The sequence below is a fragment of the Suncus etruscus genome, chromosome Y (assembly GCF_024139225.1).
Source record: "Suncus etruscus isolate mSunEtr1 chromosome Y, mSunEtr1.pri.cur, whole genome shotgun sequence".
Lineage (NCBI taxonomy): Eukaryota > Metazoa > Chordata > Mammalia > Eulipotyphla > Soricidae > Suncus > Suncus etruscus.
Window position 1 is genome coordinate 1,032,990 of NC_064869.1, and position 72,089 is coordinate 1,105,078.

Genomic DNA, 72,089 nt, shown 5'->3' on the forward strand with positions numbered 1-72,089 from the left:
TAGCCTGAACCCCTTAGGAGTGGGTCAAAAGGAAGCTCCAGAAAACTCGCTCTCGAGAGGCTCATTCAAGTGCAGGAACTTCAAGAAATTGCATCATAACGTGAGAACCACATATAAGCAGTATTTGCAGAACTTATGTCCCCTGTTTTTGACGTCAGGATTGAAAAGTATTGTGACTGCTGCCTATGTAATTCTTTCTCCTGTCCTGCCACCTATACCTCTTGCGAGTGGGCCAAAAAGAGGCTCTTGAAAACTTGCTCTCCCAGAGGCTCATTCAAGGGTAGGAACACCAAGGAACTGTGTCATAACGTGAAAACCAGCTATAAGCGGTAATTTACGGAAGTCAGGTTCCCTGTTTGAGACATCAGGTTGAGTGCTGCCTTTGTGTGTCTGTCTCTTACCCTTTTGGGAGTGGGCTGAAAAGAGGCTCCAGAAAACGTGTTCTCCCAGAGGCTCATTCAAGGGCGAAAACACTAAGGAACTACTTCATAGTGTGAAAACCTACTATAAGCAGTACTTTGCAGAAGTCAGATGTCCTGTATCTAACGTCAGGCAGGGAAAATACTGTGAGTGCTTCCTATATGTGTTTGTCTCCTCTCTTGTTGCCTGAACTTCTTGGAAGTGGGCTGAAAGTAGGCTCCAGAAGCTCGCTCTTTTAGAGTCTCATTACAAAGAGGGAACAGCAAGGAACTGCAAATAAAGTGAAAACAAGCTAAAAGCACTACATTGCAAACGTGCAGTCCCCTGTTTGTGAGTCTTCCTGGAAAAAATTGTGAGTGCTCCTGTGTGTGTGTCTCCTACCCTGTCGCCTGAATCTTTTGGGAGTGAGCCGTAAAGAGGCTCTAGAAAACTCACTCTCCCAAAGGCTCATTCAAGGGTGAAAACACAAAGGAAATGATTCATCATGTGAAAACTGACTATAAGCAGTATTTTGCAGAAGTCAGGTCCCCTGATGTTATGTGAGGCGGAAAAATATTGTGAGTGCTGCCTGTGCATGTCTGTCCCCTCTCCTGTTGCCTGAACCTCTTGGGAGTAGGCCAAAAAGAGGCTATAGAAAACTCGCTCTCCTAGAGGTTCATTCACGGGCGGGAACCCCAAGGAACTGCTTCATAAGTGAAAACCAGCTATAAGCACTACATTGCAGAAGTCAGGTGCCCTGTTTGTAATGTCAGGCTGGGAATATATTGTGAGTGCTTCCTCTGTGTGTCTGTCTCCTCTCCTGTCGCCTGAACCTCTTGGGAGTGGGCCGAAAAGAGGCTTCAGAAAAATTGCTCTCCCAGAGGCTACTTCAAGTGCGGGAATACCAAAGAACTGTTTTATAACCTGAAAACTGGATATAAGCATTACTTTTTAGAAATCAGGTCCTCTGTTTGTAATGTCAGGCTGGGAAAATATTGTGAGTGTTGCCTGTGTCTGTCTGTCTCAAGTGCTGTGGTCTGTAACTCTTGAAAGTGGGCCAAAAAGAGACTCCAGAAAATGTGGTCTCCCCAAGTCTCATTCAAGGTCGGGAACACCAAGGAACTGTTTTATAACATGAAAACCGGCTATAAACAGTATTTTGCAGAAGTCAGGTCCCTGTTTCTGAAGTCAGGCAAGGAAATATTGTGAATGCAGCCTGTATGTGTCTGTCTTCTCTCCTGTCGCCCTCTTGGGATGGGGCCTTAAAGAGGCTCAGAAAACTCGCTTTCCCAGAGTCTCATTCAAGTGTGGAAACTCCTAGGAACTGCTTAATAAGTTGAAAACCGGTTATAAGCAGTACTTTGCAGAATCAAGTCTTTGTTAAGTCATGCAAGGAAAATATTGTGAGTGCTGCCTGTATGTGTCTGTCTCCTTTCCTATCACCAGAACCTCTTGGAAGTAGGCAGAAAGGCTCCAGATAACTTGCTCTTCCAGAGGCTCATTCAAGGGCACAAACACCAAGAAACTGCTTCATAACGTGAAAGTCAGCTATACTCAGTGCTTTGCAGCACTCAATTCCACTGCTTGTGATGTCATGCTGGGAATATATTGTGAGTGCTGCCTGAGTGTGTCTGTCTTCTTTCCTGTCACTTGAACCTCTTTGGAGTAGACCAGAAACAGATTCCTAAAAACTCGGGCTCATGAAGCTCATTCATGGGCGGGAACACAAAGGAACTTCTTCATAAAATCAATACTGCCTATAAGCAGTACTTACAGAAGTCAGGTCCACTGTTTGTGGCATCAGGCTTGGAAAATATTGTGAGTGCCTCCAGTGTGTGTCTGTCTTCTGTCCTGTTGCTTGAACCTCTTGGGAGTGGTCTGAAAAAAGGCTCCAGAAAACTTGCTCTCCAGAGGCTCATTCAAATGTGGGATCTCCAAGGAACTGCTTCATAACGTGAAATTCAGCTATAAGCCGTACTTTGCAGAAGTCAGGTCTTTGTTAGTGAAGTCAGATGGGGAAATATTGTGAGTGCTGCCAAGAGTTTCTGTCCACTTTTGTATTGCCTGAACCGCTTGGGAGTGGGTCATAAAGAAACTCCAGAAAACTCTCTCTTCGAGAGGCTTATTTCAGGTCAGGAACACCAAGGTACTGCTTATAATGTGAAAACCAGCTAAATGGAGTACTTTGCAGAAGTCAGGTCCCCTATTTTTGATGTCTTGCTAAGAAAATATGTGGGTACTGCCTGTGTGTGGCTGTCTTCTGCCCTGTCACCTGAAACTTTTCAGAGTGAGCTGAAAAGAGGCTAAAGAAAACTCTCTCTCTCCCAGAGGCTCATTCAAGGACGAAAACACCAAGGAACTACTTCATAACTTGAAAACTTACTATAAGCAGTAGTTGGCAGAAGTCAGGTCCCCTGTTGTGATGTGAGGTGGGAAAAAATTGTGAGTGCTGCCTGTGTGTGTCTGTCTTCAGTGCTGTAACCTGAAAATTTTGGGAGTGGGTGAAAAGAGGTCCAGAAAATGTGCTTTCCCCGAATCTCATTCAAGATTGGGAACACCAAGGAAATGCTTCAGAACATGAAAACCGGCTATTAACAGTTCTTTGCAAAAGTTGGGTACCTAGTTTGTGAAGTCAGGCTGGGAAAATATTGTGAGTGTTGCCTGTGTGTGTCTGTCTCATGTCCTGTCGCCTGAACCTTTTGAGAGTGGGTCTAAGGAGGCTCCAAAAAAAACTCGCTCTTTCAGAGGCTCAATGGCAGGAACAGGAAGGAACTGCCCATAAAGTGTAAACTGGCTAGAAGCAGTACTTTGCAGACGTTAAGTCCCCTTTTATGAGGTCATGCTAGGAAAATATTGAGAGTGCTGCCTGAGTATGTGTGTCTCCTGTCCTGTCGCCTAAACCTCTTGGGAGTGGGCCGAAAAGAGGCTCATTCAATGGCAGGAACATGAAGGATCTGGTTTGTAATGTGTAAACTGGCTATAATCAGTACTTTGGAGAAGTTAGATCCCCTGTTGTGATGTCAGGCTGGAAAAATATTTTGAGTGCTACCTGTGTGGGTCTGTCTCCTGTCCTGTTGACAGTACCTCTTGGAAGTAGGCCGAAAAGAGGCTCCAGGAAAGTTACTCTCCCAGAGGATAATTCAAGGGTGGGAACATCAAGAAACTGCTTCATAAAATGAAAACTGCCTATAAGAAGTGCTTTGCAGAGGTCAAGTTCCTGTTAGTGAGGTCAAGCTGGGAAAATATTGTGAGTGCTGCCTGTGTGTGTCTGTCTCCTGTCATGTCGCCAGAACTCTTGGGAGTGGGCATAAAATAGTCTCCAGAAAACTCGCTTTATCAGAGGCATTCAAGAGCGGGAACACCAAGGAACTGCTTTATAACGTGAAAACTGGCAATAAGCAGTACTTTGCAGGAGTCAGGTTTCCTATTTGTTACGTCAGGCTGAAAAAATATTGTGAGTGCTGCCTGTGCATATCTGTCTCTTGTCCTGTCACCTGAACTTCTTGGGAGTGGGCAGAAAAGAGGCTCTAGAAAATTCGCTCTCACAGAGTCTCATTCAAGTATATGAAAACTTTTCAATGAACTTCTTCAGAACATGAAAATCGGCTCTATGCAGTACTTTGCAGAAGTAAGGTTCCTTGTTTGTGACAACAGGAAGAAAAAATATTCTGACTGCTGCCTGTGTGGGTCTGTCTCCTGTCCTGTCGCCTATACCTCTTGAAAGTGGGCTGAAAAGAGGCTCCAGAAAACTCGCTCTCCCTGTGGCTCATTCAAAGGCGGGAACAGCAAGGAACTGCTTCATAACATGAAAACTGGATATAAGCAGTATTTTGCAGAAGTCAGGTCCTCTGTTTTCGACATCAGGCTGAAAAAATATTGTGCATGCTGCCTGTGTGTCTGTCTCCTGTCCTATTGCCTGAAACTTTTGTGAGTAGGCCAAAAAGGGGCTCCAAAAATTAGGTTTCTGAGAGGTTTATTTAAGGGTGGGAACTCCATGGAACTGCTTCATAACGTGAGAACCAGGTGTAAGAACTACATTGCAGATCTCAAGTCCCCTGTTTGTGACGTCAGGCTGGGAAAATATTGTGAGTGCTGCCTGTGTGTGTCTGTCTCCTGTCCTGTCTCCTGTACCTCTTGGAAGTGGGCTGAAAGAGGCTCCAGAAAACTCACTCTCCCAGAGGCTCATTCAAGGGTGGGAACAGCAAGGAACTGCTTCATAACATGAAAACCAGCTATAAGCAGTACTTTGCAGAAGTCAGGTCCCTGTTTGTGACTTCTGGATAAGAAAATATTGGGAGTACTGCCTGTGTGTGTCTGTCTCCTGTCCTGTCACCCAAACCTCTTAGGAGTGGGCCAAAAAGAGGCTCCTTGAAACTCGCTCTTTCAGAGGCTCATTCAAGAGCAAGAACAGCAAGAAACTGCGTCATAACATTAAAACAGCTATAAGAAGTACTTTGCAGAAGTCAGGTCCCCTGCTTATGACGTCAGGTTGGGAAAACATTGTGAGTGCTGCCTGTGTGCATCTGTCGCATGTCCAGTCGCCTGAACCTTTTGGGAGTGGGTCTAACAAGGCTCCAAAAAACTCGCTCTTTCAGAGGCTCATTCAATGGCCAGAACAAGAAGAATCTGCTCAGAACATATATACCGGCTAGATCCAGTAAATTGCAGAAATCAGGTTCCTGTTTGTGACTTCTGGCTAAGAAAATATTTTGAGTGCTGCCTGTGTGCGTCTGTCTCCTATCCTGTAGCCTGAACCTCTTAGGAGTGGGCCAAAAAGAAGCTCCAGAAAACTCGCTCTTGAGAGGCTCATTCCAGTGCAGGAACTCCAAGAAACTGCATCATAACGTGAGAACCGGATATAAGCAATATTTTGCAGAACTTAGGTCCCCTGTTTTTGACGTCAGGATTGGAAAATATTGTGAATGCTGCCTATGTAAGTCTATCCCCTTTCCTGCCACCTACACCTCTTGCAAGTGGGCCAAAAAGAGGCTCTTGAAAACTTGCTCCTTCAGAGGCTCATTCAAGGGCGGGATCAGCAAGATACAGCGTCATAACATTGATCCATTCTATAAGAAGTACTTTTCAGAAGTCAGGTCCCCTGCTTTGTGACATCAGGCTGGGAAAAGATTGTGAGTGCTGCCTGTGTGTGTCTGTCTCCTGACCTGTTGCCTGAAACTTTTTGGAGTTGGCCGAAAGAGGCTCTAGAAAACTTGCTTTCCCAGGGTCTCATTCAAGGACGGGAACACCAAGGAACTGCGTCATAACGTGAAAACCGGCTATAAGCAGTAATTTAGAGAAGTCACGTCCCCTTTTTGAGACGTCAGATTGGGAAAATATTGTGAGTGCTGCCTGTGTTGTCTGTCTCTTGTCCTATCGCCTGAACATCCTGGGAGTGGGCCAAAAAGAGGCTCCAGAAAATTTGCTTTCTCAGATTCTCATTCAAGGGCAGGAAAACCAATGAACTGCTTCTTAATATGAAAATTGTGTATAAGCAGTACTTTGCAAAAGTCACGCCACCTGTTTGTGACCTCAGGCTGGGAAAATATTGTGAGTGCTGCCATGGGTGTCTGTCTCCTGTCCTGTCGCCTAAACCTCTTGGAAGTGGGCCGAATAAAGGCTCCAATAACTTGCTCTCCCAGAGGCTCATTCAAGGGTGGGGACACCAAGGAACTGCTTCATAACTTGAAAACCAGATATATATTGAAGCACTCAATTCCACTGTTTGTGATGTCATGCTGGGAATATATTGTGAGTGCTGCCATGTGTGTTTGTCTACTTTCCTGTCGCCTGAACCTCTTTGGAGGGGACCAAAAACAGAATTCAGAAACTCACGAGGATCATTCACGGGCTGGTACACCAAGGAACTTCTTCATAACTTCAATACAGGCTATAAACAGTACTTTACAGAAGTCAGGTCCCCTGTTTGTGACATCAGGCTAAAAATACATTTGAAGTACTTTCTCTGTGTGTCTGTCTCCTCTCCTTTCGCCTAAACCTCTTGGGAGTGGGCTGAAAAGAGGCTCCAGAAAACTCGCTTTCCCAGATGGTCATTCAAATGAGGGAATACCAAGGAACTGTTTCATAACGTGAAAACCGGAGATAAGCAATAATTTTCAGAAGTCTGGTTTCCTGTTTGTGACGTCAGGTGGTAAAATATTGTTTTTTCTGCCTGTGTGCATCTGTCTCCTGTCCTTTCGCTTGAACCTCTTTGGAGTGGTCTGGAAACAGGCTATGAAAAACTTACTCTCCCAGAGCTCATTCAAGGGACGGAACACCAAAAGACTGCTCATAATGTGAAAACTGGCTAAAAGCATTACTTTGCAGAAGTCAGGTCCACTATTTGGGATGTCTTGCTAAAAAATATGTGAGTGCTGCCTTTGTTTGGCTGTCTCCTGCCCTGTCACCTGAATCTTTTGGGAGTGGGCTGAAAAGAGGCTCCAGAAAACGCATTCTCCCAGAGGCTCTTTCACTAAGGAACTACTTCATAGTGTGAAAACTTACTATACACAGTACTTTGCATAAGTCAGGTCTCCTGTTTCTGACATCAGGCAGGGAAAATATTGTGAGAGTTTCCTGTGTGTGTTTGTCTCCTCTCTTGCTACTGCTGCCTATGTAAGTTGTCTTCTGTCCTGCCGCCTGTACCTTTTGGGAGTGAGCCAAAAAGTGGCTCCTGAAAACTCGCTCTCCCAGTGGCTCATTCAAGGGCATGAACAGCAAGAAACTGCGTCATAATATTAAAACCAGCTATAAGAAGTACTTTGCAGAACGTTCAGGTATCTCTTTGTGACTTCTGGCTAAGAAAATATTGGGAGTACTGCCCATGTGAGTCTGTCTCCTGTACTGTCACCTGAGCCTCTTAGGAGTGGGATAAAAAAAAGCTCCAGAAAACTCGCACTCCAGAGGCTCATTCAATTGCAGGAACATGAAGGATCTGGTTCGTAACGTGTAAACTGTCTATAATCAGTACTTTGCAGAAGTTTGGTCCCCTGTTTTCATGTCAGGATGGGGAAACATTGTGAGTGATGCCTGTGTATGTCTGTCTCCTGTCCTGTCGCCTGTACCTCTTGGGAGTGGGCCGAAAAGAGGCTCCAGAAAACTCGCTCTCCAAGAAGCTCATTCAAGGATGGGAACAGCAAGAAACTGCTTCATAACATGAAAACTGGCTATAAGCAATGGTTTGCAGAGGTCAGGTTCCTGTTTGTGAGGTCAAGCTGGGAAAATATTGTGAGTGCTGCCTGTGTGTGTCTGTCTCCTGTCCTGTCGCCAGAATTATTGGAAGTGGGCCCCAAATACGCTCCAGGAAACTAGCTCTATCAGAGGCATTCAAGAGCGGAACATCAAGGAACTGCTTCATAACGTGAAAACCGGCAATAAGCAGTACTTTGCATAGGTCAGGTTTCCTATTTGTGACATCAGGCTGGGAAAATATTCTGAGTGCTGTCTGTGTATTCTGTCTCTTGTCCTGTCACCTGAAGTTCTTGGGATTGGGCAGAAAAGAGGCTCTAGAAAATTTGATCTCCCAGAGACTCATTCAAGTACATGAAAACGTTTCAATGAATTCCTTCAGAACATGAAAATCGGCTCTATGCAGTAGTTTGCAGAAGTAAGGTCCCCTATTTGTGACGTCAGGCTGGGAAAATATTGTGAGTGCTGCCTGTGTGGGTCTGTCTCCTGACCTGTGATCTGTACCCCTTGGGAATTGGCCGAAGAGAGGTGCCAGAAAACTCGCTTTCCCAGAGCCTCATTCAAGGGCGGGAACATCAAGGAACTGCCTCATAACATGAAAACTGGCTATAAGCAATATTTTGCACAAGTCAGGTCCCCTTTTTTTGACATCAGGCTAGAAAAATATTTTGAGTGCTGCCTGTGTGTCTGTCTCCTGTCCTATCGCCTGAAACTTTTGTGAGTAGGCCAAAAAGAGGCTAAAGTTAGGTCTCTCAGAGGTTTATTTAAGAAAGGGAACTCCAAGGAGCTGCTTCATCATGTGAGAACCGGGTATAAACAGTACTTTGCGGAACTCAGGTCCCCTGTTTGTGACGTCAAGCTGGGAAAATATTGTGAGTACTGCCTGTGTGTGTCTGTCTCATGTCTCACCTAAACTTTTGTGAGTGGGTCTAAAAAGGCTCCAAAAAACTCGCTCTTTTAGAGGCTCATTCAATGGTAGGAAAAAGATTGATCTTCTCATAACGTGTAAACTCACTAGAAGCAGTATTTTTCAGACGTTAGGTCCCCTGTTGTAAGGTCAAGCTAGGAAAATATTGAGAGTGCTGCCTGAGTCTCCTGTCCTATCACCTGAAGCTCTTGGGAGTGGTTAGAAAAGAGGTTCCAGAAAACTCACTTTCCCAGAGGCTCATTTAATGGCATCAATACGAAGGATCGGATTTGTAACCTGTAAACTTACTATAATCAGTACTTTGTAGAAGTTGGGTCCCCTGTTGTGACGTCAGGATGGGAAAATATTGTGAGTGCTGCTTGTGTGTCTCCTGTCCTGTCACCTAAACCTTTTGGGAGTGGGTCTAAAGAGGCTCCAAAAGACTCGCTGTTTTAGAGGCTCAGTCATTGGCAGGAAAAAGAAGGAACAACAAAGAAGCAATACTTTGCAGAAGTTAGATCCCCTGTTTTGAGGTCAAGCTAGAAAAATATTATGAGTGCTGCCTGAGTATGTCTGTCTCCTGTCCTGTCGCCTGAATGTCTTGCGAAGGGGCCAAAAAGTGGCTTCAGAAAACTCAGTCTCCAAGAGGCTCATTCAAGTGCGGGAACACCAAGGAACTGCTTCATAATGTGAAAACAACTATAAGCAGTACTTTGCAGAAGTCAGTCCCCTGTTTGTGGCGTCAGGCTGGGAATATATTGGGAGTGCTGCCTGTATGTGTCTATCTCCAGTCTGTTGCTGAATCTCTGGAGTGGGCCAATAAAAGGCTCCAGAAAACTCGCTCTTTCAGAGCCTCACTCAAGGGCGCGAACAGCAAGGACCTGCTTCATAACGTGAAAACCACATATAACCAGTACATTGCAGGAGTCAGGTCCCCTGTTTGTGACGTCAGGCTGGGAAAATATTGTGAGTTCTGCCTGTGTGTGTCTCTCTCCTGTCCTGTTGCCTGATTATCTTTAGAGTGACCTGAAAAGTGGCTCCAAAAAACTCTCTCCCACAGTCTTATTCAAGGGTGGGAAAACAAAGAAACTGATTCAGAACATAAAAACCGGCTATAAGTGGGACTTTGCAGAAGTCATGTCCACTGTTTGTACGTCAGGCTGGGAAAACATAGTGAGAGCTGCCTGCGTATGTCAGTCTCCTGTCCTGTTGCCTGAACCTCTTGAGATTGGGGTGAAAAGAGGCTCCAGAAAACTAGCTCTCCCAGAGGCTCATTCAAGTGCGTGAACAACAAGGAACTGCTTTATAACATAAAAACCGGCTATAATCAGTACTTTGCAGAAGTCAGGTCCCCTTTTTTTGATGTCAGGCTGAGAAAATACTGTGAGTGCTGCCTGTTTGCTTCTCCTGTCCTGTCGCCTGAACCTCTTGAAAGTGAGCCGAAAAGAGGCTACAGAAAACTCGCTCTCCAAAGGCTCATTCAAGGGCAGGTACAAATAGAAGCTGCTTCATAAAGTAAAAACAGTCTATAAGCAGTATTTTGCAGAAGTCATGCCGACCTTTTGTGATGTCAGGTGGGAAAATGTTGTTTATTCTGCCTGTGTGTATCTGTCTCCTGTCCTTTCGCTTGAACCACTTGGGTGTGGGCCGAAAAAATGCTATAGAAAACTCGCTCTCCCAGAGGCTGATCAAGGGTGGGAAACCCAAGAAACTGCTTCATAACGTAAAAACTGGATATAAGCTGTACATTGCAGAAGTCAGGTCCCCTGTTTGTGACGTTAGGCTGGGAAAGTCTACGAAACTATGCCTGCCCAGTGGGGCTCAAGCGTAAAAAATTATGAGTGCTGCCAGAGTGTGTGTCTCTTTTGTTTTGTCACCTGAACCTCTTGGGAGTGTGCTGAAAAGAGGTTCCAGAGAACTCGCTTACCCAGAGGCTCTTTCAAAGTCGGGAACTCGCTTTCCCAGAGGCTCGTTCAAAGTTGGGAACATCAAGGAACTGCTTCATAAGTGAAAACCAGCAATATGTAGGCTGGGGAAATATTGTGAGTGCTGCCTGTGTGTGTTTGTCTTCTGTCCTGTCACCTGTAACTCTTTGGAGTAGGCTGAAAAGAGACTACAGAAAACCCACTCTCCCAGAGGATCATTTTAGAGCAGAAACAGCATGGAAATGCTTCATAACATAAAAACGGCTATAAGCAGTATTTTGAAGAGTTCAGGTGTCTCTTTGTGAGGTCCAGCTGCGAAAATATTTGAATGCTGCCTGTGTGTGTCTGTCTCCTCTCCTGTGGCCTGAACTCTTGGGAGTGGGCGGAAAATAGGCTCCAGAAAACTCGCTCTATCAGAGGCATTCAAGAGCGAGAACACCAAGGAACTACTTCATAATGTGAAAACCAGCTGCAAGCAGTACTTTGCAGAAGTCTGGTGCCCTGTTTGTGACATCAGGCTGGGAAAATATTGTGAGTGCTACCTGTGTGTTTCTGTCTTCTGCCCTGTCACCTGAACCTCTTGAGATTGGGCCAAAAAGAGGCTCCAGAAAACTCACTCTCCCAGAGGCTCATTTAAGGGCGGGAACAGCAAGGAAATGCTTCATAACATGAAAACCGGCTATAAGCAGTATTTTGCAGAGGTTAGGTGTCTGTTTGTGAGGTCCAGCTGAGAAAATATTGTGATTGCTGCCTGTGTGTGTCTTTCTTCTGTCCTGTCACCTGAACCTCTTGAGATTGGACTGAAAAGAGGCTACAGAAAACTATCTCTTCAAGAGGCTCTTTCAAGGGCGGGAACAGCAAGGAACTTCTTCATAACTTGAAAACCGGCTATAAGCAGTACTTTGCAGAAGTCATGTCCCCTGTTTGTGACTTCAGGCTGAGAAAATATTGAGAGTGCTGCCTGTGTGTCTGTCTCCTGTCCTGTCGCTTGAAACTTTTGTGAGTGGGTCGAAAAGAGGCTACAGAAAACTTGTTCACAAGAGGCTCATTGAAAGGCTGGAACTCAAATGAAGTGCTTCATAACTTAAAAACCGGCTATAAATAGAACTTTACAGAAGTCTGGTCCCTGTTTATGAAGTCAGGTTGGGAAAATATTGTGAGTGCTAACATGTGTCTGTCTCCTGTCCTGTCGCCTGAAACTTTTGGGACTGGGCCATAAAGAGGCTCCAGACTATTCGCTTTCTCAGAGGCTCATTTAAGGGTGGGAACACCAAGGAAATGCTTCATAAATTGAAAATCAGCAATAAGAGTACTTTGCAGAAGTCAGGTTCCCTGTTTGTGACGCCAGGCTGGGAATATATTGTGAGTGTTGCCTTGTGTTTCTGTCTCCTATCCTATAGTCTCAAACTCTTGGGAGTGACCCAAAAAGAGGCTCCAAAAAATTCACTCGCCCAGAGTTTCATTCAAGGGCGGGAAAACCAAGGAACTGCTTCAGAATATGAGAACCAGCTATAAGCAGAATATTGCAGAAGTCAGGTCCCCAGTTTGTGACGTCAGGCTGGGAATATATTGTGAGTGCTGCCTGTGTGTGTTTGTCTCCTATCCTGTTGCCTGAAACTCTTGGAAGTGGGCAGAAAAGAAGGTCCAGAAAACTCGCTCTCCATAGTCTCATTCAAGGGTGGGAACTCCAAAGAACTTCTTCACAACATAAGAACCGGGTATACGAAGTACTTTGCAGAAGTCAGGTCCCTTGTTTGTGATGTCAACTGGGAAAATATTGTGAGTGCTGCCTGTGTGTGTTTGTCTCCAGTCCTGTCACTTGAAACTCTTTGGAGTGGGCCAAAAAAGAGGCTCCAAAAACTCACTCTCCCAGAGGCTCATTCATGGCGGGGACAGCAAGGAAATGCTTCATAACATGAATTCCGGCTACAAACAGTACTTTGCAGAGGTCAGTTGTCTGTTTGTGAGGTCCAGCTGGGAAAATATTGTGAGTGTTGCCTGTGTGTGCCTGTCTCCTGTCCTGTCGCTTGAACTCTTGGGATTGGGCCGAAAATAGGCTCCAGAAATCTCACTCTATCAGAGGCATTCAAGAGCAGGAACACCAAGGTACTGCTTCACAATGCAAAAACCAGCTCTAAGGAGTACTGTGCAGACGTCAGGTCCCCAGTCTTTGACGTCAGGCTGGGAAAATATTGTGAGTTCCACCTGTGTGTCCATCTCCTGTCCTGTCGCCTGAAAGTCTTCAAAGTGGGTTGAAAAAAGACTCTAAAAAACTCACTCTCCCAGAGTCTCATTCAAAGGCAAGACCACCAATAAACTGCATCATAACGTGAAAACAGGCTAAAAGCAGTACTTTACAGAAGTCAGGTCCCCTGTTTGTGACTTCAGGCTGGGAAAATATTGTGAGTGCTGCCTGTGTGTGTCTGTCTTCTGTCCTGTCACCTGAAACTCTTGGAATTGGGTCGGAAAGATGCTCCAGAAAACTCGCTTTCTCAATGGCTCATTCAAGGGCGGGAACAGCAAGGAACTGTTTTATAACATGAAAACCACCTATAAGCAGTACTTTGTAGAAGTAGGTCTTTTTTTTTGTGATGTCAGGCCGGGAAAATATTGTGAGTGCTGCCTGTGTATGTCTGTCTCCTGTCCTGTCGCCTGAAATTTGAGAGTGGGCCAAAAAGAAGGTACAGAAAACTTACTCTCAAGAGGCTCATTCAAGAGCTGGAACTCCAAAGAACTACTTCATAACGTGAAAACTGGCTATAAGCAGAACATTGCAGAAGTTTGGTCCCTGTTTGTGAAGTCAGGCCACGAAAATATTGTGAGTGCTATCTGTGTGTCTGCCTCCTGTCCTGTTGCCTGAAACACTTGGGAGTGGCCATAAGGATACTCCAGAATACTTGTTTTCCCAGAGGCACATTCAAGGGCGGAAACACCAAGGAAATGCTTCATAAATTGAAAATCAGCTATAAGAGTATTTTGAAGAAATCAGCTCCCCTTTTTGTGACGTCAGGCTGGGAAAATATTGTGAGGGCTGCCTGTGTGTGTCTGTCTTCTATTCTGTCGCCTGAATCTCTTCAGAGTGGACCAAAAAGAGGTCCCAAAACCTCGCTCTCCCAGAGTTTCATTCAAGGGCGGGAACACCAAGAAACTGCTTATGCACATGTAAACCAGCTGAAAGAAGTATTTTGCATATGTCTGGTCCCCTGTTTGTGAAGTCAGCTGGGAAAATATTGTGAGTGCTGCCTGTTTGTGTCTGTCTCCTGTGCTGTAGCCTGAATCTCTTGGGAGTGTGCCAAAAAGAGACTCCAGAAAATGCTGTTTCCCTGAATCTCATTTAAGGGCAGAAACACCAAGGAACTTCTTTATAACATGAACCCAGCCATAAGCAGTACTTTGCAGAAGTCAGATCTCCTGTTTGTGACGTCTGGGTGGAAAAGTATTATGAGTGCTGCCTGTGTGTGTTTGTCTCTGGTACTTTAGCCTGAACCTCTTGGGAGTGGGCCTAAAGAGGCTCCAAAAAAACTCGCTCTCCAGAGGCTAATTCAATGCTGGGAACACGAAGGAACTGCTTCATAACATGTAAACTGGCTATAAGCAGTACTTTGCAGAAGTTAGGTCCCCTGTTTGTAAATTTAGGCTGGGAAAATATTGTGAGTGCTGCCTGTGTGTGTCTGTCTCCTGTCCTGTCGCCTGACCCTCTTGACAGTGGGCCTAAAAGAGGCTCCAGAAAACTCGCTCCTTTATCTGTGAAGGCAAGAGGTATCTGACTCAGCTCTGAGGATAGGATAGCATTTGGAGAGAGTCTGAGACAATCTGTCAACTTTTCCTGTTTTTCTTCTTTTCTGACTCCTGAAACACTACTGGGAATGCCAAGAAAGAGCCACTGAAAATGGCTACCAGAGGCGTCGTGCAGAAAGGTAGTTCTTTTGTCTGGGAAGGCAGGAGGGGTCTGGCCCCTGATGTGGTGAGGTTAGCTTCAGGAGAGAAACTGAGAGGATCTTTCACTTTTGCTTGTTTTTCTTCTCTTCTGTTTATTGAAATATTACTGAGAAGGCCAAGAAAGACCCAGGAAAAACTGGTTCCCAGAGGTGACCTACAAAAATACCAAGAAAGACACAGCAAAAATGGTAGAGGCACCCTAGCAGAAAAGTAGCACTGTTGTCTCTAAATGCAGTAAGGGTTTAGCCCTACTGTGAGTGTTAAGTCCAGGAGAATGATGCGCCGTTTAATGACACCAAGACCACAGTCTCATGCAAAAACAGGGGGTTTATTTTCTTTACAAGCATATGCAGGGGCTGTTAGAATCCAGCATAAGCTAGAAAACTGCCAGCCCTGAGCCATGAGCTTACAAGCTGTATATAGTATTTCAAACAATAGAAAGGTACAGTAGATTGATTGGCTTTAGGAAGTACATGACATCTGGCATTTGCTCAATTACATTTTTGCAAGGTACAGGTGCAAGCTTACAGGGTTAACATGACCAGGTTAAAACCATGTAGGAACAGAAAGAAAGTTAAACTATAACTGGGTCTACACGTTCCCACAATTGTGAAGGGAGGTGAGTGATTAGGGCGGTTAGGAAACTCAGGGGAAATTTAAGTTCCTAGAATTGTGAAGGGGAGTAGGTGATCAGGGCAGTTAGCAAATTCAGGGGAAACTTTTCCTTTACATCCCCCCCTTTTCTTTTTGTTTGATCTCTAATCCTAGAGATCTTGGGTTGTTTGATTAAGTGCCTCATACTGCTGCCTAATAATCATAAGGTCCTATAGTCAGTAATAGCAGCAGGAGCACAAGCGAGCCTGTAATGGCAGACATTAGAGTTGTTAGCCAGGGGGACTCTTGAACCAGGACTGAAACCAATTGTCTTGAACCCAGAATTTTTGTTCCCTTTTGTTTAGCTTTAAGTTTGTCCATAGATGCCTGTACGACCCCTGTGTAATCTGTATAATAACAACATTCTTCTTTTAGGGCCACGCATAGCCCACTTTCTTGTTCAAAGAGGAGATTTAACCCCCTTCTATTCTGGAGCATAACTTCTGACAGGAAAGTTAGCGAGTCCTTGAGAGCTCAAACTGAGGTTTCTATTTCTCTTAGGTCCTACCTGACGGCTGTTTCAAGCTGACTAATTTGATCGGCCCCCCTTAAGAGCACAGTTGTACCTGTGCCAATTCCTGCTGCAACTCCTGCTCCTAGGAGTACAGCCAGTGTGAGAGATACTGGCTCTCTTTTAAATCTGCTGAAACGTCCTGACTGTTGTTCCTCAAAGGTTTGAGAATCATGATATAGCACTCTGGGATATAGGCGGATCATAACACAGTAGTGGTTTAAAGAATTAAAAACAGATGCAGAAATGCAAGGAGTGAGACCCGTACTGCAAGCCCATCGGGCACCTGGTGCAGGTAAAATGTACTTGTTAGCCTTGGTGGTAGGAGAAATTACCCGAGTGGAGGCACATAGAAACTGCTTGTCTGCAGGGACGGTGCCCACGCAGAGGCCTTGGCCAGACACTTCCTGCAGTGTTAGCGGATGAATGTCTTCCCAGGGGCATAAAGAACTGTTGGTGGTCTTGGTATAGGAACCATCAATGGCAATGCCTTCATAGTAGGGTGGGGCTGAGGAAAGGCAGAGCCAACAGGATTTAGTTAACTCATTGTGGGTGGCATTGAGGGCGGAATAAGCCCCCAGAATGAGATTGAACAGAGTAGAGGTATGCCCAAGAGGTGTGGGTGCCCGGATAGAAGGAGGGGGAGTAAGGGGGACAGGGCTTGACGTGCTCGTAGGAGGCAATGGTAGGGGTCTGGGAGCTGGTTGTGGGTGAAGGTGTGATAGCAGGGCCTTGTTAGGGCCGACAACAACTGGGGGAGCAACAGGGCTACTCTTGATAGGCCTCAGTCTAATTTGGAACAGTAAACCTGGGTCCTGACCATAACCATCATTTCCACCAGTGAAAGCGAAAGAGATAGATACATAGAATCGGAGTCCCCACGTCCTGCCCTTTATCCAATCAATGAGCTTATTAACCTTTCGTCCAGACTGGGTAAAGCTAATTTTGAGGATGTTACAATTTTGTAGGCAAACTTGTTCACGCAGGCATTGCGTTACCTCTAGAGATGAGTGGTTGCGGGTTACTGTAATCCAATTCCAGTCAGAAGTGGGATTCCAGTAAGCCTGTCCAGTGGTTTCACAGCCCCAGGAACCACAATAAAAGGAGTGGGAGTCTCCACATCTTTGTACTAGTTTGCCGCTTTGGTCATTTTTAGGACAAACATAAAATTCCATTTCTTGCAGAGCACATCGCCTGTTACTATTGACACATCCTAACTTATTATCTCTATAGCCTACATTATTCTCAGGCAGATGGTGACTAGGCCAAGGCTGTATGTATGGCACATCCCAGGCAGGATCCTGTCCTGCCACTAGTTGACATATGTCAGGGTAGAGATCTGGCCACCAGCTTCCTGGAGGGTAGTGGCCTTGTATGGACCAGACCGTGCGTCCCTGTTCATTGAGCACCTCCCAAGCTAGGTGCTGGGGGGCATGGGGGTTATCAACCTTCATTAGGGAGCTAATTTCCTGTAATGTGTCTGTGTCTAATAGATTTTTACAGTTACTTATCTCGACGGCGCAAGCGAAGCTTAAGAGGGTTATCAGTTTTCTCCAAAGTCCATTCAGGTCCTGGCGCGGGGGCCGGCTTGAGATGTGAAGCATGGACCCAAGCAGAGATGCCATCTACTTTGACTGCCGTGGGGGTAGTCAGCAGAACAATGAAAGGTCCCTTCCACCGAGGTTCAAGGTTTCAAGTCTGATGTCTCCGGACGTACACGGCGTCCCCAACCTTATAGGAATGTGGCACTTTGATGTCCCCGGGCTGGTAGGCGGATGCAAGCTGCTTCCAAACAGACTGTTGGACCCCTTCAAGAGCCTTTAGCCTGATAAGCAAAGGAGTAGAGGAACATGAGTCTAGATCAAGGGGGTTTAGATGTTTTACAGGTGGAGATGTTCCAAACAGGATTTCAAAGGGGGTGAGGTTACAAAGAGAAGGAGTGGGGGTATTTCTGGCCCGGTAAAGGGCATATGGTAGGAGCATGGTCCAATCTTTTACGCCAGTCTCTAAGGCCAATTTAGTTAAGGTCTCTTTTATAGTTCTATTCATTTTCTCTACCTGCCCTGAGCTTTGGGGACGATATGCACAATGTAATTTCCAATTGATCCCCAAAATCCTGGCCAAGCCCTGATCACCTGGGCCACAAATGCTGGTCCGTTGTCAGATCCGATTACCTGTGAGAGCCCAAAACGGGGCAGAATCTCTTCCAATATTTTCTTCGCCACCACTAGGGCAGTTTCATGCTTAGTGGGGAATGCTTCCACCCATCCTGAAAAGGTATCTACAAACACTAAGAGATACTTTAGTCCATACTTTGCAGGTTGCACTTCAGTGAAATCAACCTCCCAGGACTGCCCTGGCCTGTTTCCCCGAAGTCTTTTTCCTTCTATGCCTTTGGTAGGGTAAGCATTTACTAGCTGGCAAGGCTGACAGGCTTTTGCTACTTGTTCAGTGAGTTCCCGAGCCCTCCCAGGAGCTAAAGAGAAATTTTGAGAGTCCAGTAGCTCCTGCATCTTCTTTGGCCCTAAGTGAGTTAACCGATGGAGGTGTTGTACATAGGACAGGGCTGCCAGCTCCATTCCCTGAAGGTCCATAGAGTCTTTCTCCCCCTGGGTTTTTAGTCCAACCTTTTCTGAGACTGTTAGGGCTTTTAATCCACGCAGAGCAGCGGATCGTGCTTCCTCATCTGCCTTTCGGTTTCCTTTTGCCACTGAATCTTCTCCTTTCTGGTGTCCTGGGCAATGGACTATGGCTAATTCCTTAGGTAACTGGACAGCTGTTAGTAAATCTAATATTTGCTCTTTGTACTTAATTTCCTTTCCAGCTGAAGTTAGCAGCCCCCTCTGTTGGTATATGGCCCCATGCACATGGGCCGTGGCAAAAGCATAATGACTGTCAGTGTATATGGTTGCCCTTTTTCCTTCTGCTAGGCGAAGTGCCATAGTTAGGGCAATTAGCTCAGCTTTTTGGGCCGAGGTTCCCTCTGGGAGACTCTGGGACCAGATTACTTCAGAGAGACTTACTACTGCTGCACCCGCTTGCCTCTTACCTTCCTGGAGGAAGCTGCTCCCATCTGTAAACCAGGTTACCTCTGAATGCAGTAAAGGCTGATCTTGAAGGTCTCGACGGATCCCGGCTTCTTCAGCCAGGATGTCCTGGCAAGTGTGCAGTACTGCATCCTCAGTGGTATCCAGAAGGAGTGTAGCAGGGTTTAGGCTATGGGGTAGCCCAAAAGTCACTCTGTCTTTGTCAAGCAGGATGCTTTGGTAGTGGGTGATGCGGGCGTTGGTGAGCCAACGATCAGGCGGTTTCCTGATGTGGTTTCCAAGGTATGTGGGGAAATTACAGTTAATTTCTGCCCCAAGGTAATCTTATCTGCGTCTTTTACCAGGATGGCGGCCGCTGCTATGGCTTTTAGGCATCTAGGCCATCCACTTGCTACTGAGTCCAATTTCTTCGATAGGTAAGCAACCGGCCGTTTCCAGGGGCCCAACTCTTGGGTTAGCACTCCTCGTGCCACCCCTCCCTTTTCTTCTATATACAGGGTAAATGGCTTCTCTATATTTGGTAGGGCCAATGCTGGGGCTGACAGAAGGGCCTTCTTTATGTTATCAAAAGCCTGCTGATGGATCTCAGTCCAGGTAAATTCAGCATCTCCTTTTGTTAAAGAATATAGTGGTGCTGCCAGGGAGACAAATCCTGGGATCCACAGTCTACAGAATCCTGCTGTACCCAAGAATTCCCTGAGTTGTTTACGAGTCTCAGGGGCTGGTATCTGAGTTACTGTCCTTTTTCTAGCCTCAGTTAACCAGCGTTGCCATCTTTTATAGTATAGCCCAAGAAAGTCACTTTTTGTTTACACAATTGTGCCTTTTTAGCTGAGGCTGTATATCCCAGTCTACCTAATTCAGCCACTAAGTCCTCTGTTCCCCTTTTACACTCCTCCTCTGTTGTTGCTGCGAGGAGGAGGTCATCGACATATTGTAACAGGGTTACCTGCGGGTGCAGCTGCCTGAACAGGCTTAGGTCTTGATGTAAAGCCTCATCGAAGATGGTAGGAGAATTTTTAAATCCTTGTGGCAACCTGGTCCAGGTAAGCTGTCCCGATATCCCAGCATCTGGATCATTCCACTCGAAGGCAAACAGGGGCTGGCTATCCGGGTGCAAAGTAAGGCAGAAGAAAGCATCCTTTAAATCTAGGACAGTATACCAAGTTTTGTCAGGGCCCAGGGAGCTGAGCAAGTTATAAGGGTTTGGGACCGTAGGGTGGATATTCTGTACTTGACTGTTTATAGCCCTAAGATCCTGCACAGGGCGATAGTCTCCTGTACCTGGCTTCTTAACTGGGAGTAGTGGAGTATTCCAGGGTGACTGGCAGACAACCAGAACCCCCAGCTGTAACAGTCTTTTGATGTGTGGCCGTACTCCTTCCCTAGCTTCCTTGCTCATTGGGTACTGCCTGATTTGTACAGGGGTAGCCGTGGTCTTTAGGGTGATGACTACGGGGGGCTGGAATTTTGCCAGTCCAATGCCTGCTGTTTCAGCCCATGACTTAGGATAGCGCTCTAGCCATTTTTCTACTGGGGTTTCTGGCTGCTCTGGTTCTAAGTTATACATATTTGTCTCCATTCCTCATCTGTGGCAATTTTTAAAGTAGTAACTACTTCTGTTTCACTGTAAGGTTCAACAGCCGGATTGCGAAAGACTACTTCAGGCCCTGTGGGTTCAAAACTAATTTGAGCTCGTAACTTGGTGAGCAAATCCCGTCCCAGAATGGGGGAAGGACAATTGGGAATAACCAAGAAAGAGTGACGTATTTCCCCTTTGCCCAAGTTCATAGTTCGCTTGGTTGTCCATGGGTGGAACTGACTTCCATTTGCTCCCATTACCAAGGAACGCTTGTTAGATAGGGATCCGAGGGGTCGTCGCAGTACAGAGTGTACAGCTCCAGTGTCTACCTCAAAGTCTATGCTAGTCCCCTCCACTTGGAACTTTGCCCTGAGCTCACGGAGGGGGTCTGAGCTCCGACGCCCCTAGTCTTCCTCTTCCAGTGCTAATATAGCCGGATGGGCACGGACCTGGGTTTCTTTTCTTTTGGGCTTCTTGGGGCATTCTCGTGCCCAATGTCCTTTTTCCTTGCAGAATGCGCATTGGTTGTGGTCGAGCCGTGGCCGTGAGCAGGGGCCCAGGTCCCTACTCTCTCTCTGCCTGCCTCTTCCTACTCTGCCTTCCCTTCTGTCCACAACTGCGGCCAGGATTTTAGTAAGTGCCCTATCTCTTTTCTGGTCCCTTTTGTCTTCCCTTCTTTCTCTTTCTGCCTCCTTTCTTTGTTCTCTTTCCTCCTCTGTTTCTCTCTTATGAAAAACTTTGTCTGCTTCTTTCACTAAATCCCGCAAAGTCAGGTCCTGGATACCATCCAAGCGCTGTAGCTTATGCCGGATGTCCAAGGCTGACTGTCCAATGAAAGCCATGGCTACTGAAGCCTTCTGATCCTCTGCTTGCGGGTCAAATGGAGTGAATCTCCTATAAGCCTCCATCAACCTCTCTAAAAACACAGAGGGAGATTCAGTAGGGCCCTGTACTACTTCCCTTACCTTGGCCAAATTGGTGGGCCTTCTTGAGGCTGCCCGGAGACCTGCCACTAGTGTCTGGCGGTAGATGGACAAATGCTCCCTACCTGCAGGAGTGTTCGGATCCCAATTAGGGCGGCGCAAAGGGAATCGGTCATCGATGAGGTGGGGTAACTGAGTGGGCCGACCATCCAGTCCCGGAACATGCTTTCGGGCCTCGAGCAGAATTCGATCCCGTTCCTCAGTGGTGAACAGGGCGCCCAACAACTGGTGGCAATCATCCCAAGTGGGCTGATGTGAAAACATAACAGGATCAACAAGGTTAGTAAGCTTGGTAGGGTTTTCTGAAAAGGAAGGATTGTTATTTTTCCAGTTATAGAGGTCAGCAGTAGAAAAAGGCCAGTATTGTAAGGTTTGCATTTCCCCCCCTTCTCCATTATCTATCATCGGGCCAAATGGGCGGAGGGGCAGGGTCACTGCCACTTCAGGAACTGGGGCTTCCTCCTCCACGTTTGGGGGTCTTCGGCTGCGGGTTCTTCCTGCTGGCCCCGGGCTTTCCGTGATCTCTGCTGCTCCACTTTGACCTGTGGAGGAATCTGGCTCCTGTGGGGGAGAAAGTGGGGCAGCCTGGGCAGCCTCAGGCACGGGTGCTGCCTGTCTTTGCAACTGCTGTGGAGGCGGGGGGTAAGGAGGTGGAGGAGCGTCAAAAAGTAACAGATCCTGTGTATCAGAGAGTACCGGTTTGGGGGTCAGTGGGTCAAGCTGATCTAGCACTGGGGCACTTGGCTGACTGGGATTCTTCTCCTTCTTTTCCCCTCCAAGTTTTGCAGGAAGAACAGAAAGAGGAGAGAGAGAGTTCGGGCCCGGCTCTAAAGGTCGGGGGGGCAGGAAAGGCTGGACCCATGACGGTGGATTTTCACTTAAGTCCTGCCAGACTATGATGTAGGCTTCTTGATCTGGGTGCCCATGCTCTCCCGGCTGAAAGACAAAACTTTTAACTCTTTTAATAATATCAAGGCAAAATGTTCCAGCGGGCGGCCAGCCAACTCCAAAGGTCGGCCACTCAGCAGAGCAAAAAGTCTGCCACTGGGATTTCTTCACAGGGAGAGACAAGTTACTGGCTCGGGTTCGCACCTCGGGCCAATGATCTAGTGTAAGAGACAGCGGGGTGGTCACAGATTGTCCCATTCCTGTGAAGGCAAATACAAAATGCAAATGCAAGCAGCAGCAGCAACAACACAGAGCAAGGACACACAATTCACAGTGACAAACAGGCAGACAGACAGACAAACAGAATCTGACCTAGGTCCCGATACTTGGGCAGTTTACAAATGTATACCCCACTAAGGGTCATACACACAGAAGGGCTTCCGAGCGTCCTCGGGATCCCCAAACCTCACTGAGGCGTCCCTCAGATCTGTGACCTGCGGCCCTCTAGACACGTCTGTCAGCCGCCACCGAGAACCCTCACGGGCTCGTACGGCAGTCACACTGCCCACACCAAGTGCACATTTTACCTCCTAGGCACCGGTGTTCTCAAAACCCCGAGGTGAAGCGTTGATGTCCCTGAACAGGCGTGAATATCTTGGTGGGACCTCCATATGTTAAGTCCAGGAGAATGATGCGCCATTTAAAGACACCAAGACCACAGTCTCATGCAAAAACAGGGGGTTTATTTTCTTTACAAGCATATGCAGGGGCTGTTAGAATCCAGCATAAGCTAGAAAACTGCCAGCCCTGAGCCATGAGCTTACAAGTTGTATATAGTATTTCAAACAATAGAAAGGTACAGTAGATTGATTGGCTTTAGGAATTACATGACATCTGGCATTTGCTCAATTACATTTTTGCAAGGTACAGGTGCAAGCTTACAGGGTTAACATGACCAGGTTAAAACCATGTAGGAACAGAAAGAAAGTTAAACTATAACTGGGTCTACACGTTCCCACAATTGTGAAGGGAGGTGAGTGATTAGGGCGGTTAGGAAACTCAGTGGAAACTTAAGTTCCCAGAATTGTGAAGGGGGGTAGGTGATCAGGGCAGTTAGCAAATTCAGGGGAAACTTTTCCTTTACATGAGCATTGGAACTGGGAGAGAGACTGAGAAGATCTGTCGCCATTGTTTGTTTCTCTTCTGTTATCTCTCCTTAAGCTCCCCTGAGAAGGTTAAGTAAAACACAGCTATAATTGGTTCCCAGAATTGACCCAGATAGACCAAAAAGAACCCAGCAAAAAGTGCCTATAACAGGTGCACCAGCAGAAAACTAGCTCCTTTGTCTCTGAAGAGAGAAGGTGTCTGGGCACTGCTTTGAGCATAAAACTCGGAGAAAAACAGATGATCTGTCTTTTGCCTGTTTCTCTTCTCTTCTTTCTCATGAAACTCTCCTTAGAAGGTTAAGCAAGATCCAGTGAAAATAGATTCAAAGAGGTGACCCAGAGAAAGGCCAAGGAAGACCCAGAGAAAACTGGCTAACAGAGTTTCCCCAGTAGAGATTGATCTTTTGAATGTGAAAACAGAAAGGTCTGGACGTTGCTATGAGCAGGAATACTGAGAGAGAGACACTGAGAGGGTATGTCACCTTTGCCTCCTTTTTTCCCTTCTATCTTCTAAAACTCTCATGAGAAAGCCAAGTAAGACCCAGCAAAAACTGGCTCCCAGAAGTGACACAGAGAAAGGCCAAGTAAGATCCAAAATAAATGAATACCAGAGCACTCCATCAGAAAAGTGACTCTTTTTTTGCTAAGGCAGGAGGGATCTGGCCCCTGCTAAGAGTGTAGCAACTATGAGAAACAGAGAGGTTTTGTTGCCTATGTTTATCTTCTCTTCTGTTTATTGGAACTCTCATGAGGAGAACAGGAAAGACCCAGCGAAAACTGGCATCCAGAGGAGATAAAACACAAAATCAAGGAAAGCATCAGAGAAAACTGGGTATCAATTGCACTTCATGAGAAAGTTAGCTCCTTTGTGTAGGCAAGAAGGGTGTGGCCCTGCAGAAACTGAAGCAAATGGAAGAGAGACTGAGCATTTGCCTGTTTGTCTTCTCTTCTGCCTCCTGAAGTTCTGCTGAGAAGGCCAAGAGGACAGAGCACAAACTAGCTACCAGAAATGCCCCAGCAGAAAAGTAGCTCCTTCATCTGTGAAGGCTGGAGGGGCCTGGGCCCTGCTATGAGCACAGCAAGTGGGAGAAAGACTGAGAGTATCTGTCACCTTTGACTGATTCTATTCTATTTTGTCTCCTGAATCTCTCTTGAGAAGATCAATAAAGACACAGCAAAAATTGGTTCCGATAGTAACTGCAAAGATCTAGAAAGACACAGAAAAAATGGCTACAAGATGTGCAGAACAATCGCTCCTTTATCTGTGAAGTCAGGAAGAGTCTGGCTACTGCTGTCAGCATAGCAACTGTGAGAGAGCCTGATAGGATGTCGCCCTTGTCTGTTTTTCTTCTCGTCTCTTCTGTTTTCTGAAATACCCCTGAGAAGGCCAAGAAAGACCCAGTGAAAATGGCTCACAGAAGTGGCACAGGAGAAAAACCAAGAGAACCAGCAAAAACTGGCTACCTGAGGCATCCAGCAGAATGGTAACTTCTTTGTACATGAAGGCAGGAGGGTTCTGGCCACTGATGTGAGAGTAGTAACTGGGAGAGAGACTGAGATTATCTGTCACCCTTGCCTCTTTATCACCTCTCCTTTATCCTTAAACTCTCATGAAATGGACAGAAAAGACGAGTAAAATCTGCCTCCCAGAAATGACAAGAAAGACAGTGAAAACTGGCTACCACAGAGAAAGGTGGCTCCTTTGTCTGTAAAGGCAGACTTGGTCTGGTCTCTGCTGTGAGAATACAACTAGGAGAGTGACTGAGAATATCTATCACCTTTTCTTGTTTGTCTTCTCTCTGTCTCAAGAAACTCTCCTTAAAAGGCGAAGAATGACTCAGCAATCTGTCTCTCAGAGGTGACCCAGCAAAAAGTAAAAAAAAAAAAAAACAGCGATAACTCGCTCAGAGACTTTCCAGCAGAGGGTGATCCATTGCCTATGAAGGCAGGAGGGCACTGAGACCTACTGAGCATGACACACTGGGTAATGACTGAAATTATTTGTCTCCTTTATATGTTTCTCTATCTTGTGTCTTCTGAAAGTCACCTGAGTAGGCCAAAAGAGACCCAGCAAAAACTGGCTTCCAGAGGTGATCAAGCAGAAAGGCAAAGAAACATCAGCCAAAAAGGGCTAAAAGAGGCAGTCAAACATAAAAGTAATTATTTATCTGTGAAGGCAGAAGTGGTCTGGCCCCTATTGTGAGCATAGTAACAGAGAGAGAGAGACTGAGAGGATCTGTCACCTTTGCATTTCTCTTCTCTTATGTCTCTAAAATTTTCCTGAGATGGACAAGAAAGACAAGGCAAAAATTTGGTCCCAGAGGGGACCCAACAGAAAGGGCCAAGAAAATCCTGTGAAAACTGGTTATCAGAGGCACCCCCAGCAGAAAGGTAACTATTTGGCTGTGAATTCAGGAGGTGTCTGGCCCCTCCTGTGAGCGAACCAAATGGAGAATGACTGAAAAAATCTGTCGCCTTTGCCTGTTTCTTTTTCTGACTCCTGAAACACTCCAGACTAGGCCAAGAAAGACCAGCATAAACGGGCTACCAGAAGCAGCACAGGAAGTCTCTGTTCCCAGCTCTGAGCTTAGCAATTAGGAGAGAGACTGAAAGTATCTGTCACTTTGCCTGTTTTCTTTTATTCTGTTTCATGAAATTTTACTAAGACAATAAAGAGCCAGCAAAAATTATCTTCTAGAGGTGACTCAGCAGAAAAGCCAAGAAAGACCTAGTAAAAAATGGCTACTCGAGGCACTCAGAAAGCAAATTAGGTCCTTTGTCTGTGAAGTTTCTAGAGGCCTGGCCTCTTTCAGGAGCACAGCACGTGGGATAATCAGTCAGCTTTCCCTGTTTCTATTCAATTTTGTCCCCTAAAATTCTTTTGGAAAGGCCAAGAAAAAGATAGTGATAGCTGTTTCCCAGAGGTAAGCCGTCAGAAATTCCACAATAATCCTGTGAAAAATGGCTACAGGAAAAACCCATAAGAAAGTTAGCTCCTTTGTCTGTGAAGAAAGAAGGGATCCAAACATGGTAGTGTGCATAGCAACTGGGAGAGAGACTGAGAGTGTCTTTGCAAGTATCTCTTCACTTTAGTTTCTGAAACTCTTTTGAGAAGACCAAGAAAGACCCAGCAAAAACTGGCACCCAGAGTTGACCCAGCAGAAAGGCCAAGAAAGCCACAGCAAAAACTGGCTATGTGAGGCGCCCAAGCAAAAAAAGTAGCTCATTTGTCTCTAAGCAGAAGGATCTGGCCCCTGTTGTGAGCATAGCAAATGGGAGAAAGATGGAGAGGATCTATTGCTTTTGCCTGTTTCTCTTCTGTCTCCTAAAATTCTCCTGAGAAATCTAAGAAAACCCAATAAAAACTGGTTCCCAGAAAAAAAAAAGCTAGCAGTAATGTCTTGAAAGATCCCACAAAAACTGGCTACCAGAGGCCCCCAGCTAAAAGATAGCTACTATGTCTGTGAAAGCAGAAGGAGTCTGGATCCTACTGTGAGTGTAGCAACTGAAAGAAAAATTGAAAGTGTCTCTTACCTTTGCCTATTTCTCTTCTCTTCTCTCTTCCAAAACTCTCCTGAAAAAGGCCAAGAAAGATCCAGCAAAAACGAGCACCCAGAGGTGACCCAGCAGAAATGCCAAGAAATCCTCAGCAAAAACTGGCTGGCAACAGCACGTCAGCAGAATAATACCTTTTTTGTCTGTAAAGCAGAAGGTTCTGGCCCATGCTTTGAGCATAAAAATTGGAAGAGATGGAGAGAATCTGTCGCCTTTGCAAGTAGAGCTTCTTTTCAATCTCTTAAACTTTTCTGAGAAGACAAAGACCAGCAAAAACTGGCTCCCAGAGCTGACCTAGCAGAGAGGCCAAGAAAAAATTAGTAAAAACTGGCCACCAGAATGGTTCCAATAGAAATGTAGATTCTGTTTCTCTGATGGCAGGAAGTATGAGGCTCCTTATATAACAGTAACTACTGGGAAAGAGACTAAGAGTATCTGTTACCTTTGCCAGCTTCTTCTCTCTTCTGTCACCTGAAAGTCTCCTGAGAAGGCAAAGAAATACTTGACAAAAATGGCTCCTAGAGTTGACCCAGCAGAGAGGCCAAGAAAGATACAGCAAATGATACATTGTTTGTGAAGGCAAAGGTAGTCTGGACCTTGCTATGAGCATAGCAACTGGAAGTGAGACTGAGAGAATATGAAAAATGTCTCCCAGTGGTGACACTGCAGAAAGGCCAAAAAAGAACCCAGGAAAAACTGGCTACCAGAGGCACTACAGTAGAAAGGTAGCTCTTTTGGCTGTGAAGGCAGGATGGGTCTGGCCTCTGATTTGAGAATAGCAACTAGGAGAAAGACTGACTGGATCTGCCATTTTACCTGTTACTCATCTCTTCAGTATCCTGAAACTCTCATGAGAAGGCCAAGAAAGACGAAGCAAAAACTGGCTACAGGAAACTCCCCATTAGAAAGGTAGCTCCTTTTTTTTTTGTAAAAACAGAAGGTTTCTGAATGCTGCAGTATGCGTAGTAACTGGGAGAAACTGAGAGGATGTGTCACCTTGCCAGATTCTCTTCAGTCTCCTGAAACATTTCTTGTTGTGTATTTTGTGTATTGTTGTGTATATTTTAGGGGATTATTATGTTACTGACCCTAACCTGATCGGTTATTGTGCCCTACCCTAGGGTGTGACCTGGCATTTTGTCCCCACCCTAGGGTAGTGCCTGATTCTGCTTCCACCATTGAGTGGTATCTGATCCCACCATTGGGTGGTACCTGATTCTGGGGAATAAAAACAAGGGTCTGTGGAAGGCGAGGGGCTTTTTGGCAGGAACTGATGCTGAGGCTTTGAACTTCAGTATTGTCCACCGAATAAAGCTAATATTTCCACAAGCCTGACTGTCTGCGAGCTGTTTACCCACCGTTTCACCTCAGAACCATCAGTTAGACAGGGTGGCAATTGCGTGATTTGAGCTGAAGGGGAAAGACCTCATCTTCCATCCCTCCATCACTCAACCTCTTCAGGGGCTGACTTGCAACATAATGGTGCCCAAACAGGGAGAACCTGGACCCTCAATAACTGTAAGTGAAATACTTCATTGGAAATTTCCTCTGCTGACCATTAAATGGTTTCTGTGTTTAGTCATGTGGATTCTGCCACCTTTTTTCTTATGCATTGTTTCTCTAGTATAAAAGTGGAGTTGTTTAAAACTAATTGGTTTTGATCTAAGGACAATCACTGCAGTTGGATGGTTGTGGTCTATATTTCAAATGAAAATTGTCTCCAGCCATCGTAGTTTGTAGAATTTCTGCTCACGTTATTACTGTGAGCATAGTTATTAGTTGAAAATTGTAGAAATGGTGAGGCTAAAACCAGTATGAATAATAAGAAAATCTATCTGATGAAAACTCAGACCAAGGTGTGGGCTGATGAATCCAGCCCCACCATCAACAATATAGAAATTTTTGCTGGAAGAAAAACAACTTGGAAAGTTAAGCCTGATACTAGCGAATTGCATGACAGTCATGACTCAGACAATGATCAACCTCCAGTGCTAATTCCACAAGGGAGGCCTCATTCAAAATTGAATCGCACAGCAGTGCAGATTCAGATGATGAACCACACGCTCAGTCTCAGAGCTCTATTCAGAGTAATTTTGCTAATCCCGCCTCATCTCATTTACACGGGGTAAATGTTTCTAACTATGTACCCTATCAGATGGAAGAATTAGATTGGTTTAAAAAAGCATGTAAATAGTATGGGCCAAAATCGCCATACAGTGTGGAGTTACTAAGACTTTGGAGTCATAACTCATCTTGGACTTTGTATGATTTTAAAAGAATCGCTGAAATATGCCTGCCATCTAAACAGCTAACTGAATGGGAAATGTACTATTCAGAAGGCGTAAAAGCCAAAGTATATAGCCCGGATGGTACAAAAAAGAAAGCGGCAGGTGTTACTCTATCATATGAATTATTGATGGCAGAAAATCAATTTACAAATATTCAGACACAAGCAGCTTTACCTAAGGAAATCTTAAATTTAATTAGGGAGATTGCATTTTCATCATGGGAAAAAAATTGATTCTAACAGCATTGGTAGAGGAAACTTTTTAAAAATTACCCAAGGCCCTTATGAGTCATATGCAAAGTTTGTAGGTAAGATTAAAGATGCTCTGAAGTTACAAGTCGAAGATGAGGAGATGAGAAACTTCCTAGTAAAAATCTTTGGCTTATCATAACACAAATTCAGCCTGTAGATTAGTGTGGCCCCCCAGGGACCCTGACCAGCGGGTAAAGCTGGGGACCACGTCAGTAATTCACAGTTCTCGAAGAGGAATCTGGCCTGAAATAGAAGAGGGACTGGGAAAAAAAGAGACTCGAGATGAAGGGTTTTGATCAGGAGTCCATTTAATAAAGGAAAAAATAGACCTTTTATAGACAATGCAAAACAAAGAGAGTAGGGGTGAGGTGCAATAGGAGTGGCTGTAACGTTCCACGGGAACAACTTGATTTTCCAAGATTAATAAGATTATCATCAGTCAAGAGATCCACATTATATTTGAGCAACAAAATACAAAATCTAATCTCAGCTTGGGCCTTATGTCCCCTGTCTTTACAAGGATATCTTGGAGCTAGTGACTCCCTAGCTCTAGGCTATTTCTATTTCTTTGGATCCAAGGGCAATAAGGCCACATCTACTTACATGCAGCTTGTAAGCACTTTGGCTCAGACTTTCAGAGACTCCATTTTGATTAGTGATAGGGCTTTTTAATTATTCCAAACAGTCCCCAACAAATTCCCCCTTTTTTATTAATTCAAAGATGGGTGGAAACCCTGTGTTAGGCTGTCTGGTGGGCCCCTAGTGTCAGAACCCCAAAAGTAGTGGCTCGGGGAGCACGCAAGAAGGTTCTTGCATCAGTGGATGTAGGCTGAAGTGCCCTACCCCTAAGAGCCTGCACAAAGTTAAAGAATGAGGTGTGCTCCTGACTACTGGCACCAGGCTAATCCCATCAAAGGCATTTCCACAGCTGTGTAAGAAAGGATTTCTTACGCTTAGTGAGCTGTTCCAGTTCCTCAAAATCCAGTTCTTCAGGGGCGCTCTCCTCGCCCTCAGCAGTATCAGCAAAGTGGGGCTCATGAGACTGGAGCTGCTGGTAGTGAATGCCCACAGATTTTTGGAAGCCTCATCAATCTGGGTTTTTATAAAGCCAGTTAGGCGGTGAAATGCCCATGACCAAAAGAAATGAGCAGCGTGAACCCAATGAATAGGCCAAGCAGCGTGGGTAGAGGGTGGATAACCAGGGAGATGTGGAGAACCAATTTTTATACCAGCTTTCCTCCCTGTTCAAGGTTTTCTTGGTTTCAGCTAAACTTTCTGTTAACCATTTTTATGCTATCCTTGACAAGGCCTAACTTATCTTTAAAAAAGCAACATTTTTTTTTTGGGTGCGCTTCCAGTTCTGGACATGGCAACAAGAGACCAAATCAAAAGTTTTTGCGTGCAAAATATTAGGAATGCCATGTTTGCACCCAGACACTGGCATCAAGCTATCCCCGTCATGAGCATCTCCATAGCCTGGAGCAGAGCGAGCAAGGGCGTTTAGCCAGATACTCAAAACTCCTTAAAGCTCAGAGGTTGAAGTGTAGGTTTATCCATAGCTTCATATCCTACGGGGTGCATTTAATGGAGTCACTGAATGTTAAGGCAACCTCATTAACCTGATTCTTAACAAAACTTGTGAGGCAACGGAATGCCTAGGGCCCAAAGGAAAAAGTAGCAAAAAGCCAATGAAAGGACCAAATTTGGCAGCAGCTTGGACAGCCAGGATGAGGTGGAGGACCAATTTTTATATCAGGACTCATCTTAATCCCTCTATTTCTATCCTCTAGACTTTTTTCCACAAGTCTAATGCTATCTTTAACTAAGCCAAGTTTATTTTTAAAAAGCAACGTTCTACTATAAGAATGACACAAATTCCCCCCTCCCTCAAAAAAATGTCAAATTTAAACCATGGTTGTTTTTCTGCACTATCTCGGCTAGGGATTCAACAGTGAAGTAGTGTAAACTTCTTTTAAGTTTGTAAACATTTCTAACAACAGTTATAAGGCATTAACAGATTCTAGAGTATGAACCAATGAATAAATTTCTGTGCTCACACCAATAACACACAGGCCTCCCAATAAGGCTAGGGTGAAGGCAGTGTTTGATTTTTTTACTGCAGCGGGAGAGAGACACAAGGTTATATCTAAGAGGTAATAAGGCAAGTTTTGGTCTAACAGTCAATTTAGGTATTAAAATAACCAAAACACAGTAGTTCTAGGACTAAAGAAACAAATGTAAAACAATGGGGGAGATAAACCAGTGAAACAGGCAAAAAATGTTAAATTAGGGGCAATCATGAACTGAAAGGAGGAGTCAATGACAAGAATTTGATTACAATTTTCAATAAGGGGAATAGGGAGAAGCATATTGGGTATCAAAAGGCAAAGTTCAAGTCCCACCACCTGTTCCAAGGTGATGCCGAAGTGAGGCTGGAGATGGTTGGGCAGGGGGGCGCATATAGAGTCCGAGTAAGCAAAGTTCCACACCCGTGACCTGTTTCAAAGTTAAGCCTTGGTGTGACAGAGGTTGTTGGTGGCAGCGGTGGGCATCAAGGGCAGTCAGGCAGAGTATTAAATTCAGCATTGTCCTTAGGCAGAGTCAGTTAGAAACAGGTCAGGCAGGAATGGCGGGCTAGCAGGAGGGGTGACAAGCTTTTCTGAAGTGGATGAGGACAGGACTGCGGGGGGCTGCAGGAGGTTTATAAGGAAACAGCTTGGCAGGAGGCAAATGGTTATTTGGGGGCCCTTTTTTACAATAAAATATTCCATAAATTTAATTTTTTATATAAAAAATAGGAATTTACTTAGTGTTCTGGCCTGGGTTTACAGGCAAAAAACACTAGCAATTTACATTACACAAATTATTTTCGAATACCATGGGAATGTTATCTGAACTTTGTTAGACTTTAGCATAAAAAATTTTATAATTAACAATTGCCATTTTTTTAAAAAAAACTTTTAAAGTGAACCTAAATGATTTTTTAAACTTCTTAAGTATTATCTAAAAGCTAGATGCTATTCTCTAGCCACAAATTTATATTATTTAGCCTTAACTTACACATAGCAGGAAAGCTGGGTGATTGCAAATTCCAGAAATTCTCCAGGGAAATGTTATCCCCGATGGCCATTGAGAAATTTGGGGTTTACCATCCCCTACACTTTCTGCCATGCTGTCAGGACAAAGCTAGCTTAACACATGATTTTTAGCAGGATGTCACAGTTTGTTAGATGACCAGACTGAACCAAGTTGAAAAAATTAATTGAAATTTTAAAAATGGATAAGGCTTTAAAAATTGTATTTGTCATGAAATGTAGAAATAACAAATAAACAGACAAAACAACACTAAACACAACATTATGGCCACTTTCACTCATCACAACACACACATGAACAGACAAAAGGATCCATTCAAAACTTGCATTAGAAAAATTGACAAGCGCTTTTAAATATTTAGCCGGCATGTTTGTAAGAAAAATAAATTTTAATGTAGCTGGAGTGGAGCTTTGCTGAAAATAAATTTTAAGGTTTAGCTTTTACACAAAACATTTTTAAAACAATCCTAATTTAAGTTTAAAACATGAAGTAAAATGTTAGCAGTTAAAAAAAAATTTTTTTGTGCCTTCCCCAGGAACCTAGGAACGCAGGCAGAAGCGGCCCAGTGAGTCCTGCCCCCCCCACCCCCCGCACCATCGCCTGGGCCCGCCCCTTCACCAGGGACCTAGGAACGCAGGCATAAGCGGCTCAGCGAGTCCTGGCTCCCCCGCGCCGTCCCTTGGCCCCGCCCCTTCCCCAGGGACCTAGGAACGCAGGCAGAAGCGGCCCAGCAAGTCCCGGCTCCCCCGCGCCTGTTGCCTGGCCCCGCTCCTTCCCCAGGGACCTAGGGACACAGGCAGAAGCGGCCCAGTGAGTCCCGGCTCCCCCCGCACCGTGCCCTGGCCCCGCCCCTTCCCCAGGAACCTAGGAACGCAGGCAGAAGCGGCCCAGTGAGTCCCGGCTCCCCTGCGACATCGCCTGGCCCAGCCCCTTCCCCAGAGACCTAGGAACGCAGGTAGAAGCGGCCCAATGAGTCCCGGCTCCCCTGCGCTATCGCCTGGCCCCGCCCCTTCCCCAGGGACCACAAGCGCTGAGGGGAGTGGCTTAAGGGAGTCCCTTCCTCCGGGTGGGCGCCTGGAAGGGCAACTTGAACAACCCGAATAGGGGAGATACGGACAGCCGTCTGGCCCATCAGGGGACCTAGAACAGTCCATCCCCTAAAGCCCTGGAGTGGACCAGGGACTCCCCAAGGACGAGTGCTCTGGGTTGGTTGGAAGGAACTCCTTCAACGGAGGCTTGGAGGGGGCAGAGCTCCATTGACTCTCAGAGAGAGGAGGGGGGATAGAGAACTAGGCTCAACAGTGCCAGCAACCATTGTGGCCAGGAGCAGAACTGCACCGCTGACAGAACTAAGGAGCAGAAAAGGGACAAGACCCACAGGGAAGGCTGACCTCGAGGCAGCAAAGGGGAGGAGAAAGAGCTAGGTTCAACAAGCTCACCCAACAGGCCCCTCTAGAACCACCTTCAGGAAGGGGACCAAAGCAGGCTGAAAATAGAAGCCACAGCACTCCAAAACACACCATTAAATACAAAGAACCATGCATAAATCAAGGAAATCCCTAATAACTGGAGACACCATGACAAATCCTAGCAAGTTCCCAAGTCCACCAAAACGCACAGATCCAGGGGAAGAAGACTTAAAAATGGTCATGAGGAAGGAAATGCAAGAATTACTAAAAGAATTGAAAGAAACCTTAGCTACCAAATATAAGAAATCTATGGAAGAACGAATCAGCCAAATTAAAGAAGAAATGTCAAAGAACATGAGAGAGTCCATACAAAAAGAAGTGAAGGACTTAAAAGACAAAGTAACAAGCCTTACGAGCAGAAACACAGAGTTGAAGAAGCACATCGAAGAGCTCGAAGGAAAACTACAATCAAGAAAAGATCAAGAAACCAACAAAGAAATAAAAGGCAAAGCACTGGAAGGAAAAATTCAATATCTAATAAACAAAGACAAAAGAAACAATATAAGAATTGTGGGTATACCAGAAGGGAGGAAATAGGGGAGGGGGAAGAACAGGTAGTCAGGGAGATAATAACAGAGAACTTCCCCACCCTCTGGAAAGACACTTCAGGACAAATCCAGGAAGTCAAGAGGGTCCCGAATAAAATAGACCCTAATAAGCCAACACCAAGACACATAATAATCCAAATGGCAAAAAACAAAGAGAAAGAGGAACTACTGAAAGCAATAGGGAGAAAAAAAACTCAAGTACAAAGGAAAGGACATAAGAATAAAACCGAATCTCCCATTTGAAATAATTCAATTAAGAAGACAGTGGAATGACATATTTACACGACTGAATGAAAGAAATTTCCAACCCAGGGTCCAATACCCAGCAAAACTATCATTCATATGGGAGGGCAGACTAAAAACATTCTCAAACATGAACGAACTTGAACTATTTGTGCAAACTAAGCCGATCCTAAACGACTTACTCAGAGATGAATTACACAATCCAAACCCCCGATTGTAACAACAACCACGCCACACAATACAATGGCACAACAGTCCTCTCTATCAATAATTTCCCTAAATGTGAATGGACTAAACTCTCCAATTAAAAGACACATAGTAGAGAACTGGGTTAGGAAAAATAAACCGGACTTCTGCTGTCTGCAAGAAACACACCTACAGTTACAGGATAAGCACAGGCTTAGAATAAAAGGATGGAAAGTAATTATTCAGGCCAATGGAAAAAAAAAAGAGCAGGAACAGCCATCCTTATATCAGACCAAATTGTATTCAACCTCAAGAAAGTGATCAGAGACAAAGAGGGTCACTACGTACTGATCAGGGGAATATTAGATCAAGAAACACTAACCCTGGTCAATATCTATGCACCTAATGTAGAGTCACCAAAATATGTGAGGCAACTACTGGAAAACCTGGAGAAACACATGAAGGGAAATGTGATAATAGTAGGGGACCTCAATACTCCACTATCACCACTGGACAGATCCACCAAACAGAAAAATAGGAAAGAAATAAGAGCTCTAAATGAAAAATTAGAAGATTTAGGGCTAATAGATTTATATAGAGCCCTCCATCCCCAGAAAGCAGAATACACATTCTTCTCAAATCCACATGGAACCTTCTCCAGAATAGACCATGTCTTAGGATACAAAGCCAACCTATATAAGACCACAAAGGTAAAAATCATAAGAAGTACCCTTTCAGATCACTATGCAACAGAGGTTAAAATTGATGTCAAGAAGAAGCAATGGAGAAAAACTAATACCTGGAGATTAAACAACATGCTGCTCAACAACAGCTGGATCAAAGAACAACTCAAGGAAGAAACAAAAAGATTCCTTGAGACAAATTACAATGCCAAAATTTATGGGACACAGAAAAAGCAGTAATTAGGGGAAAACTCATAGCAAAATAGGCCTATGTCAAGAAACAGGAAAATAACAAAACCAACAGTTTAAAAGATCACCTCAAAGAATTGGAACAACAGCAACAGAGAAATCCAACCACAACCAGAAGGCAAGAAATAATAAAAACCAGAGCAGAAATAAACAACATTGAAACCAAGAAAACAATACAAAAATCAATGAGACCAGGAGTTGGTTTTTCGAAAAAATAAACAAGATAGACAAACCATTGGCAAAACTCACCAAAAAAAGAGGGAAAACACCCAAATCAGTAGGATCACAAATGAAAGGGGAGAGATTACAACAGAACCCCAAGAAATAAAACATATCATGAGATCATATTATGAACAAATATACTCAATTAGGTTAGAGAACCCAGTAGAAATCGACAGATTCTTGGACAAACACCCTCTTCCAAGACTGGAAAAGAAAGATCTAAAAAACCTAAACAGACCATTCACCTCAGAGGAAATTGAAGATGTAATTAAAAAACTCCCTAAGAACAAAAGCCCAGGCCCAGATGGATTTACAGGTGAATTCTATCAAACATTACTAGAAGACTTATTAACACTGTTCCATAGGCTTTTCCAAACCATAGAAAAAACAGGAATCCTCCCCAACTCCTTTTATGAGGCTAATATCACACTCATTCCCAAAGAAGGCAAAGACACAACCAAAAAAGAAAACTACAGACCAATCTCACTAATGAACATAGATGCAAAGATACTTAACAAAATCTTAGCAAACAGAATCCAACACTTCATCAAAAAGATCATATATCACGACCAAGTGGGATTCATACCATGAATGCAATGATGGTTCAACATACGCAAATCAATCAATTTGATACATCACATCAACAACATGAAAGACAAAAACCACTTGATCATATCAATCGATGCAGAGAAGGCGTTTGACAAAATCCAACATCCTTTCATGTTAAAGACACTCAGGAAAATAGGGTTAGAAGGAACTTTCCTCAAGATAGTTACAGCTATATATGAAAAGCCTACAGCCAACATTAAACTTAGTGGTGAGAAAATAGAAGCATTCCCACTAAGGTCAGGAACTAGACAAGGCAGTCCACTCTCTCCACTCTTATTCAATATAACCTTAGAAGTCCTACCAATAGCAATCCGACAAGAGAAGGGAATCAAAGGAATTCAAATAGGGAAAGAGGAACACAAGCTATCTCTATTTGCCGACGATATGATGATATACATCAAAAACCCTAAAGAATCCACAGTAAAACTCCTAGAAACAATCAGCCAATACAGCAAAGTGGCTGGATACAAAGTCAACACACAAAATACAGTAGCGTTTCTATATACAAACAATGAAGTTGAGGAGGGAGAGATTAAAAATACAATTCCATTTAAGATAGTATCAAAAAATATCAAGTATCTAGAAATCAACCTTACAAGAGAAGGGAAAGACCTATACCAGGGAAACTTCAAAACACTTCAGAAAGAAATTGAAGATGATCTAAAGAAATGGAAGAACATCCCATGCTCATGGATAGGTAGAATTAACATAGTCAAAATGAATATCCTACCCAAACTTCTATATAGATTTAATGCAATCCCTATCCAAATCCAGACACAATTCTTTAAAGAAATAGAACAATCAATCACAAAATTCATCTGGAACCACAGAAGAGCCAGAATAGCCAAACACATACTGAAAAACAAGAAGCTGGGTGGAATCTCCTTACCTAACTTGAAACTATACTATAAAGTCATAGTAATCAAAACAGCATGGTACTGGAACAGAGACAGGACCTCAGACCAGTGGGTTAGAACAAAATTCCCAGACATAAACCCCCAGATATATAGCCAACTAATATTTGATAAAAGAGGCAAGAATCTGAAATGGAACAAAGAAAGCCTATTCAGCAAATGGTGTTGGCACAACTGGAAAACCACATGTACGAAAGTGAAAATCAACCCATACCTCACTCCTTATACAAAAGTCAACTCAAAATGGATTAAAGACCTTGAAATCCGACCCGAATCTATAAAGTTTATTGAGAATAAAATAGGGAGAACACTCGAAGACCTATATATCAAAAAGGTCTTTGAGAATGGAGCACCATGGCAAGAACCTTAATAGCAAACATAAACAAATGGGACTACATCAAACTAAAAAACTTCTGCATGGCGAAAGAAACCTTACTTAATGCAAGAAGACAGTTAACAGAATGGGAAAAAATCTTTTCACTAGACATATCAGATAAAGGGCTGATATCTAGAACTTACAAAGCACTCAGAAAACTGAGCCCCTCAAAACCAAATAAAGCCATAAAAAAATGGGGAGAAGAAATGAATAGACACTTCTCTGAGGAAGACAGAAGGATGGCTAACAAACACATGAAAACATGCTCACCTTCACTCATCATCAGAGAGATCCAAATCAAGACAACAATGAGATACCTCCTTACACCAGTGAGGATGGCTCACATCAAAAATACTGAGAACAATCTTTGTTGGCGGGGATGCGGTATGAAGGGAACTCTCATCCACTGCTGGTGGGAATGCCCCCTAGTCCAACATCTATGTAGAACAGTCTCGAGAGTGCTCAAAGAACTCAGAATTGAACTTCCTTTTGACCCAGCAATTGCATTCCTAGGTATATACCCCCAAGTTGGAAGAACATTCATTCCAAAATATGTGTGCACCCCACTATTTATCGCAGCACTCAGTATAATAGCCAAATCTTGGAACCAACCACGATGTCCAACAACAGATGAATGGATCATTAAGATGTGGTATCTATATACAATGGAATATTACATGGCAGTCAGAAACGATACAATCACAGATTTTGCAGCAACGTGGATGGACCTAGATCATGTTATGTTAAACAAAGTAAGTCAGAAGACAAAAGATAAACACAGAATGGTAGCACTATTCTGAAGCACATAGAACATACATCTCAATCAAAACTAATACTTAACAATCAAATAACAGGGTCTAACAGGGTAGAAACTCCAAACACAGTAATCGTCAACATATACCTGGGAACAGTACCCAAAACACATGAAAAATGAACAACACAAACTCTCGACTACACATTATACCACGAAGAAAACAGCAACACCAGAACAGCAGCATAGAGAGAACAGGTACGTAATCAACCTTCTACAATAATGGCCCATAATAATCCTGTAGAGATCGTATACAGGAATACAGGTAAAGAATACCACGGCAAACCACTGACTCCAATGGAAACATCCCATAACACTACGTATTAATGCCTCTATCTTACTATATTTAAAATAACCTCTCAGCTTTTCTGTCCACAGGCATTCTTGGATACAAAGGGCGGACAAACTAAGATGGCAGCTCGGGATATCACACGAGATACCATACCTAGTTTGCACTACGAGATGACCCCAAGAAAACTCTTTAACATACACTTTATCTCTAGGTTTACCTTCTTTTAGGGTTTCAAGCACGTGACCAGTCAGACCACTGAAGCAGTAACAGTGACATACAGACTCAAACTAGATGCTCTTCACTGAACACATTCAAGCAAACTAGCATTCCCTTGCTATTCCCTCCTCTCTTCTCACCACTTTCTTTTTTACTTTTTTCTTTTCTATTCTGTTCTTTACTTTCCTTTCTCTTCTCCCTTTCTTTCTAATGTATTTTTCTCTTTTCTCCCTCCCTACCCCCTCCATACACCTTACCCTTTCCCCCCTCTGGAAATCCAACTATCCCTCCACCCCTGAATCCCATCCAAACCTCCCTCTATAGGAAAACACTTCACCCTATGTCCTTAAACTATTAAGCAACAAGATCGACCTCCTACCCAATGAACCAGTACCCAGCACCCAAGAGAAGGGTCACCCAGTCAAACCCACACCTCGTCCCGGGCAAGAAATGACAGCCAACTCCCCTGCGGACTCATGCTGCAAGGCCCTCCCTACCAACTCCCCCTAACGTGGACTGTTTCTTGAAACCGGACCTAGGTCCAAAATCCCCAATGCAAGAACTCTTCCAAGACCTCCTTGCCGAAAACTTTTACCAACCTGAAGAAGGTCAGGGGGTGTGATAGGAAGATGCATGGGAACCCACACATCACAAGAAAAACCCAAAAGACAATGGGAAAAACTGTACTTCCAACATAGGCATAGGACCTGTAATACACCATCTCGTTACCTGCTCTCCCCTAAATGTAAGGTAGTCTTTTGCACCACTTTGGTCCTTTAAAAACTTCGCTAACTCATTTTATTTCTTTTTTTTTCTTAAATTTATTTATTTATTTTTTTAAATGTTGGTCCTACATATACATTTGCGAGCACATACATTTTTATTTATTTATTTTTTTTATCATTTTTGGGTATGTGACCTGTGTCTGTTATCCCCTCTGTCCACCCCCAACTACACCGACAATATAATGTAGCACCACTTCCCCCTGCAAAGACACACTAAATAAAGGGGAAATCTTACTTATAAAAAAAGAGCTCTTATCTACTAGAGATAGGAACTCATAGTTGTTTACAATACATGGATATCTCCTACCTTGAAAATATGTCATGTGGAATCAACTTAGACCTCGGGTGATTAGATACCATTCATCCAGCCTTGAACCCTGGATCCCAGACATAGAATTGGCACAGCTCTTCACAACAGCTGCAGGAAACAAATTCCATCTGAGCCAGCCTTAATACTGCGGGGTCAACAACAAGGGCCAGCTCTAACATGATATCCTGACAATGAGGAAAATGCGAACAACTTGACCTGAGAGCAGATTAGCATACCTGACCAGCTAACGACAAGACAAAACCAGAAGACTTGGCACCCTTTGGTAGGTCCAAAAGCCAAGATCGTGACTTACAGATGACTGGCTACTAGAACCACGACCAGACAGTATACACCTTGGGCCCAATATAAAAGCCCTAGTTCAGGGTTTGCACTATGACTTGCACAATAATCATGATCCCTAGTCCCAAAGGTCTGACAGAGACAACTGCAACAGAATGGGGCTTCTGGAAGCACAAAGAAAGACGCTATCCTAGGTGCCATCCTAGGCTCAGTGCAAAGAACAAGATCACCAACCACAGAAGATGGATTAAAACGACACTGAGGCAACAGAACCTCTAGAACCACAAAGACTGACTTCATCATAAGTCCCACCTCAGGATCTGTGCAGATACTGAGACCTCTACACACAGAGCTCTGATTGTATCACCCTGGACAGAGCAGAAGTCTTCCACACACCAAAAAACACCACCGGGAGAATAAATGATCCTGAGCAAAGTCTAGAGCTGATCCCATGACAGTATACTCCAAGGACGGAGAAACCCCATATTTCTTAGGCCAAGTGAATTCCTTTTCGAATGACCCCAATATTTACTGTGCCAGGGCAGGAGGGGAAAAAACAAAAATACAAAAACCACAAAACCTTGGTTATTTCATATATATTTTTCCCTTCATTTATTATTGTTATTATTATTTTTATATACCTATCTATTTTGGTCGATTTCTCTGTTTGGGTGTGACTACTGAAATCGTGGTCCCCAATTATTCTTTTTTTATTTTTCTCTTCTTTTCTCTTCTTTCGTTATGTGCTATGCCATGTTTCTTATTTCAAGACCATGGCGTGTTTTTGGTTTGTTTGTTTGGTTTTTGGTTGTTTGTTTTGTTTTGTTTTGTTTTGTTTTTTGTCTGTTTTTTTGTGGTGCTTATCGATATAGCTGGAGCCCCCACTGGATAATTGACTCTTTTTTTTGGTACTGGTGGAGTGTTTCAACTTCTCTTTCTCCTTCATCTCCCATATCGATGATGAAAGCCTCTAGAAGGATTCCATCCATCTTTGGAGTATTAGACTCTTACCCCAGTTTATTTATCTTCTCTTTTTCAGGCAAAATCATGCAACTTGAACTAGCTAGTCCTGCCTACAGTTAAAGGAGGAGATAAGGGAGGCATCAAGACCAAACAGGGGCAAGGCTATTAAGTAGTGGGTTGGATACAGAGGGGACCACATATTCTAGCCGCCCTGGGGGTGAGGGAAGAGGAAATGGGAGGTAGGACAAAAACGGAGGTGTAGGGAGGACAAAGTGGTGATGGGAATCCCCCCTGATTTTATGTAAATATGCACCTATAATGTTATTGTCAACAATATGTAAGACACTATGATCAAAATAAAAATTATATATATTAAAAATAAAAATAAATAAAAAAAGAAATTATATACCAAGTTAACAAGATGTTTAGACATTATAAAATATAGTTGAAGACATCTGATGCATTTTTACACCTAGAACTTAAGACCAAAATTATATTTGATACTAGTTAATTTGCTTTTATAATATTACTGATAAAATTAAATATATATATTTTTCATCAATACTAGATTTCTTCACTTTGACACAAATGTACAGATTTGTATAATGTGCTGACCTTTTGAATACACTTAAAAGAATAGTTATTTCAATGCAGAGGTAAAGAACAACCATTGCTGTAGCACAAAATTAAAACCAAAGCACACCTGGGTATTTACTGTGCAGTAAAATTAACTATATTATTTAAAAAGGCTAATCACATTATTTTCCACATAATTTTTTAAATACCTTAAAAATCAAAATAAAATTTTAATAGAAATATAGAAGACTCAAATTTTAATACTTGTGTGTTCGTTTAAATTTTAAAACACCAAAAGGTTTTTCTTTTACCAATAATCTGTTATTATAGTGACAGAATTATGACCTTGCTTTAAAATTTCTGAGAGGCATGAAAAAAGAGTTTATTGCTGTTATCTTCCTGTTGCCTTTTCTCCCTAGAGAATTTTTTAACCCTTACAGACCTGAATTTAGAAGGTTTTCTAATTTCCAATGTTTTAATAATTACTTTACAACACCCAATGCACAAAACTTAATTACACAAATGCTTTTAGAAAAGGCACACTCATGCCACATAATTTAGTTAACAAACTTTACAATTATTTGAGGCATCTTATGAGACACAACAAAATTTTGACAATCATTCTTACTATATATTTCACATGAACAGTTCCTGAATCTTTTTAATTCTACCCCCGCCACACTCTGCCACAAACACTACCTCTGCATAGATTAAAGGGCTTATTATAACATTTTTGAACACTTTTAAAACCTTATACTTTTACCAACTGTGGTTTTTATCTTAGAAAAACATTTTAGGGCTGCATTCCTACCCTAAGGAATGTGGGGGGGTGTTGGCTAGCTTATTAGGATCTTAAAGAAAAATAGACCTTGAGTGAGATGGGGGTATATGGCCTCTTCCTAGAGTGGGGCCAGTACTTTATCTTTCTCTTTGTGCTGATCTGAGGTTTTGATATTCAAAACGAGAACTTTTAAGACCAGGAGGTAGGGGGTACCTTGTTGTCACTGGCTTGCGACTTTTTTTTCTTTTCACATGCATCTTTTGAAAAACTGTATAAACTTTTTTCTGGATAATGAATATTAATTTTTACCTTAAAGGAGGCACATGCCAAAGGCCAATTATTTGTATTTTGCATCAGCCAATTAACATGCTGTTTTATTTTAAGGTTGAATAGGATAATTAGGTTTATTTTCAAAATATTTTTTACAAAATTTATTACCTGTGCTACACATATTTGACAAAGTGTAGGGCTGACAAGGTGAAGCAGAAATTTCCACTGATAATGCGGGGAGGGGCCAGTACAGTTAATAGCAGGGAGGCTAGAGGTAAATTATTTTACACTCAGCAGGGTGTAATGGTATAGAGAAAAAAAGCAATCTTTTTTTTTTAATATAAATTTTTATTTTGATCATAGTGGCTTACATATTGTTGACAATAATATTTTAGGTACATATTTACATAAAATCAGGGGGGATTCCCATCGCCAAATTGTCATCCCTACGCCTCCGTTTCTATCCTACCTCCCTTTTCCTTTTCCCTCACCCCAGGGCGGCTAGAATATGTGGTCCCCTCTGTATCTAACCCACTACTTAGTAGTCTTGCACCTGTTTGGTCCTGATGCCTCCCTTATTTCCCCCTCTATCTGGAGTCAGGACTAGCTAGTTCAAGTTGCGTGGTTTTGTTTGAAGGAGAAAAAAGCAGTAAACTGGGGTAAGAGTCTAATACCCCGAAAATGGGCGGAGTCCTTCTAAAGGCTCTCATCATCAATCTGGGAGATGGAGAAAAAGTAGGTGAAACACTCCACTAGTACCAAAAGAAGTGTCAAATATCCAGTGAGGGCTCCAGCTATATCGATAAGCACCACACAGAGCAGACAAAACAAACAAACAAACAAGTAGAAAAAAAATAAAACAAAAACAGACAAACAAAAATCACGCCATGGTCTTGAATTAAGAAACATGGCATAGCACATAACGAAAGAGAAGAAAGGAAGAGAAAAAAAATAAATAAATAAATAAAAATAAGTATAATTGGGGACTACACTTTCAATAATCACACCCAAACAGAGAAATCGACCAAAATAGATTGGTAAATCAAAAATAATAATAACAATAATAAATGAAGGTAATATATATATTTATATCAAAAAAATAACCAAGGTTTTGTGCTTTTTGTATTTTTGTTTTTTTCCCTCCTGCACTGGCACAGTAAATATTGGGGTCATTCGAAAAAGAATTCACTTGGCCTAAGAGATATGGGATTTCTCCGTCCTTGGAGCATACTGTCATGGGATCAACTCTAGACATTGCTCAGGATCCTTTACTTTCCCGGTGGTGGTTTTTTTTTTTTTTTTTTCTTTTTTTTTTTTCTTTGGTGTGTGGAAGACTTCTGCTCTGTGTTTAGAGGTCTCAGTATCTGTACAGATCCTGAGGTGGGACTTATGATGAAGTCAGTCTTTGTGGTTCTAGAGGTTCTGTTACCTCAGTGTCATTTTAACCCATCTTCTGTGGTTGATGATCTTGGTCTTTGCACTGAGCCTAGGGTGGCACCTAGGATAGCGTCTTTCTTTGTGCTCCCAAAAGCCCCATTCCGTTACAATTGTCTCTGCCGGATCTTTGGGGCTGGGGATCATGATTCTTGTGCAGGTCATAGTTCAAACCCTAAACTAGGGCTTATTTATTGGTCCCAAGATGTATACAGTCTGGTCGTGGATCAAGCAGCCAGTCATCTGTAAATCCCGATCTTGGGTTTTTGTCCTACCAAAGGGAGCCAAGACTTCTGGTTTTGTCTTGTCGTTAGTTGGTAAGGTAGGCTAATCTGCTCTAAGGTCAAGATGATCGCATTTTCCCCATTGTCAGGATATCATGTTAGAGCTGGGCCTTGTTGTTGGTCTCGTCGTATTAAGGCCGTCCTGGATGGAGTTTGTTTCCTGCACCTGTTGTGGAGAGCTGTGCCATTTCTATGTCGGAGATCCAGGGTTCAAGGCTGGATGAATGGTATCTAATCACCTGAGGTCTAATTTGATTCCACATGACATATTTTCAAGGCAGGAGATATCCCTATATTTTAAATAACTATGAGTTTCTATCTCTAGTAGATAAGAGCTCTCTTTTATTTTTTTTTAAATGTAAAATTTCCCCTTTACTTAGTGTGCCTTTGTAGGGGGAAGTGGTGCTACATTATAATGTCTGTGTATTCGTGGGTGGACTGATGGGATAACAGTCACAGGTCACCTACCAAAAAACAAAGAAAGAAAAAAAAAAGGGGGGGGGATTGAAACTGTATGTGCTCACAAATATATATGAAGGACAAACATTTAAAAAAAAAAGATAAATAAATAAATTTAAAAAAGAAAGAAATAAAATGAGTTAGCGAAATTTTTATGGGACCAAAGTGGTGCAAAAGACTACCTTACATTTGGGGGAGGGCAGGTAAAGAGGTGGTGTATTACAGGTCTTATGCCTATGTTGGAAGTACAGTTTTTCCCATTGTCTTTTGGGTTTTTCTTGTGGTTTGTGGGTTCCCAGGCATCTTCCTAACCCACCCCCTGACCTTCTTCAGATTGGTAAATATTTGTGGCAGGGGGGTGAAAAAAAGCAATCTTTTAAGATCAATTACTAATTTATTGGAATTAGAGGGAATGTCAACCAAGGAGGGGAGTCTGGTTTGCAAAAGCACCCATGGGAATCATGGTTTATTTAATTGTTTTGAGAATATGCAAGAGATGCCACTTCCCAGAGTTTTTTGAATAACAAAGATTGGGATATTTCAAGGTGAATTGGAAGGCTTAAAGTGGGAGTGGCAGGGCCTGAACTGGCTGTTCCCTGAGGCCAGCAGGAAGGAGACTGAAAGTTGGGCTCAGGGCTGGCCCAAGCAAAATGTACTGAGTAAAGGGCACATTAGACCCAGAAGTTTTAACAGCAAAGTGCAGATATCACAAGGTTTTATGGCTTAGCAGCTGACCTGGCTCAGTCTGGCACGGGTGGCCATATGGGACACCGGGATTTGAACCAACAATCTTTGGTCCTGGATCGGCTGCTTGCTAGGCAAACACCGCTGTGCTATCTCTCTGGGCCCAAAAGGTTTTTCTTTGGAGGTTGCCTCTTAAAATATTTTTGCAAGTTTCATTAGCATTTTCATAAGCAAGCTGCTTGAAAGGGGATTATTATAATCTGCAGAGCCCATAATCCTTTGTACCATTTCCAGAAGTCTGCTAATGAATTTATTGTAGGGCTCCTGGGGGCCTTGCACTGTTTGAGCCAGCAGACTGGTGGCCTGTGCACTTTTAGGCATGGCTCTCCAAGCCCAGAGGGCAGCAGCATTGGCCTGAGCCAAATGAGCAGGGGAAAGCCTCTGTTGCTGTTCTCTAAGGGAGGCAAAGGTTCCTGTGCGGTAAGCTGTTCATAGATCTGATCTGGGAGGGTAAAACCTCCGTCGCCCAGGTTGGCCTGTTGCCTGCATCGGGCCAAAAACTCCGTCTCCCAAAGTATATAGTCGGAGCGTGGCAAGGTCGTGCTAGCAATTTTCTTCCATTCAGGTAACAGTTCTCCCCCATCTCAGACTGCCTCAAGGCAAGAGAGGGTGTAGGGGGCATTATGGCCATAGGTATTTATGGCTTGAAAAAGGGTTTCTATAGGTTTGTGTTGGAGATGTGGATATCTCCTAATCTCTGCCATGTGTTTGCCCACTGAAGGTGCAGGTTCAGGGTTATCAGGGACTTGTTGTGGCTCTTCCTGAATGTCCTCAAGGGACCTAGCTGAAGCCTAAGCCCTCTGGGCAGCCTGGACTCTATCTAGGCTCTGGCTGCGAGTCACAGCACCCGTGCCCCTTTGTTGGGACTGGCCCCGATCTTCCAGCAAGCAGGGTATGGGAGGGGGCAGGGAAGAAGTAGGCAAGATAACTTGCTCGGGCTGTTGATCAAAAAAATACAGGGAACTGATATAAGTCATCAGAGGCTTGAAGCCGGGCAATTTGTTCCTCCAGACATTTTATCTCCTTAAGTTCTCTTAATTGTGCCTTTAGGTCGGCCTTTTATTTTATGAAGTTCGAGGGGACAGTCTGCTGTGCTAGAACCTGGGGTGGATTAGGCAGGCGGTCTGCACTATACTAGGTTTATAGGAGGTGTATAGGAGGTTCCATCCCTTTTGGATGGATCCTCAAGTTGTTTATTTACACAGGGAGGGTCTCTGCCTTAAACATTTTGTTTTGGTTTGTGACTTAAGCTCCCATCTATAAATAATCGACCTTATTGGTGTATCAATTTTGGACATCATATGAACTTCAGCCTGGATTAAGAACTTGGATTAAGTTCAGAAGCCTATTGATCATCAGTGTCCCCCACTCTGCAGGGGGTATATGCTTCTTTCTCCAAAAAAGGACCTAATTCAATGACCTCAAAGATGGACTTTCTGGTCTACCAGGACTTGAATGAAAATGGGTCCGGAGAGATAGCATAGAGGTAAGGCGTTTGCCTTTCATGCAGAAGGCTATTGGTTTGAATGCCGGTATTTGCCAGGAGCGATTTCTGAGCGTGGAGCCAGGAGTAACTCCTGAGCACTACCAGGTGTGACCCAAAAACCAACAATAACAACAACAAATAAAGAAAAGGTGCTTCTTCTTGCCTGCTACACAACCTTCCTGGCGTCTCTTCAAAGGATCTATGTAAGTCTTAGATTTATCTTCTCAGGAGCTTGTAGTTGATTCCTTGATAAATATTTCTGGTTTTAGACACCCTGTGTTTAGGTTAGAAGTTTTGTGTATTGTTGTGTATATTTTAGGGGATTATTATGTTACTGACCCTAACCTGATCGGTTATTGTGCTCTACCCTAGGGTGTGACCTGGCATTCTGTCCCAACCCTAGGGTAGTGCCTGATTCTGCTTCCACCATTGAGTGGTATCTGATCCCACCATTGGGTGGTACCTGATTCTGGGGAATAAAAACAAGGGTCTGTGGAAGGCGAGGGGCTTTTTGGCAGGAACTGATGCTGAGGCTTTGAACTTCAGTCTTGTCCACCGAATAAAGCTAATATTTCCACAAGCCTGACTGTCTGCGAGCTGTTTACCCGCTGTTTCACCTCAGAACCGTCGGCTAGACAGGGTGGCAGACTCGTGCTTCGAGCTGAAGGGGAAAGACCTCATCCTCCATCCCTCCATCAGTCAACCTCTTCAGGGGCTGACCTGCAACAACTTCTGAGGAGGCCAAAAAGACCCAGTGAAAACTGGCTCCCCGAGAGCACCCAGCAAAAAATCCATGAAAGATCCCACAAAAACTCGCTAACTGAGGTGCCCCAGCAAAGGTAATTATGCAAAGGACTATGAAGGCTAAAGGGGTTTAGTAACTGGTGAAATGAATGACAGGATCTGTAGCCTTTCCTGTTTCTCTTTTATTCTTTCCCTGAAACTCTTCTGAAGAGGCCAAGAAAGATACAGCAAAAACTGGCACCTGAAAGAGGTGAACCAGCAAAAAGGCCTAGAAAGCCCACGCAAAAAACTGGTTACCTGGGTTGACCCAACAGAGAGGTACCTTCTTTATCTCAAAAGCAAAAGGGTTTGGCCTATTTTGTGAGCAGAGAAAATTGAAGAGAGTTGTATAAAATCTGTCATCTTTGTATGTATCTCTTCTCTTCAGTCTCTGACTCTCCTGAGAAAGCCAAAAAAGACTAGCAAAAACTGGCCTTCAAGTTGACCCAGCAGAAAGACCAAAAACAAAACTCCAACAAAAACTGTCTACCAGAATAAACACAGAAGAAATGTAGCTCCTTTTTTTGTGAAGACAAAATGTGTCTGGCTCCTGTTGTAAGTGTAGGATTTAGGAGATAGATGGAGAGGATCTATTGCCTTTGCCAGTTTCTCATTTCTTCTGTCTTCAGAAACTATTGTGAGGGATCCAATAAAGACCCAGCGAAATCTGGCTGCCAGATGTGACCCACAAGAAAGGCCAAGTAAGATCCCACAACAACTATCTACAAGGGTCTCCGCTGAAGAAAGATAGCTCCTTTGTCTATGAAGGCAGAAAGTGTCTGGCCTAGCCCTGAGCATAGCAACTAGGAAAGACCGAGAGGATCCATCACCTTTTCAAGTATCTCTTCTCTTCATTCTCTGAAACTCTCCTGAGAAGGCCAATAAATGCCTAGGGAAAACTGACTATAAGAAGAAATGTAGCACCTTTTTCTGTGACTGCAGGAGGAGTAGCGCCCCTGCTTTGAGCATAGCTACTGTGAGAGAAATAGAAGGTTTATGTCACCTTTGCCCATTTTTCTTCTCTTCATCTCCTGAAACTCTTCTGGGAAGGCCAAAAAATACCCAGCAAAAAATGGCTTCTAGAGGTGACCCAGAAAAGAGGCCAAGAAATATTCAGCAAAAGCTGGCTACCAGAGTCACAACGACAGAAATGAAGCTTCTTTGTGAAGTCAATGTGCGTCTGGAACAGGATGTGAGCATTCAATTGGGAATGAGACTGAGAAGATATATTGCCTTTGACTCATTCTCTACACTTCTGTTTCCTAAAACCCTCCTGATAAATGCATCAAAGACCCATAAAAAACAGGCTACCATGTAGGACACTGCAGAAAGGCATATCAGGAGAAAGGTAGATCAGCATAGCAAAAGGCAGGAGGTGTCTGACTTCTGCTTTGACCTTAGCAATGGGGAGGGAGATTGAGTAGATCTGTTAATTTTTTTGTTCAACTTCTCTTCCATCTCCTGAAACTCTGCTGAAAAGTCCAAGAATGACCCAGCAAAAACTGGCTTCCAGAGGTGAAACAAGAGAAAGTCCAATAAAGGCCCAGCAAAAAAATTGCTATCAGAAGTGCCCCAGCAGAAAGGTAGCTCAAGTGTCTGTGAAGGAAAATGGAATCTGAATGCTGCAGTGTGCATAGCAATTGGGAGAGAGACTGAAACTCTCCTGAGAAGGCCACCAAGACCCAGAGAAGTCCCAGCAGAAAGGCCATGAAAGATCCGTGAAAACTGGCTACCAGACATCTCCAGGTGAAAGGTAGCTACTATTTCTGTGAAGGCAGAAGGTGTCTGGCTCCTTATTTGAGTGTAACAACTGGGAGAGAGGCTAAGAGGAACTCTTACCTTTACCTGTTTCTCTTCTCTTCTCACTCCAGAAATACTTCTGAAAATGCTGAGAGACCCAGCAAAAATTGGCAATCAGAGTTGAACCAGCAGAAAGGCCAAGAAAGACCCAGCAAAAACTGGCTACCAAAGGTGCCACAGCAGAATAGAATATCTTTTGACTCTAAAACAGAAGGTACTGGCCCCAGCTGTGAGAATCGATATTGGGAGAGATGCAGAGGATCTGTTGCATTAGCAAATATCTCTTCTCTTTAATCTCTGAAACTCTCCTATAAAGGCCCCAAAAAAAACAGGGAAAACTGGCTACAAGAATTACCAGAGGAGAAATGTAGATCCTTTTCTGTGATGGCAAGAGGTCTGAGGCCCATGCTTTGAATCTACTTACTGGGAGAGAACCTGAGAGAATCTGTCACTTTTGCCTGATTCTTTTCTCTTATGTCTATTAAAACTATCCTGAGAAAGTCAAGTAAGACCCAGCGGAAAATTGCTCCTATAAGTGAACCAGCAGAGAGACCAAGAAAGACCTAGTAAAACAGGCAACTGAGGCTCCACAGCAGAACAGTAGCTCCTTTGTCTGTGCAGGCAAAAGGGGTCTAGACCTTGCTGTGAGCATAGAAACTGGGAGTGAGATTGAGAGAATATGTTGCTGTTGATTCATTCTCTAATGTTCCATCTCGTAAAACTCTTCTGAGAAGGCCAAGAAGACCCAGGGAAAAATAGCTCCCAGAAGTGACACTACAGAAAGGCCAAATATATCCCATAAAAACTGGCTAGCCGTAGTGCCCCAGGAGAAATGTATCTCCTTTGGCTGTGAAGGTAGGAGTGGTCTGGCCTCTGCTTTGAGCATAAGCAACTGGGAGAGAAACAGTGGATCTGACGCTTTTGTCTGTTTCTCTTCTTTTCAGTTTTCTGAAAATCTCCTGAGAAGGCCAAGAAAGATGAAGAGAATCTTGGCTACAGAAACCGCTTCATTAGTACGGTAAATCCTTTGATTGTGAAGGCAGTGTGTGTAGTAACTGGGAGAGAGATTGAGCGTATGTCACCTTGCTTGATTCTCTTCTTTTCTATCCTCTGAAACTCTCCTGAGAAGGCCAAGACGCTGCACCGTTAATTGCCTCCCAGAGAGGACCCAGCAGAAAGGCGATGAAAGATTTCTTTAAAATTGGCTACCAGGGCCTGGAGAGATAGCACAGCGGGCGTTTGCCTTGCAAGCAGCCGATCCAGGACCAAAGGTGATTGGTTCAAATCCCGGTGTCCCATATGGTCCCCCGTGCCTGCCAGGAGCTATTTCTGATCAGACAGCCAGGAGTAACCCCTGAGCAACGCCAGGTGTGGCCCAAAAACCAAAAACCAAAAAAAACTGGCTACCAGAGGCATATTAGGTGAAAGAATGCTACTTTCTTTGAAGGTATAAGGGGTCTGGCCCCTGCTGTCAGCAGGAAAGAAACTAAAATGATCTGTCACCTTTGCCTGTTTCTTTTCTCTTTGTCTCCTAAACTCTCCTGAAAAGGCCAAGAAAGATCCAGCAAACACTGGCACCCAGAGGTGACCCAGCAGAAAGACCTAAAAATCCCCAGTGAAAACTGGCTACCAGTGAAAACTGCTGGTGCCCCAGCAGAAAGGTACCTCCTTTTTCTCTAAAGACAAAGGGTTTGGCCCCTTTGTAAGCATATCAACTGGAAGAGAAACTGAGTATATCTGCCGCTTTACCTATTTTCTCTTCCATCTCCTGAAACTCTCCTGAGAAGGCCAAGAAAGACCCAGCAAAATCTGGATACCAGAGACAAACCGTCACAAAGGTATCTTATTTGTCTATGAAAGCAGAAGGGTTATGAATGCTTCAGTGTGCATAGCAAGTGCATAAAAAAAATGGTCACAACTTCCAGATGTGACCTAGAGGAAAGGCAAAAAATACCCAGAAAAATCTGGCTACCAGAGGCACCCAGAAGAAAAAAACTCCTTTGTCTCTGAATGCAGGAATGGTCAGGCCCAGCTGTGATCATAGCAACTAGGAGAGAAACAAAGGGATCTATCGCCTTTGCCTGTTTCTCTTCTTTTCTGTCCCCTGAAACTTAGCTGAAAAGGCAAAAACAAACAAACAAACAAAAAAAACAGCGAAAACTGCTAAATAGAGGTGACCCCATAAATGTCCAAGAAAGCCTCAGCAAAAATTGGCAACTAGAGGCACTCCAACAGAAAGGTAGATTCTTGTCTCTAAAGCAGAAGGGACTAGCACTGCTGTGAGCATAGCAAGTGAGAGAGAAATGGAGATCTGTCGCCATTGCCTGTTTCTCTTCTCTTCTGTCTCCTGAAAAACTCTTGGAAAGGCCAAGAAAACAGTGAAAACTGGCAACGAGATGTAAACCAGCAGAAAGGCCAAGAAGGCCCCAGCAAAATCTGGCTACCGGAGGTGCCCTCGCAAAAAGGTAGCACTTTTATATCTAAAAAAGATGGATCTGGCCCCTGCAATGAGCATGGAAGAGATATGGAGAGGATCTGTTGCTTCTTCCTGTTTCTCTTTTTATCTGTCTCCTGCAGTTCTCTGAGAACACCAAGAAAGACCCATCCAAAACTGCCTTCCAGATATGACTCAGCAGAAAAGCCAAGAAAGAAGCAGCGAAAACTGGCTAACAGGTACCTCAGCAGAAAGATAACCCCTTTGTTTGTGAAGCGAACAGTTGTCTAGCCCCTACTGTGAGCATAGCACCTGGGAGTGATAAGAAAAGGGTCTGTTTCCTTTGTTTATCTTTTATTCTGTTTTCTTAAACTCTCCTGAGAAGTCAAAGGAAGATCCAACAAAAACTAGCTCCCAGATGTGACCCGGTAGAAAGGCCAAAATAAACCCAGTGAAAACTCATTACAGAGAACCCCTGCAGAGATCACTCCTTTGTCTGTAAAGGCAAACGGGTTATTAACATAACAATGTGTGTAGCAACTGGGAGCAAGACTAAAAGGATGTGTTACCTTGCCTGATTCTCTTTTCTTCTGACTCCAGAAACATTCCTGAGAAGGCCAAGAAGACCCAGAGAAATCTGGTTCCCAGAGAGGACCCACCATAAAGGCCATAAAAAAAAAAATAAAAACTGGCTACCAGAGGTGTCTCAGCAGAAAAGTTGCTACTTTGTCTGTGAAGGCAGAAGGACTGGGAGAGACCAATAGAATCTCTCAGCTTTGCCTATTTCTATTCTGAGTCCTGATATCACCTGAGATGGCCAAAAATGATGCAGCAAAAATGGCTCCTAAGGTGACCTAGCAGAGAGGCAAGAAAAGACCCAGCAAAACCTGGCTACTATAAGCACAACTGCAGAAAGTTAGCTCCTTTGTCTGTATAGGAAACAAGGGTCTGGACTTTGTTGTGAGCATTCCATTTGAGAGTGAGACAGAGAGTATAGGTTGCCTTTGACTCATTCTCTACTTTTTTTTTCTCTCCTAAAATTCCATGGAAAATGCCAAGAAGGACCCAAAGAAAACTGTATTCCAGAAGTAAAATGCAGAGAGGCTTAAAAATACCCAGCAAAAATTGGCTATCAGAGGCGCCCCTGCTGATAGGTAGCTCCTTTATCTGTGAAGGCAGAAGGGATCTGGCCCCTGCTATGAACATAGCAACTGGATACAGATTGATAGGATTTGTTGTCTGCAAGTTTTTCTTCTCATCTGTCTTCTGAAACTCTCCTGATAAAGACAAATGAAACCTAACGTAAATGGGCTGCCATTGGTGACTGAGCAAAAATCCCAAGCAAGACCAAGTGAAACTAGCTAGCAGAGGTGCCCCAGCAAAAAGGTAGCTCCTTTTCTGAGAGAAGGGATGAGGCCCCTGCTTTAAGCTTAGCTCCTTTGTCTCAGAAGGCTGGAGGGTCTGGCCCTTGCTGTGAGCATAGAAAGTGTGAGAGACTAAGAGGATCTGTTGTCTTTGCCTGTTTCTCTTCTATTTTATCTCCTGAAACTCTCCTGAGAAGGCTAATAAAAACCCAGTGAAAACTGGCTCCCAGAGGTAGTCAGCTTAAATGTAGTTCTTTGTCTGTAAAGGTTGGAGGTTTCTGCCCCTGCTGTAACTTTAACAAGTGGGAGAGAGTCTGAGGAGACCTGTCGCATTTGCCTGTTTCTCTTTTGTCTCCTAAAACTCTACTGAGAAGGCCAAGAAAGACCCAGAAAAAACTGTCTCCTAGAGAATTCCAAGCAGAAAGGCCAAGAAAGACCAAGTGAAAACTGGCAACCAGAGGCACCTCAGCGGAAAGATAGTTCCTTTGTCTGTGAAGGCAGAAGGGGTCTGGCCCTGCTGTGAATGGAGACTGAAGGGACCTGTCACAGTATTATAGGCAAAGTAGTCATTTCACTGAGTTTTGTCACTATGTCCCACCAAACTCTCCACTCATTGTGACTATTGTCAGTGGTTTGTCTATCTTGTTTACTCTTTTGAAAAACTAAATTCTAGTCTCATTGATTTTTTTTATTGTTTTCTTCTTTTCTATATTGTTTGTTTCTGCTCTAGTTTTTATTATCTCTTGTTATCTGGCTGTGTTTAGGTTACCTTGCTGCTGTTTTTCCAGATACTTATGGTGTTCCGTTAAACTCTTGAGTTTGTGATTTTTTTCTTTCCTGACATAGGCCTGCATTGCTATGAATTTCCCCCTAATTACTTGTTTTGCTGTGCCCTACAGATTTCAACAGTTTGTCTTCTTGTTATCATTCATTTCAAGGAATTTTTTTTGTTTTGTTTTGTTTTTGGGCCACACCAGATACTCAGAAATTTCTCCTAGCTTAATGGACCATGGGATTCTGGAAGGTCGAACTAAGGTCCATCCTAGGGTAGTGCAGGCCCCTCAAGGAATCTTTTTATTTATTCCTTAATTTCCTCTTTGTTCCAGCTGATAGTGAACAGAATATTGTTTAACCTCCAGGTGTTATTTCCTCCAGAACTTTTTTTTTACAATCAATATTGATTTCCATTACATAGTGATCTGATAGTGTGCTTCTAATAATCCTTATATTTGTGACTTTGCAAGTTAAATTTATATACTAAGGCATGGTCTATTCCAGAGAAAGTTCCATGTGCACTTGAGAAGAATGTGTATTCTGCATTCTGGGTGTGGATGACTACATATTAGTCCATTAGTCTTTGTTCTTCTAGTTTCTTATTTAGGGCTCTTAAGTCTTTGCTAGTTTTCTGGCTAGTGGATCTGTTTTGTGGTGATAATGGTGTATTGAAGTCTCCTACTACTATTACATTTCCTTTCAAATATTTCTCCAGGTTTGTGAGCCTTACATATATGCTAGCTTTGCATTTGGCGCATAAATGTTGACCACAGTTAGTACTTCTTGATCTAGTGTTCCCTGACCAGTAAGTAGTGACCCTCTTTGTCTCTGAGCAGTTACTTTAGGTTAAATGCAATTTGTTTTGATATAAAAATGGCTGTCCCAGTTTTTTTGTTATCCATTGGCTTGAATAATTGATTTTCATCTTTTTATTTTTATTTTTTTCATATTCCAATTATTTTAATGTGAAATCTTTCAGGCTTACTTTAGACTTCTGACCTTTTTTAGTGTGGGCAAAATGAATTACAAATTTTTTATAGTAATATTTAAGGGACATAGTAATACGGAATGAGGAACACTCCCACCACCAGTGTTGTACTCCCTCCACTCCTGTTCCCAGCAATCATCCCTCATCCCCTTTCTCTGTTCCTTGTAATGCTAGTACAACTGTTCCCCCATGTACAGCTTAATTTAGATTGGGTATCATTTCTGTTGTTGTTGATTTTTGATTCTGTGTTTAAGTCTGATCATTTTTTTATATTTATTTTTTTATTTAATCAACTTTATTACATACATGATTGTGTTTGGGTTTCAGTCATGTAAAAAACACCACCCATCACCAGTGCAACATTCCCATCACTAATGTCCCAAATTTCCCTCCTCTCCAATCAACCCCCGCCTGTACTCTAGACAGGCTTTATATTTCCCTCATACATTCTCATTATTAGGATAGTTCAAAACGTAGTTATTTCTCTAACTAAACTCATCCCTGTTTGTGGTGAGCTTCATGAGGTGAGCTGCTACTTCCAGTTCTTTTCCTTTCGTGTTTGAAAGTTGTTATTGCAAGAATGTCTTTCATTTTTCTTAAGACCCATAGATGAGTAAGTCTTATAATTTTTTATTTCTAAGCCTGTGTCTATCTTGTACTTTAGGTGACTTTCTTCCAGGCAACAGAAATCCAGTTTTTGTTTTCTAATCTAACTCTCTATTATGTGTCTTTTAATCGGGAATTTATTCATTGACTGTGGGGGGAGGTCAAACCCCTTGTTGATGGTCTCCAAGTCAAAGAATGATTCCCAAAATGATAAATTGAATCCCATTCTTCCGTCCCCCCTTTTGAGGGAGACTTTGATAATAATATCCGACGTGAATAATCAACAAGTGTAAAAGATTAGGGGACCAAAGGTTCAGCAAAGAAAGTCTTTTGTCAGTTGTAGCCAGCTCCAAAAAGCAAACCGAACAAGCCATCAGTTCTGGCAAAAGAGCCCCCTATGCTTCCCCAACAAGCTATTTATTTGTTTCCTTAATCACCCCCACCTGGAAGATCCAGGTGGGATGACAGGCAAAAACATTATTACAACAATCACACAACAATTCCCCCTTTTTTGTAAGCAAACAATAATAGTATACAATACAATAATAATATACAATACAATACAACACTACATAATTACAATTACAAAACTTTAATGAAATATTAAATACTATAAAATTAAAAACATTAATTTCAATTAATTAAAAACATTTAATTACACTAATCATAAATTAAATATACTTTAAAAGATTTTAGTCATAAAAATACAAATATATAAGTTAAAAAATTTTTACCAGTTCAAAGTTACTCTCAAAAAATAAGGAGTATAGAACTCCTAAAAGTCCAATCAAAGACATTTGATGAATCAGGAAAGAAGAGTTGTAACTTGATATAGGACACAGCACTGAAACAGTTAATGATGTATTCCTCAGTTCGATATCAGGAGGCTTGCAATTGTGATGAGATTCCTACAAATAAAACGTTAAGAACTAGGAAGAAAAGATGAATTGTGAGAAATAATAAATTAAGGCATAAAGTGTCAGGAAAAAAATACCATAAACAAAAATTACAAAACCTATAAACATGCAAATACATACTATACAAAATTATGCGAATAACACTCATTTATAATTGCCAGAAATATCTATTAGACAGGAATCAAAATAAAGCCAAAGAAAAATTTTGAACTGAATTAAAAAAAAGAAAAACCACTTTGAAAATACAATAATGAAAAAACTGTTTAAATGAATATTTCAAAATAACAAAAAATTATAGTAATGAAAAAAAAAACTTTTTAAATTAAAGTCGAATAAATCTAGATGATCAAGAATTTCATGTACATCATGACCATAAAATTTCATAATGCAAATATGAAACAATAAATATATTATAATCAATCATCAATAATGAGGACTGTGAACAGAGTCTACCCAAAATTATGGTTATATCAAAACTATGATTATACCTTCATCTCAAAATCTATGTTGGGAGCAATAAAACACTGATGTTACATTGAAAAGTCAAAAGTTGCCAAATGAATATATATCGATACACAATCATAAAGCAACATTAACATGATTAAGAATCTTTCTTTCATATAGGTCTTAAGTAACATCAATATATTGCAAAATCTTCTAATTAATAGTGACCTAAAACAATACTGAAATTAAGGCATAAATACATCATACAAACAACCACAATGGGAATTCATCGTATTAAGGAATCATACCTAAAAAATGACCAGTAAAACATCAATGATAATTGACAAATAAAGGAAATGATCATTAAGTATTCATAATAGACCTCTGAGAAATATAAAACAAGATATATGCTGCTGTAGATTTTACCGATGCAATAGGGATTTTCTTGATCTTCTTATCATCAAAATTGATCCAATACTGTTCTGTGGCAATTTTACAATATGAAGTACAATGTCCATAATGAACTTGACCAAAATGATTTGATACTGATGATAAATTATATTTTTTAATCTCGTTATTATCTTCTTGAGTGAACTCTGCTAAATTGAGGTCTTCCAAAGGAAAATCCACATAAGTGTATAATTTTTTAATCTGTTTTCCATCAAAAGCAAAACGTTTTAAATGAATTATCAATACGGGAGGTATTTTCCATAAATATGTTTTCTTTGAAAAATTCCTTTTAGTGTTGCAATTATATCTTTTTTTTTTTTTTTGGTTTTTGGGTCACACCCGGCAGTGCTCAGGGGTTATTCCTGGCTCAGAAATTGCTCCTGGCAGGCACGGGGGACCATATGGGACGCCGGGATTCGAACCAATGACCTCCTGCATGAAAGGCAAACGCCTTACCTCCATGCTATCTCTCCGGCCCCATAACAGTGAATTCTATTGTTATCTCTCAAATCTTCTTCTTTAAAAAATTCAACAAGGCATTCTTGTAAAGTACATTTATCTGCAGACTTGACAGCCAGGGACAACTGAACAAATGTTTCATAAACCTCAGACTTTTGGTAACATGTAAGACACTGTAGTACAGATTTAAACTGTCCTTGAAAGGTATCATAGATAATAGATTTGCAAGCTCTAAATTGTTCATATTTATCATTGTCTATAAAGTGTACAGTTTCATCTGTTATTGAATTTTTAAGCAAATCTTGATGTAGTCCTTCTATAAGAAACATTAATAATTCGTGAGGATCCTGTTGGTTGTGTCCAGCAAATTGGTCATTGAGTAAACTTATTGTTGCTTTGAAGCTTTCAGGATTGAAATACTTATGGCATCCATTTCTCATGATTTTGATAAGATGACCAAATTTGCTAATTTACCTTTATGTCCCTTTGGATTTTCTCTGTTAATATCTTTTTTATAATGATCTTGTTAAAAATACTGAGTCAAGTCTGTAATATTATACAAGCATTGCAATATTGAATTCATGTAACATGAGTTACCCAAATTTTGTAATCCAGTGAAAGCAGGTTTCTGTTTTTCTATTTGTAGTCCAGACTGTAAGGATTTTTCACTTTTGTCAGATTCACTGAGAATATGAGGTATGAAAGTTAATCCTTCACTTACTTTCCCAGTCACCTCAGCAGCACCACAACTGTCAATATCTTGAGCACTCTGTACTTGATGTGGGGAGGAATCTATAGTCATAGCAACCTGACCTTGATCATCAGCGCCAGTCCGATTTAGTTCCAGAGGGTCCAGATTCACCTGTTCCGGGCGCCAAATGTGGGGGGAGGTCAAACCCCTTGTTGATGGTCTCCAAGTCAAAGAATAATTCCCAAAATGATAAATTGAATCCCATTCTTCCGTCCCCCCTTTTGAGGGAGACTTTGATAATAATATCCGACGTGAATAATCAACAAGTGTAAAAGATTAGGGGACCAAAGGTTCAGCAAAGAAAGTCTTTTGTCAGTTGCAGCCAGCTCCAAAAAGCAAACCGAACAAGCCATCAGTTCTGGCAAAAGAGCCCCCTATGCCTCCCCAACAAGCTATTTATTTGTTTCCTTAATCACCCCCACCTGGAAGATCCAGGTGGGATCACAGGCAAAAACATTATTACAACAATCACACAACAATTGACATTTAAGGAGATTATTGACAGAAATGGCTGTGCAATTGTATTGTGTAGAATGTTTGTTGTTACAATTGGGTGTTTGGATTTTGTAATTTATCTCTGAGTAATTTATTTAAAGTTAGTTTGTTTAGCGCATATATTGCAAGATCTCTTTAGTTTGAGAATATTTTAGTTTTCCTTCTCATATGAATCAATGTTTTTGCCAGGCAGTGGATTCTAGGTTGGAATATCTTTTAATTCAGTAGTTTAATTATGCCATTTCACTGTTTTCTTGCTTGAATTGTTTGAAATGGAAGATCTTATTTGATTCTTATATTTCTTCCTTTGTCCTTGACATTTTTCTCCCTTATTGCTTTAAGGAATTCACCTTTCTCTTTGTTTTTGTTTTGTTTTGTTTTTGCCATTTGGATAACTCTATGTCTTGCTGTTTGTATAATTTGTTTGTATAGAAATTATATACTATATATAATTTGTTAGGTACCTTTGTTTTTTGCTCTTGGATTTGTACTGGTGCCTTTTTCTAGAGGGTTTGAAAATTGTCTGCTATTATTTCCCTCACTACTTGTTCTTCCTTTTTCCCTATTTTCTCCCCTTCTGATACTCCTACAATTTATAGATTATTTTTTCTGTTTGTTCATTAAATACCTAACACTTTACTCTAATGCTTTACCTCTTGTTCCCTTATTTACTTTTTTGTCATTTTGGTTTGTAGTTTTTCTTCTAGTTCTTCTATGAGATTCTCTGTAAAATTCTGCTATTGTAGTTTGATAAGATGCTTTTTATTTTTCTTAATTCCATTTCCACTTCTTAATTCTATTTCTATAAATGGTTGAATTAGTTATCTATAGATTTCTTTATCTTGCTGGTTAGTGATTCATTGATTTCTATTCCGATGGCATTAATTGCCACTTTTAGGTCCTCAATATTAGTCTTGTCCATTTTGCTGGACTTGAAAACTTGCTAGGTTTTCTACATATATCCCTGGCTGCTATTATTTTTCTTAGTTTATCCATATTTTTTGCATTTTATGGGGTGTTGAAGTTTGGGGTTGTTTAATTAACTTACCTGCTGAATTTATTGTGTTATATGTGATTAGAGGTATATAACATTTTGAGTTTATTTTTTCTAGTTTAGTGAGCTTGTCAAATAAGGCAGAGGTATTTCAAGTTACTTTATAGTTTTGCTGTTCTGTTTTATGGGCTGTGGATTATCTGAGAGAAGTGTTAGATCTGGTCTGCCTAGACCTGTACAGTATACAAACTCACTGATGTGGAGAATAACCAGGGATTGTGCAAAGGTGAGGAGAAACATCAGAGTCACAAAGGGGGTTTGATCCTGCCCTCATATCTCAGCCCTCCTTTGTCGCCTGTGAAATAAGAATGGATCTCTTCTCTAGAATGGGCTCTATGCACAGACAATGGCACTGAATGTGGCAAGGTCTGACCATGCCATCAGGTTTCTCACTCTCCTGGTACCTGCGAAAAAGCACAGGGTCCCTTCATCATGCTGCAGCCCCCAAGCACCAACAATGGTGGCAATTGCCCTAGTTTTTTCCCAACAGAACCACAGAACTTGAATCATTTTCAATAAATTAAGGGGGGAGTAGGTGTACAACGAGCAAACAGTCACATGAACTTTGAATGAATATAAATAATGATCAGGCCTAAATACCAAACCCAAAGTCAACTACAACAGAATTAAGATCTACAACAAGTTATATACAAAGGAGACTAGTTACATAGCCGTTCATGGGCAAAAGTTGAAAAAATGGGATGCATGCTGGGAACAGGTTCGTAGGGAGGTCAACACTGGTGGCACCTTAAATATAACTGTGAAAGACTTATAATTCTCATGAGCCTCAATAAAAATTATTAATAAATAAATAAAGCAGACATTCAGTGGACATTGTAACATTCAGACCCCTTTTTAAACTATATCCAAAGTCTTTCTCAGCCTAGGTTTTTCTACTTTTATTCACTCCATTTTTACTTCTCTTGCTCCAAGTTTTCTCTTCACCCTGGTCTCTAGACTCCTGCCATCATTGCAGGTCTGTGACTTGATACAAAAAGAACCCACTGATATTGCCCATCAACACTTGTTTTTCCAAACAGTGAGAACATAACTCAGTAATACCAGGTAACCTTTTCAACTAGAGAAGGTGCAACCTTCAAGGCCCTCTCTCAGCCTGCTTCCAAGTTTACACCACCCTAGTCATCAGACTACTGCTGTCAATGCAGGTCTGTGTCTAAGTACAAACAAGAAACACATTTCCTTCTCATCAAACATTTCTTTTTAATATTGTGTGAACATAAGCTTAGCGAGCTGGTTCTGAGACACCATTCTCTTTAAACATGGCTGAAGATATCTCCAAGTTCTTCCTCCAGGCAGTCCTGTGGGTTTTATTGCCAGCCTGATTGCCGGCCTCCTGTGGCCACTACAGGTCTGTGTTTGGATTCAGAAAGGAACCCCAGGTTCCTCCCATGACACTGTTTTCCAAATATTTGCACACAACAGCGCAATGTTTGGGTAATATAACCCCTAGGTTCCACCTTAAAACACAGTGGCAACTGCTTCTAAGGCATTACCAAATCCTTCTGCATACTGTCTTCAGCCTGGTAAGAATTCTCCCACCATCACTACAGGATCTCAGTCTAGGTATAAAAAGGAACTACCAGCCATTCTCACCAACACTCCATTTCCCCAAAAGGCATGCACAAAAATATCTCGGTAGTGTATACACAATGACACCTTGTCTCCCTTTACAAGCCCAGTTCAGCTGTTTTGAAGGCCTTCCACCATCCTCCTAACTTCTATCATCATCAGCTTGGTCACCACCTAACCATTGCCATTGCAGTTCTGTTTCTGTACACAGAAAAGAATTGCTTGTCTCTCCCATTAATCCTACTTTTCCCTAACTTTTTGAACACCAGTAAAGGCACAGTAACTCCTGCCCCTTTCTCTCTCTCAAAAATTGCTGAAAGTGCCTCCTCTTTCCTTCAACCTTCTTTTTAGTTTCCTCATTAGCCTGGTCACCATCCTTTAGTTGTCACTGCAGGTCTGTTTCTAGGTACAAACAGGAAATGTCAAATTATTCCATAAAAATACATTTTTCTACCATAAAACAACTAGGTTAGCTGGTTGGGCATAGTGACCTCCAACCCCCTTCAAACATGGTTGGAGCTGCCTCCAAGGATTTTTTTGGAAGTCTTTCTTCTGTGTTTCATTAAGAGACTGGTTGCTAGTCTCTCACTGCCACTACAGGTCTGTGTTTGGATATATATAAAAACCACCAGCCCCACACATTAACCCCCATTTCACGAACAGTGCAGAAACTAGTCCAGCATTTTGGATAATGTGATTCTCAGAAAAACTTTCAAACCTGGCCTGATAGATTTCCAATAACTTTTCTCAGCCTCGTTCGCATTTTCATCATCTGCATGTTGTCAGCCTCCTGCCTCCACTGTAAGTCTGTGTCTGTATAATTAAGAAAAAAACCATTCTCTTGCATCAATCTCTTTTTTCAAATGGTGGGAACACTAGATCGGTGAGCTGATCACAATAACCCCCCATATTCTCTCAACACATCCACAACTGACTCCAAGGCCTTCCCTTAGTACTCTTTTATATTTTGTCACCAGCCTAGTCATTAACTTTTTCTGTTAATTGCAGTTCTGTGGCTCTGTAAAGACAGGAACTCTCCCATCTACACTCATTTTCCCAAATTGCACAGACTCTATAAGGAGGGATGTGCACATTGACTACTGCCCACTGTTCAAACATGGCTAGAGTTTCCTCCAAGGTTATCTCTCATTTTTCTACTACATTTGCTTACACTCTAGTTGACTGCAGATATCTGTATGAGTACAGAAAAAAACCCACTTTTTTCTAAAAATTGAGAACATTACCTCTAGAAGGCTTGCAAAGTAACCCTAGGAAACCACTCATAAACATGACTGGAGACGCCTCCATATTCTTCCCTCAGTTTCCTTAGAGTTTTGTCACCAGCCTAGTCAACAACCTTCTGCTGCCACTGAAGTTCTGTGTCTGAGTAATAAAATGGTCTTGACAATTATTCTCATTATGACTCATTTTCCCAAACTGCACAGAGACTACCTCCAGCAAAGAAGAAATAATGACCCTCTATTCCCATACTCACACATGGACAGAGTAGCCTCCAAACCTTCCCCCTCAATCTCCTTTATACTTTAAGTGCCAAACTGGTTCACAGCTTTACACCAACATTACAATTCTGAGTCTAGGTACATAGAAAAAGCATCAATCCCTTCCATAAATTTCCTTTTTCTCAAATCATGCAGACAAATGCTCAGCTGGGTAGGCACACTGACAACTGAGCTGCCTCCAGGTACTTATATTATCCTTCTAGATTTTATTGTCAGCCTAGTCATAAGCCTCCAACCACTACTGCTGTTTTGTGTCTGGGTACAAAACAAAAATTTCTAGTTCCTCACATCAAGCCCCCTTTTTACCAAATCGCTTGTTCATGCTCAGTATGGGGCCAGGAGCCTTCGAACATGGCAGGAGCTGCATCTAAGGCCTTAGTTTGGCCTCTTTTATTTTGGTCATCATCCTGGTCACAGGCGCCTTACCAACACTACAGTTCTGTGTCTGGGTACAAAGAGGAACTGCCAATTTCTTGCAAGAAAACTTTTTTATCCAAACCATTCAGACCCTGCTCTACAAGGTGAGTAGCAACCTCTGCATCTGATATAGAAAGAAAACAAATAATCTTTAAATTATAGGAATAACAGAAGGAGAGAAATAGGAACAACAGGTAATGAGGAATATAATATTAAAGAACTTTCTCACATTTTTGTAAGGAGGTTGAAGTTCAAGTATAGAAATAAAGAAATATTACAAGGGTCCAGAGAGAAAGCATCACAGTAGGGCATTTGCCTTGATGGTGGTTTAAATTCTAGCATCCCAAATCCTCCAGGCCTACAAGAAGTAATTTCTGAGTGCAGAGCCAATTATATTCCATGAGCGCTACTGGGTGATGTTACCCAACATCAGAAAAAAAAAGAGAGAGAAATTTCAATATGAATACAAAAACGAAAAAAGACTGCTGTACAAATCCAAGTGGACAAACCAAATGTGAGACAAAATAGATCCTTACAGAACAACATCAAAATACATAGTTATCCAGATAGCAATAACAAATAGAGATGAACCCTTTAAAACAGTAAGAGAAAAAATCTTCAACTATAAAAGATAGAACATAAGGGGGGAAAAGGCAAATCTTCCATTTGAAACAATCCAGGCAAGAAAAGAGTAGAATGACATATTGAAACTACTGAATAAAAGAAACTTTCAGCATAAAATCTACTAGACAGCAAAACTCACATTTACATGAAATGGAGGATTAACATTTCCTCAGAAAAATAAGACTCGCAATGTTCACACTAACTAAACTGACTCCTAATAAACTACTCAGTGATCAATTACACAAACCCAACAAAAATATACTAACTCTGAAAATAAAAATAAAAAAGTGGGCTAGAAGATATATATATATAGGGCACTCCATCCCCAGAAACATGAAGAAACATTCTTCTCCAATGCACATGGGTCATTCTCCAGGATAGAACACATGCTGGCCCTTAAAACATATCTCCCTAAAATCAAGAGGATAGAAATCGTGCAGACTACCTTCGCTGATCACAGACACTGAAATTATATGTGAACTACAAAGGGACACAGAAGAAAAACAGAAATTAAACAGCTTACTAGTGAACAACAGCTTACTAGTGAATCAGAGATAAAGGGAAAGAAAGAAAGAAACAAAGAATAAAGAAACAAAGAAAGAAAGAGAAAGAATGTGAGAGAGAGAGAAAGAAATAGAAAGAAAGAAGATGCAGGAAAAATAAATGGCAATAAAGACACAAATCGTCAGAATTTATTGTACACAGAAAAATTGGTCTTAAGAGGAAAATTTACAACTTTGCAAGCACACATCAGAAATAAAGACGGAGTCTATAAAAATGCTTACTGATACAGCTTTTAAAATGTAAAAATCATAAACAAAATGAACTAAATAGAGGTAGGCAGGAATAAATAATAAAGCTTAGAGCAGAAATTAATAAAGTTACAATAAAAATCAAATCTAATGATTACAGAAATTAAACGTTGGTATTTTGAAATATTAAACAAGATTAATAAACCACTAGCAAAAGTCACAAAGAAATGGAGAGAGAAAAGCTGTCATCTAGCTTCTGTCTGACAGCATGAGAGGATTTTGATAAATCTGCTTTGGGGGAGTGGAATTGTATGGACTGGAATACTGTGAAATACAAAAAAAATGAGACCACACAATGAATGTATAGGTAAACACATTCTGAGAAGAATGTTCCATATTTAATCTCCAAACTAGGAGTATTTAAGCAGTAAAATTCCAGTTATGTATGAAAATAATGTCACATTGACAAAGGACAGGAGTTTTAGAAAGACAGAAACATTAGCAGCAGACCTTTTAGATATTCATAACAATCCAACTCTTGGCAGTTCAGGTGAAAGTGATCTATTTGACAAGTCCTGAGTTAGAATAGAGAGTTAGCATTTTCTTTATTTTTTTAAAGTATAATTGTTATTTTAATTATAGTGACTAACATATTGTTCACAGTAATATTTCAGGTACATATTTACATTAAATCAGGGGAATTCCCACCACTGAATTGTCCTCCCACATCCGCTTCTATCCTGCCTCCCATATCCTCCACTATCCCCCCAGGGGCTGCTAGAATGCGTGGTACCTTCTGTGTCTAGCTTATTACTTAGTGGTATTATAACTGTTTGGTCTTGGTGCCTCCACTACTGCCCCCTCTAATTGGGAGGCGGGACTAGAAAGTTCAAGTTATGTGGTTTTGTTTGAGGAAGAGAAAAGTAATATAATGGGGTAAACATCGACTACGCTGACTATGAGCAGAGTCATTCTAGACCTAGAGGCTTTCATCCTTGGTTTGAGGAACAAAGGGGAAAAGAAGAAGGTAAAACATCACAACAATTCAAAAAGAGGCATCAAATAAGATATTCAGTGAGCACTGCAGCAATAAAAATAAAAAAAAAAAAATAAAAAAAAAAAAAAATAAAAATAAAAAACCACATAGTTGCCATGGTGGTGAGATAGAAAATATGACAAGGCGCAAAGAGGAAGAAGAGAAAAAAAGAAAGAAAAAGTAAATATATAAATAAAAATGGACAACTACTTCAATATCTACCTCAAAACAAAGAAATCGATAAAAACTAGATAAAAATAAAAAATAATAAAAAATAAATAAAAAAGGATTATTTAGTGTTTTTTTTCTCTTCCCCTCACCTTGCATAGGCACAGTAACTATTGGGGTCATCTGAAATGGAAATCCCCTTGGCCTAAGAAATACAGGGATTGGAGTGTTAGCATTTCACAAAAGAAAGACTGCCTGATGGCTTTTTGGAAGCTATACTTGCCTGACAAATTCTACCAGACTTAGCAGAGGAAAAGAGAACCAGGCCAAAGAAATTTTTGTACCTGGCAAGAAGTTTCACTGACTCAAGTAAATTTCTGACCAGGATTTTTTATGTAAATAGGGCTGTCAGAAAGAAGAAAATTGTCTTGGGTTTGTTTGATACTTGAAAATTCTCAAGGCAAATGTATTTTATTTGGGCCACATTTTGGCCTGCAAATCTACAAGGGAGAAATAATTTTCACCATATAATATACCATGATATGAATTTCAAAAACATCTCCTCGGTATTTCCAAAATTTTCACGCAGGGGTAAGACTTCCACAGCAGTTTTTTGATAAAATTCTGTGGAGTTATCAGTTCTTCATAAAAGGAAATTAATCTGACAGGCTTATTGATCATCCATAATGAAAATGTAAAAATTAAATATTATTGTCAATGCATAGAAAGAAACTTAATAAACTTTATTGGAAATGAAAAGGGGGAAATCATACTGATACTGCAGAGTTTGAAAGGGTAATCATATAATACTTTGAGAAACTCTATGACACAAAACATAAGAACATGAAATAAATAGATAAATTCTTGAACTCTTATACTCTTCCATGGTTAAAAAATGATGATCTAGCATATCTAAACAGAGCCATCAGTACTGAGGAAATTAAAATGGTATCAAGAGGCTTCCCAAAACAAAAGCCAAGGCCCAGATGGAATTCTTTCAAGAGGTACTTGTGAATTCTCTTCAGACTCATTCATGAAATTGAAGAATTAGGAACACTCCAAAGAGTTTTCATGAAGCTAACATCACCTTGATATCAAAACCAGACAAAGATGCTGAAAAAGAAAAAGTACAGACCAATATCCCTGATGAACACAATTGCAAAGATCCTCAACAAAATTCTGGTCATAAAGATCCAACGCCTCATCAAGAAGATCATACACCACAACCAAGGACCAAGAAGAATTCATTTCAGAAATGCAAGGAAGATTAACATACATAAGTCAAATAACATAACACACCATATTAACAAAAAGAAAAATAAAAACCATCTGATCATATCAATATGTGCAAAGAAAGCATTTGAAAAGGTTTAACATTTATCTTTTTTAAAAAGTGGATTACAAATCTTTCACAGTAATATTTTAGGTACATAGTGATATTGAATCAGGGGCATACCACTACCAATTCTGTCCTCCCTTCACCCCTGTTCCCACCATGCATCCTGTATTCCCCTTTTATACCCTCCATGGGCTGCTAGCATAAAAGGTCCTCTCTGTGTCTAACATGTTGTTAATTGGGTAGCGATTCTGTTGTCGTTAGCTTTGAATTTGGTATTTAAGTCTGCTCATTTTTTTTATTTCTACTTAATGTTCATATGACTGTTTGGTCTTGGTACCATCCATTATTTCCCCTCCATTTGTGAGGCAGAACAAAATGTTTCAACTTATGTGGTTCTGTTTGAAGGAAAGAGAAAAAAATAAAATGGGGCAAAAATCAAACAAGCAAAAAATGGAAGGAGTCGTTCTTGAGGTTATAAATATCAATTTAAGAGAAGAAAGGGAAAAAGGAAAAAATGTAACAATACAAAAATTATAAAAAATAAAATAATGAAACAAAAAACTCAAAAAGTACCATAGCCACACAATAACCATGTGCCTGAAATACAAACAAAACAAAGCAAAAAAAAACAATAAATAACAACAATAATAAAACTAAAATAATTAATTTGTGCTTCTCTTTTATTTCTTGCATATGCACAGTAAATATTGGGGATATTAGAAAAGAAATTACCTTGACCTAAGAGATAGTTTATCTGCCCTTAAAATATACTGTTATGGAAATAACTACAGGCTCTATACACGTTCTTTTACTCTTTCCTAGGTCCTTTTTGGTGTCTGGAAACTTTTTGCCCCATCATGGATGATAAAAGTAATGCCTCTGTAGATAGAGATCTTGGTATTTTCACAGGTCAAGGGATGGAAACTAGGATGGAGTCTTTCTTTACAGTTCTAGGAGTTGTGTTCCATCACTGTTGTAATAATCAGTCTTCTGTAATTGGTGGTCTTGGTTTTTGCCCCAATCCTAGGATGAAGCCTAGAATAAAGTCTCTCATTGTTTCCAGAACATCTGCTCAGTTGCAATTGTTTCAGTCAAACCTCTATAATTAGAGATCTTGGTTGTTATACAAATCATAAGTCATGGCCTAGACATTTTTTATTGGCCCCAGGATAAGTTCTGCCCAGTTATGGTTGTCAGTCAGTCTTATGTAGATAGCAAATGTGGCTTTTGTTCCAATCAAAGTATGACCTGTCTTCTGATTTCATCTTGTTAGGAGGTGAAGTAAGACAACCTGCTCTTAGACCAAGTTGTTGCCATTTCTTTATTGTCAGAATGTTATACAGAAACCTGCATATGTTGGTGACAGAGCAGTATTAAGAATGTCCTGGAGGGAATTTGGTTCTTGGAGCTGTTGTGGAGAACTGTCTTTGTTCTATGTCTGGGATCTAGGGTTTGGGGTTGGATGTTCACTGTCAAATCACCTGGAATCTAAATTGGGTCCACATAACATATGTTCAAGATGGAAGGTGCTGCTGTACTGTAAAGTGTCTGAGTTCTTATCCCTAGTAGATAAAAGGTTGTTTCTATACGTAAAATTTACTTCCTTTTTTAGTATGCCTTTGCAAGAATAATTGGTGCTCTATTATATTGCTGTTGCATTTTGGGGGTGAAAGTGTCAGGCTCCATCATCTCTGTGCCTTGGTTTTGACCTGAGCTATTATCCCTGGCAAGACTTTTTCCTTGTAGGTTTTTGTACCATGTAGAATCAAAACAGGTGGAGTTAAGGAAGAAAAAAGTACAGAAATAAGACAAATACATATATATAAATGTATACATACTCACATATGTAAAGAAAAAATAAATAAAACAAGTTTAAAAAATTAAGGGAATCAAATGTTGCAGGAGACTACCTCATATTTTGGGATAAACAGGTTAAGAGGTAGTATATAGGTCCTAACTAATAAAGAAAATATAGGCTTCCCATTGTCTTTTGAGATATTCTTGTGGGGGTGGGATCAAGGACACATTTTTATCACCCCCTGGTTTTATTGAGATTGAAAATAGATTTGCAACAGAAAGAGCTCAGGTAGAATTCTTGCACTGGGGATCCTTCTGGATCTGTGCCCAGTATCATACAAGAGTCCACATTTGGGAGGGGTGAGAAGGAGGACAACAGAGCATGAGTCAACAGGGGTGTTCCTTGTAGTTTCTTGACGGGTGAAGATGTAAGGCTGAGTGGTTGTCTGTCCCTTTACTTGGGAGCTGAGTGATGACTTATTGGGGCAGGAGGTCGATTTTGATACCTAATGAGTTAAGAAATGAGAGTAAAGAGCATTAATAAGATAATATATAGGATTAGAATTAGGGGGAAGGGGTAGTAGGATTTCTGAAGGGGAAGAAGGGATAGAATATACTAGGGGCTATATACTCTATAGGCATGGGTTATTTACAATTTAGGTTTGACTCTCATAGAAGAGTACCTCTTTCTATGTTCTCATGCCCAAATATAAAAGTACAATAATTAGCTTAGGTATAGCTTGAGAAAAATAGTAAAGGGGGGGCAGTGAGGTGGCGCTAGAGGTAAGGTGTCTGCCTTGCAAGTACTAGCCAAGCAAGGACCTCGATTCAGTCCCCTGGCGTCCCACATGGTCCCCCCAATCCAGGGGAAACTTTTGAGCCAGGAGTAATCTCTGAGCATCAAACGGGTGTGCCCCCCCCTAAAAAAGAGTAAGGGAAAGCAAAAGATAAGAAAGGAGCACAGAAAATAGGTAAAATTAATAAATCAACTAAAAGAGATTGGGTAGGTGTGTCGGAATTGGAGGTTTTCTCAGTTTCTAGTGATTTCAGCAGTGATGGGATTGATTGAGCCTTCCTAAATGAAGGTTTCAGGGTTAGATAATGACTGGAGCAATTTAAGATACACATAGGCTTTGTGTCTCAAATATTAAACAATGTGCTAAAGAGGCTTATCTATGTAGGTGGCTACCCTATGTAGTATTGTCCACTACACCTTATGTATCAAAATTCCTTTCCTAAAGAGAAAGTAACAGTATGGGTTTTATTTGACAGAGATTAAATTGATAATGATGAGGAAGAAGAGATAGAAGAAAGGGGAGAAAGAAGAAAGAAAGAAAGAAAGAAAGAAAGAAAGAAAGAAAGAAAGAAAGAAAGAAAGAAAGAAAGAAAGAAAGAAAGAAAGAAAGAAAGAAAGAAAGAAAGAAAGAAAGAAAGAAAGAAAGAAAGAAAGAAAGAAAGAAAGAAGTAGTAAGAAGAGAGAAGAAGAGAGAGAGAAGGGAAATACTAATTTGCCCAAATGTGTTTGATAATTAGGTCCTAAAATATAAGTACGTGGTTTGCAGTTGACTGTTTCAGTGGTCTGGATGGTCACAGGTCTCTGGTCCTAATAGTCCATAAATCAGAGAAAAAGGGTATATTGAAGTGTTTTATTAATACATTTTCATAATTCATAGTGAATATGGTATCTAGTGTGACTGAGCAATGAGGTGTTAAATTAGAGTGTCCACACTTTATATTCAAGAACCCCAGTGGACAGAAAAACTGAGACGTTATTTTAAATCTAGTAAGATTAAAAACATTGTTATGAAACACTTCCACTGGAGTCTCTAGCTTTTAATCAGATTCTTAACCTGTAACTATATATAAGATTTCTAAGACATTATTATAGGTCTTTGTAGTAAAAGGTTAATTACACACCTGTTTGATCTAAGCTGTTGTTTC

General features: G+C 41.8%; 1 protein-coding gene and 1 pseudogene across 1 annotated transcript; both read right to left on the reverse strand.

The window, feature by feature from the left end:
* Positions 1 to 17,011: 17,011 nt before the first annotated feature.
* On the reverse strand, positions 17,012 to 22,373 carry LOC126000413 (uncharacterized). Its single transcript, XM_049767714.1, is given in 5 exon segments — positions 17,012 to 17,652; positions 17,655 to 18,839; positions 18,842 to 19,336; positions 19,339 to 20,137; positions 20,140 to 22,373. Coding segments are annotated over 5 exon segments (5,247 nt in total). The 5' UTR covers positions 22,279 to 22,373; the 3' UTR covers positions 17,012 to 17,023.
* A 19,782-nt stretch (positions 22,374 to 42,155) lies between these two features.
* On the reverse strand, positions 42,156 to 42,274 carry LOC126000426 (uncharacterized; annotated as a pseudogene).
* Between the last annotated feature and the right edge of the window lie 29,815 nt (positions 42,275 to 72,089).